Source organism: Arvicola amphibius, chromosome 17, assembly GCF_903992535.2.
Source record: "Arvicola amphibius chromosome 17, mArvAmp1.2, whole genome shotgun sequence".
Classification (NCBI taxonomy): Eukaryota; Metazoa; Chordata; class Mammalia; order Rodentia; family Cricetidae; genus Arvicola; species Arvicola amphibius.
Window position 1 is genome coordinate 41,683,439 of NC_052063.2, and position 72,089 is coordinate 41,755,527.

A 72,089-nucleotide genomic window follows, 5' to 3' on the forward strand; every position below is an offset into this window, starting at 1 on the left:
AGTCACAACACTGCAGTCAGAAACTTTTTTTTCTTTACCACATAACGGAAATAGACAAATCATTTCAGCATCTCTACCTAAAACTGCCTCTCCGTGTGAGCTGAATGTAGGTCAGGAGAGACAGCTCGGTGCTTGAGATGTGCCATAGTTTTGTTTCAGGGCGCTGTGTCTCCTGCTTGCTAGATTAATCCTGAGTGTCTCTGAAATGAGCTCCTTTCCTTCTACTGTTTTAACAAAAATTTGCCAATAAAGTATTTTGAGCTGAACATTTGAACAGCATATGTAAAACTCCTTTAACACCATACACAATTCAACCTGAAGACTAAACTTGAGCTCATTGGCAGAAGGAAGAACCCAGGCACAAAGCTGAATAGACTTATTCAAGGAGGGGTTATAAACCCAAAGCCAGTGATTCCCAAAGAGTCGTAGCCTCAAAATCATCTAGAATAGTTATTCTCCACCTGTGTGACCTCTGTAAGGGAAGGAGGGGAAAGTGACCCTTTCACATGGGTTGCCTGACACCATAGGGGGACCATCAGAAAGCACAGATGTTTACGATTCGTAACTAGCAAAATTATAGTTATGAAGTAGCAATGAAAATAATTTTATAGTTGGGAGTCAGCACAACATGAGGGTCACAGACTTAGGAAGGATGAGAACCACTCCTCTAGATTATACACACAGAATCTTGGGCCCATCTCTGGGCTGGTTCATAGGATTACCATGGGTGTCCTTCTGGAAGTCCACTGGTGGCCACTGTGACTTGTATTTTCTAGATGGATTTCACCCAAGAAAGAAAACTAAAGCATTTCTTTATATATGCCAAGGGGTGTGTGGTGTAATAAACATTACAGCTGCTGCTTATTTCCTGGAGGCAAATGACACAGGAATGGCAGTGATGGACAGAACATGCATTGGGGACATCTGCACTGCTTCTCTGGTAGGGAGATAGAAAGGATGATTTACACGGCTTGCTGATGTGGGCAGTCTCAAACTATTGGTGCTTTAGCAACTATCACAGATTTATGGAGACTTAACAATGGGTCTGTAGCTCGCTCTACCCTACTATCAGACATAGAATATATGGAGAAATTTCACAGCGTAATCTGAGCATTTCATTGTTTAACTTGATGCGAATTCCTCCAATAACACTATACCTTTGGGCATCAAGACCTCAAAGGTAGTTTAGTGTCCCCCTAAGTCCTTATTTCTCACTGTTTCCAAGGAAATGTCTATCATAAAATGAATTAGACTAGTGAATGAGCCCTTGGCAGAAAGAAAATGCCACCTTGAGGACAACTGCTTGTTTTCATCTTCTGCCAGAGCTCTTGGGACTGGGGAGCTGCCCCTTGCTTGCGAGACCAGAGTAGAAAGAAATACCAAATGGAACTAAGGAAACACGACTCTGAAAGTTAGAGTGGCGGGTGGGTCTTTCTGTGCTTACGCTTAACATAGGGCTCAACATAGGAAAAAGGTGTCTCTAGCTTTGGTCAAGGTTAGTGCTGCCACGAAAGCATATCAGCATGAAGCGGAAGCGCCCACTGCCTGCTTTGCACTGCAAGGTCAACTGGAGGGGCAAGCTAGGAGGCACCACAGGCAGAGCCCTAATGTCCAATAGCTGGGACTGTGCTGTTCCCTGCAAATACTTTTGGGAAATAGAACGGTTATATATGGCAGCCTGACAAACACTAGGTCCTAAATATACCTTCAGACTAAGGCCCAGCATATGTAAAAGCATGCTAAACATATTCCCAGATCCAATATGAACACTTCTATGATCAGCCACCATTTAGACTGCTTGTTCCTTTGGTAAATATTCAGAAAGCTCAATACCATTTGAAACTGTGCTGTCTACTCCAATTATACACAGCCACAGCAAAGGCGCATGGTAGAAGCTCAGTCGTGACACTGCTCTATAGGACAGCTGGCTTCGTGTGTTAACTTCCTTCCATTCTGGTTGAGTCCACCTATTTCATAATTCTCTGCCCACATTCTCTTGTTTTCTTGACTCAAAACAGGAAGATATTTTACCTTCCAAGAAGACAAAGAGAAAAGTTAACTCCTGAATGAATCAACCAGAAGTAGCTGATTCATAGTAGGTGTTACGTTTGAGCACGAACGCTTCAGAGAAGGGAGTGTAGGTGGGGTTCAAGTAAGAAGATCTAGACATAACTCACTAGCCAATGGGCTCTTGGACCAAGTCATTAAACTTGTTTTATCTATAAAGTGAACATGATTCTGCTTAAATTACATAACCTTTCCTAACAACATACCAAACATATTTATCAAGTTCTTAATCATTCCTCAAATGTTCTTAACTTGGAATTCAGATTCCATAGGGAACCAGAGGCAAGATGAACATGTATGTACTTGTATTGGGTTCTCAACAAGGGAAGCAGGGAGAGTGCCAGCTCCTGGAGTGAATGTGGGGCTGGGAGTGGAGCAAGGGGAGGAGTGTGAGCTTTGGGGAAAAACCCTACACAGTGAGCTAAATGTTCACTCCTAAGTATGACTCAGGCAATGCCAATTTTAGACAAAAATGCCAAGTCACCAATATATAATACCCAGTTTGGCTATCCTGTATCTCTAACACATACGGTTCAACAAATTCAGACTCAGTCCAGACATCGTACCACGTATCTAGTCCAAGGCAAAGGCCGGGGCGAGTCTATGAGTTCCAGGCCAGCCAAGACTACATAGAGGGACCCTGTCTCGGGGTGGAGGGAGATCATACTAACAACAAATAAAGGCAGGATTCACTGAGTGTTTCTGAAGACAGTGGAAAGCATAGCTCCACACAGGGGCTCATGATGTGAATAGCAAATGTATTTAGTCTAGCCTCAAACTGCAAGAAATCGAAAGTTTGCCAGAAGGTAAATAAATTAGAAAAAAAAAGCATTCACACCAAAACATGAATGATCTCAAGAATACAAGAGAAAACCAGACTAACATTTTTCTTGACCCAAGATTTATGGCCACCTGCCACGGAACAGACTTGACAAAAGGAAAATCAGGCCACACAGGTTAGAAATACATCTTGATGGCTGCATTGCTTCCAGGTGTGCTTACCTGTCCAAACTCTACGAGACATAACAGTATCCGTTTATTAAAGTAGACCTAAATAAAATCGATTGAAAATGAATTCCCATCCATGGCTCCGTCTCAGTACTAGGAAACTTCTTGGCCTCTTATTAAGACTACACAGTCAATTCAAATGTGTGCCCTTCAAGCACCTACTCTAGTGCTGAAGCAATGATGATTCCAAAACTTCTCTCCCTGGGGCTGCAGAACAAGCTTTTAAGATCGAGGGCGCTAGTGATATACTGCAGACCCAAAAAGCATCACAGAGTCATGCTAGGCCTGTGAGACCCATCCCTAACCTGATAGCTCACAGACTGAGGCCAGATAGCCTGATTTGGTGTAACCAAATATTAGTCTGTACTGACTACACATGCGCTCTCAGCCACTGGGAACCTTCCTAACCAACAAAATGAAGCGACCTTTGAGGAAGAAAATAAACACCTTTGAGCTTCCAGCAATAGTGAGTTTCAACCTAAGAGCCCACAAGCCTCAGAGACCACCTGCACAGATATAATCTGTGCACTGAAAGCCAAGTTGTGCCAGATTAGAAGTCCTTATTCCTTCTGTATTTAGTGGCTCAGGAAATTTTCATGACCAGTTCTTTCAGAAGTCAGTGGAATGGAGGCAAATATTCACACGCTTATAGTTCTTTACAGTTTTATAACAACATAAGATCGCTGACAGTTTAAGTGTAAACCACTCATCTACAAAGAAGTTTTCATCAAACCAAGCACAACTTTATTTCTAATCCACGGGCATTGATAATCCTGAATATTTTATCTACACTACTTTATTGTCAACTTTGCCACTGCAACAAAAAGGAGAAAACACTGGTTTTGACTCAGTTACAGCCCGTGGTAGACTGACTCCTCAGCTTTGGACCCACAGCAAGACAGCATCACGGAAGTGCAGGCGTGATGGAGCCAAGAACTCACCTCACGGCAGCCAGGAAGCAGACTATGAAAGCCAGCACCTGGGTGTCAGAACATGGTCAAAGAACGACACACGGTGAACAATGCCTGGGGCTGAACTGTGAGAGGCTCCAGGAGAAGGGCAGGTCTTTACCTCAGGCGCATTTTGTCGCCAGGTTTGTTCTTGGATGTGATTTCATGCCACTGTGTTAAACATTTGCATTTGATTTATGGGTTTATTCTTGTTGGATGTCGGAACATAGCTATAGGACCCAATCTGGTACAGGGATGTGCTGGGTGCTGGCCCCAGTGTACCCTGGATCTGGGTATGGCCTCTGCCTTGCTTCGTGCTTCCCAGATATAATCTATAGTGTGTGCCAGGCAAGTCTGTTTAAGTCACTCTATTCTGGGAAAGGGTTGTTCTGTAAATATTTAGTATGTGCTTTCTGGTGTTTATTTACATGTTTTCCTGAACTCAAACAACCTTCCTTGGACCATTGCTTTCTTTGTTAGTTACATCCATGTATACAAGAACACGAAGCTGACATTGTCTGCTTCTACATTGTAGTCAGCCTCATTCTACAAGGTCTTCAAATCCCAGGTCTCCCATCAGATCTGCACGGGTCGGCAAAGGCTGATGCCTGGGACAAAATACAAAGGCAAAGCCCAGTGAGCCGATTCTTCAACTAGGCCCGGCCTGCTGGAGTCTTCATCATCTCCCAACAGTGCTATCAAATGGGCTCCGAACTTCCAAACACGTCACTTGGGGGGTGTTAACCGCGAGATGGCACATGCCTGTAATTTCAACACTAAGGAAGCTTACCCAGGAGGATTGTAAGTTTGAGGCCAGCCTTAGAAACTAGAGAGACCCTCTCTTGATAAATAAACAAAGAAAACAAAAGATCCAAACTATAACATGTAGCTTACACATACTATTTTAAAGATTTGTATAACATGTTTATAAAGCCCATTCTTATCAGAAACTTAAATCTATACTGATTTGTAAACAACTGTTAAATGTCCTAGAAGTAAAAAAAAAAAAGAATCACAAAGTTGATGAGAAATTGTTTTTAATGAATATGCTTTTAAAATCCTGTATTTGTACAAAAAAAAAAAATACTGCAGACTGTCCCACTGCATTTGACAGCTGCAAACATAGTGTGATCTTTGGTTAACCAATTCTGGGAGAATGCGTCTAGAAGGCATTTATTCCACATGATAACCTTTTGGAGAAGCCAAGCACAATTAATTTTCATTTTTAAATGTCTACAAAGTTTTAACTCTCCATTACACAAATAATTCCTCAAAATCTAGACATTATTCAAATGTATGTCAGTTATTGTACAAATAGAATACACAAAAGGATCAAAAATATACATATTCTCTCAGCAAATTTTGTTACATAAATAAGAAAAATATATACGGCCAGAATTTAGTACAATTCTCCTAACACTGTGTAGAGAAGGTGCTAATAAACACGCTGAAGTCAATGTCAAAGGAATGGCAGATTCCTTTCATGACATCTACGGCTATAAAAATGCTAAAACCATTCTGAGAGGGAATATAATCTGGGAGATCTTAATTTTGACTTAATTTCATCCCTTTAGAATATTCTCTGGACAGGTGATATTCACACTTCTGCCAGGCACCCCCGACACCTGACATTAAAGACAGAATGTGTGAAAAACTACATAATCCATGTCTTCATATTTAGATAAGCAGGAAAGAATTCTCAAAGAGTTAAATTTAGATACACCAGCATTAAAATTTTCTGGGTAAGATGAGCTACTTAAAAATCAAATAATGTAAGTTGTAAGTAGCAGAAGGACATAAAACACTCTGAAAATCCTAACACAGTGAGCAGGAAGGAAAGACGATGCTGGTACATCTCAAGATAAGAAGAGCAGGTTTATGTTTTGCCCCAGAAATTCTCCTTTCTTTTCTGAGCTCGCGCTAGAGTCTGAAAGGCCTGGAGACTGGAAGCGGCAGAGCGGGCAGAGATCTCAGACAGTCTGTCTGCATCTGTAACGAGAGAATCCCAGGATTACACTCCCGGTGGAAATCGCCACAGAACATAATGTACTAGTTACAGAAATCAAAACTATCACATCAATAGGAACACTGGATCTGTCCGAAAACAAGGGAACTGGTAAATGGAGAGTTTAACTCATCATATAGTTCATGGAGGTTTCCTACGGTGATCAGAGGAAACATGCCGATGTGACCAGAAACCTTTTCACATCCTTGAAATCCTTTGATGTCATTAGCTAGACACAGCTTATGATTTCAGTATTATTGGGAAAGAACTCATCCTGAGATGTCTTATCCTAGTTTCAAAAGAATGGCTATTGGTAATGAAAAGACTAACAAAGCAGACTGCCGGGGTCGGAAGAGGGCTCGGTGGCTAAGAACGCACACTGCTTTTCCAGAGGTCCTGAGTTCAGTCCCTAGCACCCACATCAGGTGGCTCACGACCACATGCAGCTCCAGTTCCAAGGGACTGCCATGCCTCTGGCCTTAAGGGTACCTGTATGCAAATGCACATGCTCACATACCTTATTAAGAAGAATAAAAATAAGTCTTACTTAAATGCCATATTTTAACATGGCATTATGTCACTTTTTGAAAGTCTCACTAAATGTAGAAAAAAAATTATTTGGCAATAACCCACCCCCTCTAGGCACTGAAATCCCACATTCTGAGTAATTTTACATCACGTTTACAAACACTGCTCTCCATCAACAAGACAAAAGGCAGAACTAGATCCACTGAAGAAGGAGTTGCAAACTTGCTAAAAGAGAAAAAAAACTTCTGATATACTTAGCTGCCAGTGTAAAGAGCATTAAGTTCAAATTTATTTCCCAACTCAAAGTCAATACCTTCAGGAACTGATTGGCACTTTACAGATTACAGTAAGGGCTCAGGACAGGACAACAGTCATTGTGAACGTTCACCTCAAGATCCCAAACTCCCCCTTCCTTTATTAAAATCAAAAAATTTGATAGGATGAAAAAAGAGGAGTACACAGGAGGAAAGGGGGTCTATTTTTATTAATTATGCATATTTTGGGATGGAAAATGATAAGAATATGTAGGCATTTGAAAAAAATATGGATTAACATCGGGCCAAATTTCTGAGAGAGACAGATGGAAGCGGGCAGAGCCACAGCCTCTGTTGAGGGGAGGCACACATTTGCTGGGGTGAGACTCCTCGGCACACAGCCCCACACGACTGCCGTGTAGGCTGGGAATAATTCCATCCCTATCATAAATAAGGTCTCAAAGACCTAATATAAAAATATCTACAGGAGTCCTCTGCGGTCTGGGCAGTGCCAGCCAAATATGAGATCATATACTACAAACCGCCTTACAAAAGAGCTGGTGTTGATCTTACGTATTAAAATACCTTCGTCATTAAAGGCTTCATGGGAAGGTAACTGCAAACTGTTCATCCTTGGCTTTCCCACTTAAAGAAAAAAAGGCAGAAGACATTATTCTTTAGCCACCAGACATCACATATTAACGCAACTGTTTCAACATCTGTCCCCTCCAAAATTCACGGTGAAACTGAACTGCTGTTGAGATAGCATTAGGACACCTTAGAAAGTGTGAGCTAAGGCAGGACCAGGGACGGCCCTTCCTTCCCTCACCTTTCTGCCAGGAGATGATGGAGAAGGAGACCTTCACTAGATGCTGCCCCTCTCTATCATGCACTTCCCAGCTTCTTCAGCAGTGGGTCTCAACCTTCTTAACACTGCGACCCTTAATACAGTTCCTCATGTCATGCTGACCCCAACCATAAAAATCATTTTGTTGCTACTTTGTAACTACTATTTTGCTGTTAGGAATTATGATATAAATATCTGATGTGCAGGATCTCTAATATGTGACCCCTGTGAAAAGGTCATATGACTCCACAGGGTTCATGACCCACAGGTTGAAAACCACTGTTCTAGAGCCATACTTATCAATTAATTTTGTATATTGATAGAAACTACTACATCAAAGGGCCAGTGGGTAATTTTAATGTGTTTAGCAAGTATCTAAACTGTGAATAAGCTCCTAAAATTCCTCTCAATGATAATACTGGTGTAATTTCAAAGAAACACAGAAGGCCTCTAGTAAGAGATGAAAAATTCAATATACACATTTAGAGAGAGAGCAGAAGCCCACAGAAAAAAGACAAGGAAACAACAACCACACTAAGAGATTGGAGAAAGTCGGAGGAGGCCAGTACATAATTTAAGTCTTAAGTGGGCAGAGTAGAGAAACTAAGAAGCAGAGACCATGTGTCTGTCCGCTTGTCTGTCCGTCACCAGTGATATGGGGTTTGGGATGAAGCAGGCGAGGGTGGGAGGAGGGACACACAGGACTCTGAAAACCTTGTTATGCAACAGCTAGATCACAAATGCCTTTACACTTGCACTGCGGGATTACCGCGTCTCCCAAGAGTAGACTAAAGATTTGTCTAAGGGGTTATCAGTGCTGCTGTGGCCAGATGCCCTAGAGCCAGAGAACGGGGACAGCAGAGAGGCAGAGCAGCCAAGAGCTGACCAGGCTGAAAGGCCTACAGGGACCACCTACTTAGGGGATGCTGGCTGTAACAGCAGCATGGGGTATGAACAGACAATCCCAGAGGCCACCAGAAGGAAAACACCACACGCCAAAGCTCCAGAATGGAGACTGCAGGAGGCTCAAACAGAGAGCAACAGCGAACAAAACCAGAGAAAACCAGATCTATGTGCCCTGGGAAGAACACGAGCGACACCTCTACTTTATAAAACTGAAATGTGGAGTTGCGTACAGCAGCACAGTCCGGTATCCACAAAGGAGATCTGCCGTTCACAGAAATCCATTAGCCTGGGCTACCTCCTGAGGTCTTGCTGAAAGGAGGGAGGGAGGGACGGAGGGAGGGAGGGAGGGAGGAAGGGAGGGAGGGAGGGAGGGAGGGAGGGAGGGAGGGAGGGAGGGATAGTGGGGGAGCCATTATACACTATAAAAAAAGAACTGAAAAACAGATAAACAACAGAACTCTGTTGGCATGCGGTTCTCCTACAGCACTTTGCTATCATTTAACACTTTTATTTTTAAAAGACAAGAAATTAAAGCTAAAATACTCACCATTCTGCTGAAATTGAGGGTCTCGCAGATGGCCTTGGATCCTGCTGGAAGGATGCCAGTAAGGTAGGAAACCCAGACTGGAATGCTGCCCAGGGGTGTTTGTCTGATATTCTGGAACTTTGGCTTCCCAGTCTTCCCGCAAAGGTAGGGGATCAACTGTCTTGATGCCAGCAGCAGGAGAAGTCAGCAGAGACACAGCACGGTGGTTTGCTGTCTAGATGACAAAAAGAAATTAAATTTAAAAAAAGATGCACACGTGTGTGCAAAAGTAAAAAAAAAAAAAAAAAGGAGCCAGCGTTCAAACCCAGAATGGTCACAAGTCACAGAAGATGTGGGAGAGGGACACAGAGCCCATGGAGAGAAGGCGACATGCAAAACCACCAGCATAGAGAAACAGAGCTGCTGATAGAAAGGCAAAATGTACATTAAAAATGCACTGACGAGACAAACGCGGAAGACAGGGCAATGGTGAATTACTGTCACGCTCCAGAGCAATGGTGAATTACTATCACGCTCCAGAGCAATGGTGAATTACTATCACGCTCCAGAGCAATGGTGAATTACTATCACGCTCCAACTGTCCCTCCTTAGAAGCAGGAAGAGGCAAGCTTCATCACGAAGCAGAAGAAGGCATTCGTTGGTAATTCAGATAGATGTGAGACAAGTGAACATTCTACCTCACTAGACTTTTGTAATCCCAAAATAAAAGCACTGAAGTACTAACTGTTCATTTACCAAACTGTAAAAGTTAATCAAACACAATATTACAGAAATGGCACAGACGTAGAAAGACAGGAACGCTCTACAGACTTACTGGGGCTCACCCTTTATGAGAGCCCAGAAAGACACAACATAAACTATACAATTGTGTAGCTCCAAAGCTACAGAGAAACCCTGTCTCAAAGAACAAAACAATAACAATTGTGTCTGCATTAATGCTATATTAATACTTGGGAAATAATGACATGAGAGGATAATAGTGATCTAAACCAAAATGTAGCTGAAAGATGGATTTCTTTATATTAATTATAAATAAAAATGAAATGATATACATCTGAAAACTATATCTGGATAATAGTATCTGGCTCTAGAATTTTTAATTATAGATTAAAATAAATGATGCCTAATGGTGCAAAAATATGTTTACAGTACAGCTAAGTAAGAAAAAAAGTAATAAGAAAAAGATGTATACAATCTGAAACAAAACTGGCACATAAAAAAACAAAAAAAAAGTTATAAAACCTTGCCTGTAGGATACCAAGTATTTATACACTATAACTAAGTCCCTCAGAGCTCAACACTGATGACCTCAGAGAGTGGGCACGGAAGCAATCCTTTTCTTACTGTGACCGGATTTCCACAGTGACAGCACAGCTTAAGCCTGAGTTCCACAGATCGCAAACACAGGCACAGGCCTAGTCATCCCCTGAGCGCTCCTCCTCCCCTCATCTGAGCCCATGCATGGGACATTTATGCAGTTCCAACCCAAGGTATCGTTTTTCCGTGACTGCAGAGTGGATGGCTTCCTCCCGAGTAGAAGACGACAGATCTCCCACTGACCTCCCCTTTCTCCGTACACTTAGGGAGTTCCAAGTCACACTAAAGGCGCAGTCTTTCCTTCCTCTGTGGCTCACGACTCTGTCACCTTGGTTTTACCACTGCTAAAAGGAGCTGAATGAAAGCTACAAAACACTCTAACTGACGGCAGCCCTGGGCTTCACGAGACCCACTGATGTGTTTGTGAGCCTCGGGCCTCTGCACTGGCCCACTGTTCCCACTCTCCCCACAGCAGCCAGTGACTTGATTTACCCTGTGAGTGAGATCCACTACAGCTCTCCAGGGCTCCCCAGTGCCTACAGGACAAACATCCAAATGCCCCCCTACCCACCCTGTCACCTCACTTCTTACCTCTCTTCCCTCTAGGCCCGCCTCCCACTTCCACTCTAAAACTCATAGGGTACAAGATGGCGGCTGTAGGGAGGGGCTCCCTCTCCTGGAGTGTCCTTAGGCAGCTATGATCTCTGGGAAGGGAGAGACTGTTTGTGAGCAGAGTGACTAATGGTGGGCAGCCTGTGCTCTTGTGAAACTGTAAGAAATGCTAACCAGTGTGTGTGTGTGGGGGGGTCACACCAAAAATAAAAACAAACACAGGGGTGGTGGTAAGAGAAAGGGAAGGAAGGAGAGAAGAAAGGAGGATTCGATGGGAGGAGGGGATTAGTGGGAATAGAGGTGAAGAAGCGGAGGCAGCGAGGAGCACGTATAATAAAAGCGCATGGCACGTGTGTAAGAATACCAGAATAGAGCACATTATGCTATTTACATGTAATTAACAATGTGAATAAAAACAGAAGAAACTGAACAACTCAGCCCGGGAGAGAACAAGACTACACCTTGTGTTCTGCCTTGGTACACCCCACCAGGTTCCCTGCCAACACCTCCCCCTTAGTCGGGTCGCACCCACCCCATGCACCCACCCAATCGCCCCCAACCACAAAGCCTCGCCCATCCCTCGGAGGTCACCGAGTTTAATTCACAGCACTTCTTCCTACCTGAAACCATTTCCTTAGAAAGATCCTTTGCCTATTTCTTTCAGTGAAAAGGGAAGTCCCACAAAGTCAGGAAGTTGTGTCCCCAGATGTTAGGACAGTGCGTGGCACACAGTAGGAGCCATTAAGAATGAAAAGAAGTAGACGAAGATAAAATCCCTATGTTCCTCTCCAAAATAGGCTTATAAGTTTTAACTCAATATCCACCCTCCCCTCAGTCCTGCTGGACAGACAGAAAACAGTCCTGTTGGACAGACTCACAGTTTCCTCCCCCACTATCCGACCCATTCGAATATGACATGACACCCTTCCCTGACAGTGCCCCAGTGTCCCCACGTCTACCTGTGCGCCCTGCAATGGTCCCCGATACCAGTGTCTCCTTTTTGGACATTGGCCTTTCCTTCCACTGTAGACACTCAAACCACACTGGAACTATTTCAAGGCAAAGTATGCCCCTCAGTGGTAGAACACCTACCTAGATAGTGGCCCCTCACACTTCTGAGATAACAAGAAAGTCTCACTACTATCTTTGCTAGGTTGAGATATGCCATGATCCTTGCCACACCCTGGGCCAGCAGGAAGAAGTGCTGTCAATTATCTGCAAGTGCCCTCTGAGGGGTGGGTTGTGCGTGGAGTGCGTACCCTTGGGCCAGGCTGACTGAGCAGAGCGCTGCTGGCAGGGAACCTGGAGGGCTGCTTCCCAAGCACAACAGAAAGGTGCTCTTTCCTGCCTGGGAATTTTGTACAAGCCATATGCCATGCTCCTCTCTTCCATCCTTTTAACCAGGTTAGAGATCCGATGCAGGAGAATTATGACTTCTAAGAACACCCTTAACTTCAAAGAAATTTCCCTGTGCTAAGCAAGAGCCCGGCCACAGAGCTATATCCCCGGCCCCAAGAAGTCCTCAACTTTCACAACTGGGCTAATCCCTTAGGGAAAAGCATGAGATAATCCAGCTTGGAAGACTTGCTAGTTTTTGATTTTACAGTTTTGTCTAACTGATTGATGTGAGTTCCTCCCAAGGCTGTAGGTTCTCCAAGGCCTACTGTTACCGTCAGAGCCACGGCATCCAGCACGTGCAGACAAACCAAGCTGCTGCACACCGGCTTCCTAACACCATCTGTAAGACCGGAGGCAAAGGTGATGCACACCTATAATCCCCAAAACTCACTCAGGAGGCTGAGGCAGGACTGTCGGTGTGTGCTAAAGAAACAGGAAATGGGGGCTGGAGAGTTGGCTCAGCAGTTAAAGGCACTGGCTGCTCTTGCAGAGAACCCTGGTTCTATTCCCAGTACCCCATGGAGGTTCACAGCCAACTGTAACTCCAGTAAGAGGGAGACCTAATGCCTTCTTCTGGACCCTAGGGGCACTAGGCATGCCCACAGCATACAGACATACATGCAGTGAAAACAACCATAGACATAAAAAATACAAATTTAAAACTTAATTTTTAAAAAAGGAGGAAATGGATTAGATATTCTGTCACCCTAGTAAGAGTCATTATACATAGTGAGTTCAAGACCAGCCTGGTCTATGTAGCAAAACCTTGTCTCAAAAAAATAAAAATAAAAAAGAATAAAATAAGCAAGAAAATGTTTCTTAATGAACAAACCAAAACCATGAAAACTGTCAAGCTTTGTGAGCCTGTGGTTCTTAAAACCACAGGACAAATCAACTAAAGTCAAATTCTACTCATCCAGGAGGGAGCCATGACACTAATTCCAATCCCTAAGTGAACACAATGGCCTTGCTCTTAAGTCACTCTTAAGACTCAATCCATTAACACTCAGACAGTGAGGGACTCAGGCTGCTGCCGGCCCTAATACACCCACAGTGTAAGGTATACAATGTGAGGTCCGTAGTGAACAATTCCTGTGCTATAATATGTTCTCCTAATCCCTATCATATAAATCACGTTCTCCTCAAGGATAACTGAATAATGGAACCATTTTCAAGGCTGTGACTGTAATTTCCTATGTAACAGTAGGTCTTATGAGAAATCAAGAAGACACTGTATATACCAAGCTCCATGATTCCTCCACCCAGGCAATAAAAGAGCCAAATCCACTTCCCGGGCAGCCCTGGCAATGTGGGTGGCAGGAATTCACATGGCAGCTTTCTATCCAGTTGATGGTACAAACATGAATCGTACTGCATGCCCTGTGGAGAAGAGACGGACTCTAAAATGTTAAATAGTGTTAGTCTACCCTTTCTTGAAGAAACTAATTTCACAACCAATGAGAAAAGTACATGCAAATACACCTACAGCTCGGTTCCACAGAAGCCAGACAGGTTCTGTGCCCAGCTGCCTCAGCTGGACGCCAGCATGGACTTCCAGCGGACAGAGGGCACCTGAGACAAATGGCAACCCACCTTGTTTTGATGCGCCCCCGAGAATCCCTACTGCCGCATTCTCTTCTGGGAGCCGATGTGTGAATGAGCAGCAGGAAACAGCCAGGGTTCTGTCGCTCCGACAGCACCCACGTCACACATGAGCTGGGGTCTGTCGCTCTGACAGCACCCACGTCACACATGAGCTGGGTCTGTCGCTCCTACAGCACCCACGTCACACATGAGCTGGGTCTGTCGCTCCTACAGCACCCACGTCACACATGAGCTGGGTCTGTCGCTCCTACAGCACCCACGTCACACATGAACTGGGGTCTGTCGCTCCTACAGCACCCACGTCACACATGAGCTGGGTCTGTCGCTCCGACAGCACCCACGTCACACATGAGCTGGGTCTGTCGCTCCGACAGCACCCACGTCACACATGAGCTGGGTCTGTGCTAAGCAGTGACATCTAGAAGGCTCCCACTCCATCCCAGACCTCTCCTCACGCCCTCAAAACTCCACCCTGCCCTCTGGAGCTGACCAGCAGCCAAGACACACAATTTTCAGCATCTCCTCAAAAGGGTTTCCAGTACACATCAGCCGCTCACTCTACGTGACACCCGACATTCCCAGGAAACTACCTCTCCATTATCAGTTCCTCACCGTACTCGCTACCTCTCACGTGTGGGTGTGCCCTTACACAGGTGCAGATGGAACTCCACCAAGGAGCAACGTTAACCGAGTCCTGTTAATCCCCGTGCTACTGCAATCTGGCAAGTTTCAGTCTGAGAAGACCTTCCCTCCACCGATCTTCTCCACCTACTCTGAGCAGTGTTCCTCGCTAGCCTACTGACTCCCACAGTCAATCACCGCCATCGCAATTATCTTAGCTCCTTTCTCATTCTGTCCTGCTCTTGGCAAAACATATCACAAGTCCAGTTAAACCAACTCACTACATCGCTGTAACAAAACACATCAGGAGAAAAGACACAAGCAATGCACATTGTTTTCCATTGAATGTGTGACCACTAGCCCAAACGGCCCTAACAGTGCCCTGCGCCACACAGTTTTCCTGGCTCCCTCTCTCACTCTCCCTGACTTGACACTTTAATGCCTCCTCTCCTTGGTCTAAAAGATCAACTGGCTCTTTCTCAAACTCATTCTCAGCAAGGATATTTTCCCCATACCCCCAAGACATGTTCAGAAGACTTTCTTTCTCAATGCTCCCCCTCACAGCTTTTTGTGCTCACTGGCTCTCCGCCCGGCTGCTACTCCCCCTGTAACAGCAAAGGGGCTGGGGTGTGCCTGACACCTCCCGGCTGCTCTCCAGGCACCTAAAACCTTTCTTCTACTCAACAACTTTACAATAATTTTGCCCTCCCCCCATAGGTGAGGCATGGGTGAGCACTCTGTTGCCTTTCCCATTTTGGAGTCACTGTATGCCCACTGCTCCTTCTTTGCTTTCTTGGAGACAGCACTGGAAAGAATTGTGTCTGGAGGCTGGGAATGTAGTCAACGGTACAGCATCTGCTAATCATACCCACAGCCCCGGGATCAACTCCTGCAACTACCAAATATAGACAGACAGATAACAGATATATACATACATACATAGATGATGATAGATAGATAGATAGATAGATAGATAGATAGATAGATAGATAGATAGATAGAGAGAGATGGTAGATGGTAGATAGATATCATAGATACATAGATACATCGATGATAGAAAGATAAATAGATAGATACATAGATACATAGATACATAGATGATAGATAGATAGATAGATAGATGATAGATAGATAGATAGATAGATAGATAGATAGATAGATAGATAGATAGATAGACAGACCTGTAGTGGTTTTTTTCTAACTCTGCCCTTTCTTTTCTATTTAATCTCTTGCATTTAGGCTTTTATAAGATTCTAATTTACTTCTAAGTCTCATCCTGACTTAGCTGCACTAACTCTCGTTTTTCTTACTTTTATTTGTGTGTGCCCGCATACACATTTGGGTGTACTTGTGAATGCAGAGGCCAGATGCCAGCACTGGATCCCCAGGGCATGGTGTTCCCAGCTGTTGCCAGGCACTTGATGCGGGTGTTGGGGACAGCAAGCAGTTCGGTCACGGAGCCATCTCTCCAGGCCAGGACAAACTCTCACTCATTAGCAGTTCTAGAGACTGAATCAGGACCTGTGCATGCTGGACACATCCTCTGCCTCCAAGCTACAGCCCAGCCCTCTTCACGCTCCTTTCCTGTGACCTCCAGGACACTGCTGACTATCACCTTCTCACTGGTAGTTTGCTTTCCCCTGGTTACTTCTCTACTTCTCAGACATGTCTACACCTACTCTTCACTGTCGATACCTGTCCCCTTGATCACCTAAGTCTTTAAATACCTGTAAAATATATAGATATTTATAACACACATATAAAACATACGTGTTATACACAACATATATGCATGCATATTATATACGTATATATCTGTTGTGTGTATATATATGTGCATGTGTATGTGTGCGTTTGTATATATGCTTATGTACATGTGTATGTGTTTGTTAGTGTACATGTGTGTATATGTGTGTGTATATACATATGCGTGTATATGGATATGCATGTAAATATACATGTGCATGTGTGTGAAACACAGAGCATCCAGTATCTTTCCTTAGCCCACTTTTCAAAAACATAGTCAGCTACCATCAGCATGTCTGTTCATACAGCTCATACACTTCTCAAATCTTATACATCCTAAAGAGAACTCCTGCTATTTTCTGACAAATCTTTTCCTATCCATCTTTCCTATCTCAGTTTAAAAAGCAACTCCGCTCCTCCAGCTCAGGCCGTGCACTTCTCAGTCATCCTTGATTCTTCTCTTCCTCCCATGCCGTACCCCAGTTTTCCGTGACTCTTGGCAGACATCTTCAGGGCAGATCCAGATCTGGTCCCCACCACACTCCAGTCACCATCGTGTCTTCCTGAGTCTGGTGACGGGCTGCTTCTCACGCGTGCCCGGTCCCTGCGTCCATCCTCTCTGGAAGGGAGAGCGTGCCCCTCCTCTGCCACCCAACATCATGTCACTGAAAACAACATGGGCGCCTTTCCTGTGACCCACAAAGCCCTGCACAACCTGGCGCAGCTTTCTGTCTCAGGGTGCATGACCCCACGATTCTGCGCTCCAGGGCGACAAGAGGTGTCCTCTGACCACAGACTTTTCATTTCTGTCGTCTGTGACGTCGTCTCAGACACGCTCAGGGTCAGTCTTCCTTCCTCAGATTCTGCTTCAGCACCTCCCTCTCGGTAAGGACCTCCTGGACCACTTCCTGCTCATTCCCCTGCCTGTTCCTCTCAAATCACGGACGCCTATCCCTGTGCTTTACGTTCACTCTCGTGACCATGGTCCCGCCCTCCACTGGACAGTAACCTCAATGAGCCCTGGGATTCTGTCTAGTTTTTATCTCCAGGGCTCAGCAGTGCCTGAAGCATGATCGGAACACAACTACCTGACGACAGATCGCATTTTTCTCTTCCTTCCCCAAGAGTCATCACTAAGAATATGTGAGAGCAGTACAATGTCAAGACCAAATAAATCAGTCAATAAATCCCAGCGCCTCTGCCTTGCCCTAAGGTTAACAGTAACATTTCTACATTCAGTAGGATTTTCTGAGGTCTCAGTCTAGATGTCACCTATTACAAGAGACCATGTGAACCCAAGAAGAGAGGCTTTCCTCTGAAACACAAGTGTCTACCTTAGGAAGGTCTTTCTTCGGAGCATCTACGCCATCCTGGGAGGACGCTCTCTTCCTCTGCTCTGGGGCTGAAGGCTTCACTTTAGATGGTGACACTAAGACCGCCCCACCTGGAAAATCCCACAGAAACCAAGTGTCAACCACACTAAGCTACATTCCAAACAGGCAGACTATGGATGGCAGGGTTTGACCGTTACCAACAGCCGGAGTCGTGAGGTCATGGTGGGTCCGCTGGATGCCGAGTTCTCTCAGTTTCGGAGTGGGAAGCCTTCCCCCCTTTCCTGAGGAAAAAGAAGATGACTCCGACCTAAAAGGTGAAACACTCTATTAGGAAGCCTCTCTTCAGAAAACTACAATCAAAACTATGTCATCAGTTATGTAGCATAGTAATAAAACGTAAGCTGTCTAAAGGACGTCTCCTATAATCCCAGTGTTGGGAGGAGGGCATGGGAGAGTCATGAGTTCCAAGCCAGCCTCAAGTATTCAGGGAAGCCCCTGCCCTAAAAACAATTTTTTTAAAAATTCTTAATCCATTTGTAGTTAAAGGGACGAGTACTAGAAAGGAGGGGTGATCACTGTAAGTCAGCAATCCATGGCTAAGTTGTCTTCCCTTTAGTCAGCACCAAGTTCCACATTCCTGCAACACCCAGGACTGAACAAAGGGTTTGACTACAGCCAAGACAGACCGTTAGCCAGAGCCAAGAGCGCCCCCAAGCAGTCTACATAGACAACCTCTGTTATTAGTGATTTTCAGAAACCACTTTAAAACACTACAAACCAGTAGCCTCCCCTTCTTGACAGAACCAACAGAAATTAGTAAACGCCAGCTTGATCCACGAAGCCATCCTTCCAGACACATTACAAATCTGGCAAGTTCCCCACCAGGGTGTCACTGAGGACATCTATGTCCTCCTGAAGGAGCCCCACTGCTTCCGTGCTCCATGAGCACCAGTGGGAGCCACCACACAGCACATACCACGTGGCAGGGCCTACTTCACTGCGTCAAAGACAAACCCTGCTCTCTATTATTCACACAGCTGCAGGTGACAAAGCAAACACACATCAGTCATGTGCTAGAATGTTCGTTATGTTGAGAAGTTTGGGTCTTACCCTTCTTTCCTTCTGTCTGCGTTAGACTTGTCCTGTGTGTCCAGTTTCTCCTGCTCGCCCACATAGATCTGCTTGTCTTTCCCCCTTTCCTCCTCCCCGTCTCGCGTAGGCTGCTCCTGCGTGTCTTCCTTGGTGCTCTCCTCATCCCAAGCCAGCTTCCTCCTGACGGGCAAGGTGGCCGCCTCTGGCAGAACCAGCTTCCCAGTGGTATTTTTGGGGGACTGCTCTTCCACGGCAACTTTTCTTTCCTCTAGTTTGGTAGAAGGATGTTTCTGGGGAGTCTTGTTGCCTGCAAGATTGCTGCACAACAAAGAAAGTTCCACTGTAAGTGTGTGCTCGAGTGTTTCGGTTTATACTGGGCTAGTGAGTTCATAACCTTCCTCCACTTGTTTTCCACAACAAGGCCTTGTCTAGGTATTGAAGTTATTGTGGAATATAATAAGTGGAAGTTACATCTGCCTACCTTCACACATATACGCTTGCACTTCTGGTGACAAAGCCATTATTTACCCTGACCATGAAAAAGACTAACACCCCAACTAGGCTAATTTATTGTAACTAAATTCATATCCATGTACAAAAGACATGTGAACAAGTATGCAGATCAAAATTTTTATATATTAGATTCATTTTTTCCAAAACATTATTAAAGAGTATTTTTGTGAACTTTTGTTTTGTTTTGTTGTTTTTTGAGACAGGGTTCCTCTGGGTAGTCCTGGCTATCCTGAAACTCACTCTGTAGACCAGGCTGACCTGGAACTCACTGAGACCCGCCTGTCTCTGCCACCCAAGCTCTGGGATTAAAGGCGTGTACTACCACCACCCGGCCTTTTGTGAACTTTAAAAGCAGAGTCACATAAGGAAATTTATAGATGAATTTAGTACATGGGTCTACACTAGTATGCTCTAACTTAAAACTATCTTATTTGCTACAAATCAATGTATAATTTCTCTTACAGTTAAAGTACGTTCACTTTAAAATTCAAAACAGCAGGAATTCTCTACAAATAGAGGCCATGTATATATAATAATACATATTAGTCACAGATATGTATTCATGAATGATAATGGATATATACCACTAGCTTATACTCGAGTGAGTTTTTATGGTTGCATTTTTTAAACTTCTTAAAGTCCTTTTACATCTAACCTATAGTCATTCGAATTCTGTGGCTGTCAAAGAATATTGTGAAATTCAGCATTCCATAATAATGTACTATTTATACAGAAACATAAAAAGCAAGTATAATAGAGAATAAGTTTTAAACTGTAGTGAAGAGCAGACGGGCTGCGTTCCTGCTGCCCTGGCTCCTGCACGGCTAGCTTAAAACCCGAAATAACAACACACAAATTGTATTCTTTTAAATACTGCCTGGCCCATTATTTTCAGCCTCTTACTCACATCTTGACTAACCCATATCTAATAATCTGTGTAGCACCACAAAGTGGTGCCTTACCAGGTAGATTCTAGCTTACGTCCATCTTGGGCTGGAGCTTCATCGCGTCTGGCATCTCTCTGAGGAGAGGCACGGCGGTCTGTCTAACTTAGGAGAGGTGTAGCATCTGACTGATCCTTCTACCTCACTTCCTCTTCCTGTTCTGTCTACTCCACCCACCTAAGGGGCGGTCTATCAAATGGGCCAGGCAGTTTCTTTATTAGCCAATGAAATCAACTCAAACAGAAGACTCTCCCACATCATTTCCCCTTTTTCTGTTTAAACAATAAAAAGAAGGCTTTAACTTTAACATAGCAAAATTACATATAACAAAACAGTTATCAAGCAAGAATTATAGTTACAATATTTATATCTACTTTATCTTTTATCATAACTAAGGAAAACTATAACTATCTATCCATTCTTCAACTCCATCAAAGACTCCAGAAGGATATAATATTGCCTAGGTGAACAAGAGGTAAGCTACTTCCAAAACTCTAGAAATCACAGAGACATCTCGCTGCTTGGACAGTCACCCAAAGTTCCTCTGTACCGTTGGGGCATCCATCTTCGGCCTACAGGCCCATAGTTTCCAGCAGACGTTTCCATGAAACAGGAAATTTCAAAGGCAGTTCAGTCAGTATCTGCTGTGTCCTGCAGAATGTCTCGCAGACTCTTTCATGAGTCAGGAACCCCAAAGAATCATCTCACCTTTAGGCAAGTTCAACAGTCCTCTCTCTGTGGGTTCTTTGTGTCCAGTTTCTGCAACAGTCCAGGCAAGAGCAGTTTCTTGCCCAAATTGCTACCAAACTCCATAAGGATCCTCTTCGATGCCCATCATCTTCTTGAAGTAGATTGGTGCTGCCAGGAGCAGACGTGTCTCATTGTCATGAAAAGCCTTAAGTTATTAAAACATTTAAGTGGAATATTCTGTAGTCTTTGAAAGATATGAAGAATGTCTATCTAACTGAAATATATCTCTATATATCTAGAAAATCTAACTAACATGACTATAAGCTTTACTATTATCGATGATTATCCATTAACAACCTATATTTCTTAACTATACATTACATTTTTAAAATGAACTACACAATCACAATACCTTAATCAGTATCAAAAATACATATACATATAACAAAATTGACCTTAAAATCCATACCAATGCAAATTATTCATATATATATCATATCCCCCTTTAAATGTAAAAGAACATTTATAAACAATATTTGGGAACATGGGCGCAGTTATTTCTCTCCAAACTGCTTCCTGCTGAATGGGGACGCTGTTAATCAAATCTTTCATGGTATAACCTGTGTGCCAGGTTCATCTCAGTCATCAGTTGGGTGAAGTAATTTTCTGAAGGTGTTCACAGCAACCTTTCAGGAGGGCGTGGTCTATCATACCATATTGGGATAGAAGCAATCCAACGGGTCTCATTTTCTGTAAAAATAAAAGAAACTCCTTTCCAAAGCATCATGTCCTTAGATCCAAATTGTAAAGTCAAGGTATTTTCAAAATATCTCTTCTGGAATAGTTTAGCAGCATTTGTAAATAAATATCTTTTAGCAGCTCTTGTTCCTTCCTCAGCATTCAAACAATTCAAAGAAAGCATAATAGTATACAGCATCAAGATTCTTTGTGTATTTTCCATCTTTGTACAGCTTTATTTTAACCTCTATTTCGTTTATTTTTACGTTTATTTTTTGAGACAGGTTCTCTGTATATCTTTGTCCTGGAATAACTCTGTAGACCAGGCTGTCCTTGAACTCTCAGAAATCCGTCTGTCTCTGCCTCCCCAGTGCTGGGATTAAAGGTGTATGCTACCACACCTTGAACTCACAGAGATCTGTCTGTCTCTGCCTCCCAGGCATTCGGATTAAAGGTGTGTCCTGCCACACCTTGAAGTCACACAACTCTGTGGCGTTTCAAGGTACTTGCCAGCGAGCAAGCTGCAACAGTGTTAAACAACAGTCAAAAGTTCCATAGTCAGGACCGCCTGCTTGAAAGAGTCAGAGTTTGCCCTAGCAGGACGGCCCAGAAAGCCAACATTTTAAAACAGCACAACTTTTTTCCTGCTACAGCTGAAAACCGAAAAGCATGCAGTTAATTTTCATCAAGACTATGTAAGTGTTTCGTAGCAGGACCTCTTAAAAAAGCTAGAGTTTTATAGCTAAAGCTGAGTCAGGAAGCCTCTCTTAGATGAGAGCGCTTCCTTGCCTCTTGCAAGCAGAGCCAGACCCAAGAAATTGTTGCTATCAAGAAAACATGCTTTACTCTATTCTTTCCCAAGCTCTCTCAGGCTTTCTGTGGATTCAGTTATCCACGTTGGGCGCCATTCTGTAATGTGGAGCTGCAGGCCGCCTTCCCGCGCCCCACGTTGGGCGCCATTCTGTAGTGAAGAGCAGACGGGCTGCGTTCCTGCTGCCCTGGCTCCTGCACGGCTAGCTTAAAACCCGAAATAACAACACACAAATTGTATTCTTTTAAATACTGCCTGGCCCATTATTTTCAGCCTCTTACTCACATCTTGACTAACCCATATCTAATAATCTGTGTAGCACCACAAAGTGGTGCCTTACCAGGTAGATTCTAGCTTACGTCCATCTTGGGCTGGAGCTTCATCGCGTCTGGCATCTCTCTGAGGAGAGGCACGGCGGTCTGTCTAACTTAGGAGAGGTGTAGCATCTGACTGATCCTTCTACCTCACTTCCTCTTCCTGTTCTGTCTACTCCACCCACCTAAGGGGCGGTCTATCAAATGGGCCAGGCAGTTTCTTTATTAGCCAATGAAATCAACTCAAACAGAAGACTCTCCCACATCATTAAACAATAAGAGATGCATTCGATTGGAAGGTAGACCGTGAGTAGCAGGTCATTTTCCCTAGGTCATCCTACGATGTACATAAGCTACAACACACTCTTCCCACCACCCACAAAGAACACCTCACCTGGCAAGATCCAGTGCTTGGATGTTGCTACTAATGGTTCCTTCTGAGCTCGTGGTTGAGGAGACATCCCAACAGCAGTTGCTATTGGACAGAATCTGGTTCAGATGGTCCCGAGAAAAATGTGTTCCCTGAACTCGCTTCCTGTAAGACTCAGCCTTTTCCCGGAGTTCCTTAACCTACACCAAAGAGTGCAGATGCCGCCTGTTACTGCCAGCGCTCTTACAGATGTCAGCGAGCACATATCAAAGCCAATGAGAAAGGAATGCAAAAATAAAGCCACAGAACTCCTCAGACTATGCATTGAAGCAGAAATTAAGACAAGCTAAAGCACAATGCAGTTACTTTACTTCAGACTAGCAGGCAAGGAGACATTTGTGGCAGCTAAGAAAAATACTGAAACATACTTTTTATTGCAAATGAAATTATCCAAGTATTCTATGCATTATTATAGTTTTTAAGAACTCAAAAGCAACCAACCTCTGCATACCACATGGCATTTAGAGAACCCTAGGGGAGGAATACAGAGACACACTTAATGACAGGTTAACGCCGTAAGTAAGTATTAATGGGGGGTCAGTGAGATGTTGGACCTTATTGTTCGTACTTCTAAATATATATAAACTTGTCAATCACTATTTCTTGTATTCTTAGTAACATTAAACTCAGTAACCAAGACATCTCAATACTGCCTCAAGGATCAGCCACATTTCTTGCTTGTAACAGGTAGCTGATTGCTATCCCTAGCTCCCCATCTCTGGCTGTGATGGTGCTGTAACGAGTAACTGACTGCTATCCCTAGCTCCCCATCTCTAGAGGAGTGCTGACAGGTCCTAACTCCCCGCCTGATACTCCCCCAGCTTCCTACGCAGCTGTTCCTGTGACAGAAGAGCCACTGAAAGTTTTGAGGTTCCCTCTCCAAACCAGTCATTTTCCTTGGAGTCAGCAAAATCTCAACTTCAAAAAAAAAAAAAAGCACTAATTAAATATATGTTTGAGTAAAAATCCCCACCAAATAATGGTTGTATATTCATAAGTAGCAAGATTATTTTTTAAAAAATTATGATGAATACTTGGCATTCCCCTAACCTGCAAATAAGTTACTTTCCTATGAAAAGGACCCTAACTGCCCACTGGAAAGCCTTTTCTCCCACACACCATACTGCCACCTGCTGGCTTCTCTAAATGCAAATAAACCGTGTAGAAACCACAACACAAAAAGCTAAATCTTTTTTATTACATTTAACAATTTTTATTGCCATTAATAATTCTGTAATTTTAAGCACAGAATTCCCATATTTCTGTAAAATCCTTTATCCCTTGACAATTTATTTTAGGTATGGCTGTTAATAGTGTCATCTTTTAAGCTTCATGGGAAGAAAAACTGATTATGCCATTATCATCACTGCCTCATTCTTTAGTAGCAGTGTGTGCATGTGGGCATGCATGTATGCATGTGTGCATGCGTGTGAGCGTGTGTGTGTACGTGTGTGGTCAGAGGACAACTGACCTTAGGGACTCAGCTCTCTCTACCATGTGGAACCCCAGAATCAAACTCAGGCTGTCAGGGCTGGCAGCAAGCCCTTCCCCTGCCGAGCCTTCTCTCCAGCCCTAAAATTTGTTCATTTTCTACCATAAAGGTTGAGATGCTTGTACTGCTGCAGGATTGGGCGCTAGAACTGCTTGCTTCACTTAAAGGCAGAAGAGAAAAGCAAACAATGAAATCTGTGATGCAAAAGCCACTGGGGAAACTCCCCACGGCTCCTCAGAAGACAGCTGGTAACAGGGGGAGCACTGCACGTCTAGGGGAAAAGCCATCACAGAAAGAGTACCTGCTATAGCATAAGGGACCACGCGACCCCAGCAGACCGCTCTTATGCAGGAGAACTTGAAAATATCCTGAGGAAGAAGCTAAAATCCTACTTGTCTTCACCACCAAAAATAAACTATGTATATATCAGTTCTATCGACTCCTATACTTCAAGGGGAATCAGCACTAGCAGTTGGTACACCAACGGCAGAACTAAGTCGTCTGGTTTTAACGTGCTGAGCAACTCACAGGGCATTCCGAGCGGGTAGGAAACCTTCTATGAAGTGCCCATGTATCAGATGCAACACCAGCAAGCCTCAGGATCACTCCCTCTGTGTGCTCAGGGTCTCTTTCCAGAACCTGTGAACCTGCGGCAGGGAGGGGCCATGCAGTGCCGAAGCAGGAACTCTGCAGCTGTCCAGAGTGTGGATTGGGCAGCAGAGGGAGAGAGCGACCGGAGTCAAGGAACTCTCAGAGTCAGTGGGCTCACGGTGACCAAGGACGCAGGCCCTGCATCTACACGATCACCCTAACACTGGCACAGTCTGTGCCCTAATAAACAAGCGAGGTGTACACTGAAGGGCAGGTTCAACGGGGGCTCCAATCAGCACAGACCTGAGAATTGAGCAGTAGGAAGGAGCAGTCAAGGAGCCTGCAGTCTATTCACATGGACGCCTAAGCGGGTGGATGAAGAGCCCTCTGCATACAGTGAACCCCTCTGGATACCAATTATTCAGAAGGATGGGGAGCAGACACTTTATGGAAATCCAGTACAACCATTCAGTTCTATTTCACAAATCTTCATTTGCCATCCTTCCTAACAATGTCAGGGCCAACATTTCAGTCTTACATTTAAATGTCTAAATCCTAAACAAAGATGGAAAGCAAAGAGGCCAGCGTCTCTCACAGTAAGATGTTCTACGAGCATGAAGGAGACACTGAATGTGGACTCCAGAAATAACCCCTAAGACTAATGACCGGGACCACTATAAAGAATAGGAATAAATATTCCCAACTAAACAATCTATATAGCAAAGCTATTCAGTGACAGGACATGAATACTTTAAGCAGTGGGTAGAAGTTACACAGTACTAGAGTTCAGTGCAGAACCCACATCAAGTGATTTATAACCACTTAGAACTCCAGTTCCAGGGTATACAATGCCCTCTTCTGGCCTACACACACATACACACACACACACACACACACACACACACACACACCATCTAAACACTGTAAGTAGAATATTTTCATTACCAAATTAACTTTTCCCAAATTGAACTAAATCATTTAAAATTTACATGCAGAAGAATCAAAATCTGTTCAGAAAAACAGAGAAAAGAACAACTAAACAAACGCATTCTCCATCCAATGCATCCTCTTTGGAAAGGTGGATGGGGAAGAATGTCTGTTGTTATATAATCTAACCAAAAATGTTTTAATTTAGCTTGTGCACATGGAAAAGGTCAGAAACTGTCAGGATGCAGTTTTAAGATACTAATTACTTAAACGTTCTGCTATTTGTCCTTGAAGCCCCAGCGCTCTGTACTGGAAAATAACTGCCCTTTCCTCCGGCCTATTTAGGTCCCCAGTTCCACCCCTATGTCAGGGCACCCCACTTGAAACTGAGCTCAGGCTGCACCCACTCTTTCCTTCGTGCAGCAATGTTACAAACTGTCAGCAGCCTTCCTATCACATGCATCATTGCCTGGACAATGACCTTCAGTTGAGAGACTGGAGGTCTGAATGTCATGAGAAACAAACCAACAATGTAAGCTGAACTGATTAAAACTATCAGATAGTTGATGGTAAAAAATGACTTTGATAATAATTTACCACACTGATAAGCTGTCAGTTACTATCTACAATTAGGATGGTGGAATCTGGCGTGCTGTTACTGTCGTTGGGCGGGCTCACCTGGTTTGGCACGTTCTCCTTCATGCGTGTCCAAGCTCCAGCTTTATATAAATACTGGGCTGGGCTCAGAAACTTGGCTCTATATTCAGAATTCACCTTGCTAAGGAAGACAGAATGGAAGTAAGTATTTCAGCATGCTGACCACCCAAAAATGACTGTCGCCTTATCAAACACATACCCAAGCCTTTGGTGTCTCCACGAAGAAAGCTTCCTTTTAGGCTGGTCTGTGTCTTCTGATGCCATCTCTACTTCTAATTCTAAAGGCTCGTCTGCCTTGTTATATTGAAATGGAAATAATTTCAGCGTTTATGCTTAGAGATGTCATACATTAAAGTAAAAACACCAGATGTTATAAAGGTAGGCTTGCAAATCCAAGTACATTTTTGCTTTTAGATGTTTTAGCTACTAAAGAAAACAAGAAAAGTCAACAAGTTTTGAAACCAATGAGTTTAGACCCCTGACTAGGGTTTTGTTGTTTTGGTTTTGTAATTTAAAGACTAACAAATGCCATCTAAATATTAAGCCAACGATGCTACTACATACTGAACAGAGATTTTGAATTAATCCTTAAATTTACATTCCAGTGTTATAGTTATTAAAGTTTTGCTAATTAAGTTACCACAGTGCTTAGTAGAATAACACTTTCCATCCCCAAGAATGTCATGAAAAGAAAGTATAAGTGTGTGCTGTGTGCACACGCATGCATGTGCATGCACATGCATAATGAATACATGTGTGCATGTACATGTGTGTGAGCATTTGCATCCATGCACACATACACAGGTATATACTTTTACTATCAGTCATATACTTTCTATTTTTAAAAACCACAAAGTATCAGGTAACATTACTACAGGAGACTGAAAACAATATTCTATATTTCATTTTCCTATAATCTGCAATGATTTTATCCTGATGCCACCCATAACTTAGAATACCTGTAAGTTCACACACAAACCCAGTAAATGTAAATTCACTGAAGTAAATGATATGAATTATACTAACTATAATTTAGCATAATAAAAAGCTTGTCTTAAGATAAATGTGTGCTGTGTTTAATGGGCACTCCCCTGAAATACAGCTTTCCATCACTCCGGCTGCCCTGAAGCTCTCCGAAAGGCCAATCATGTGACACTAGACACGGAAGACTTACCTGTGGCACTGCTAAGCATGGCCATGCTATATCAGTCTTAGTTACCTATGTATCTTTCTCCCAGCAGCCTAAGCGCTGCTGAGCCTTGCTGAGTCTGCTGCTGCATCTCAGCACACACAGGACCTGAGCAGTCAATGAACATCTGGCATTTAACAAACAAATGAATTAATGCTAGCAGACGACAGGGAACGGGTGGACAAAAGAGACTGTGAGGAGCTGGCAGATACCTTCTTCTCTGGAGACAATCTCTGAAGGCCACTGTTCCCTTTCAAACCCTCCCTTAGCTTTGGTTCCTTCACTGGAGACAAACCCTTGAAATTCCGCCTGTATTCAGTCTCAGGGATGACTGCATTCCCTTTGAATTGTGGAACAATTTGGCTTTTATTACGGAAAACCTTAAAACAGACAAAAAAAATAGTTCAGTTTTTGGTTAGTTATTAAGTGACACAGAACTTAGGTGTTTAACTGTTCTTTAAAAACTCATAAAAAGTGGAATTATTTATAATACACAAAAAGGCAAAAGTGTACATGACTACAATCTCATTTCACGTGTGTCATTAGTAGCCAAAGGTCAAATTTCTATACTTATTACTATGTTTTGAATAGTCAAATTACGATCAAAATATTACTTAAGCAAAAATAAACCACACTCATGTCTGATTTTCCTTTCCCAGAGTTCCCCAGTTCCTCCCACCAGTTAGTAGTGAGATAATGAACTAAGTATATTTTCATAATATGAACAGACATGAGCTTTATTAAAGTAACTGTTGTCAGCTCTACAGATTATGTTTCTCCTTGTCAGAATTTCCCCTTTTACACTGGTGGGAATGCAAGCTGGTACAGCCCCTTTGGATGTCAGTCTGGTGATTTCTCAAAAAATTAGGAAACAACCTTCCTCAAGACCCAGCAATACCACTTTTGGGTATATATCCAAAGGATGCTCAATTGTGCCACAAGGACATGTGTTCAACTATGTTCATAGCAGCTTTGTTTGTCATAGCCAGAACCTGGAAACAACCTAAATGTTCCTTGACCAAATTATGGATGAGGAAAATGTGATACATTTACACAATGGAGTACTACACAGCAGAAAAAATAACAACATCCTGAAATTTACAAGCAAATGGATAGAGCTAGAAAACATCATATTGAGTGAGGTAACCCAGACCCAGAAAGACAACTAACATAGGCACTCACTCATAAGTGGTTTTTAGACATAAAGCAAAGAAAACCAGCCTACAAATCACAATCCCAGAGAACCTGGACAACAAGAAGGACCCTAAGAGAGGCATACATGGATCTAATCCACATGGGAAGTAGAAAAAGACAAGATCTGAGTAAATTGGGAGCATGGGGACCATGGGAGAGAGTTGAAGGGGAGGGAAGAGGCAGGGAGGAGAGCAGAGAAAAATGTAGAGCTCAATAAAATCAATTGAAAAAAAAACAAGAATTTCACTTTTACTGGAACAACACACAATGGTGCCTGATTTGTTCAATCTGGGGTTTTTTCCTTGCCCTTTGCATGCTTAGATCTAGCATTTTCATTAAGGCAAGAGAGAACATCTGGCAGTTACTATATTTCTCTTTTAAACATTTTCTTTTATCCATAATATTCAATATGGTTTCCATGTACTAGTACATTACCACCAGTGACAATGAAATCCCAGGAGGCCAGGGAGGGCTCTTCACTATGGCTCTGCAACACTGAAGAGCACTTCTTTACGTAGACCCAATCCAAACACACCTCAGTACAACACAACCTCAGGGCTTTTCAGCCTAAACTATTCCAACTCTCTTCAATATTAATATGAAGACCTTATTAAGATAAGGCACCTGATTAAAAGCAGAGAGCTCCCTTAGCAGAGCCCTGAAAGCTATCAGCGAGCTCCACCAGGCCTCAAAGCTTTGAACTTACAAAGAGCATTTGCTTCCCAAAGAAACCCTTTGAAAGCCTCGCTAATGAAAGCAATCGGCTCGCTGATGAGACACCACGGGCGGTTTGTTTGACGTTGTCCTTCTGATCCTATGGGAAAAATCATTTCTGCAAAATGCTTTCAGTGGCACGTAAAATGTGTGAAGAGATCTTGGATTTGAGTCAGCTCTAGCTAGGTCAAATGCTCTACAAAAACAAAACTCCATTTTCAAGTCACGGGTATTTTTTTAGGGACACTTACAATCTAAGAACATTGAAAGCAAGCAAGAAGAAATACTGGTCCTATTTATTAGGTCCTAAAAAGAGAACGCAACACTTTGTGTTACACCTCACAGGATCCTAACACATATAACAAGTAAACAAAGCTGCCACGGTTTGCACGGCCAGAGGCATGCAGATGCCAGTGTAAAATCACAGAAGTTAAGCCCTCTCCGTGCTTGGGTACAGAGCGGGCAATGAGCACTGAAATCCAGGCAGAATGAGTGGAGGGCGTGGAAGGGCACACGGACTTATACAGGAAAACACACAGATCAGGGAAAAGATGAAGCTGCCATGTCAGCGGGCTGAAAGTGAGGAACGTAAGTAAGAATTCAGAGGCTAAGAACTCTCCAGAAGACAGCAGCAACTAACATAATGCCTATTAGCAAGGTAATAAAATACTAAAATTGCACAAGAATATAACAAAATCTAAGAATCTAAATATAATGACAAACAAATACAGCTAAACTCGATTCCTGCCATCATTCAGTTGATCCAAGGGAACAATCACACCAAGGGCTACTGTCGATGTGCTTTGTGTTTATTCACTACCCCAAACAGCTATCTTTCTTAAAAAATACACATCATACAAAAACATTAGTCAAATAAACAACAGCTGAGAATATAACTAATTTAATGATTTAAAAGGTAAATGACCTAAAAAGCTCTTTTGGTGTGGGAATACTTGCCACCCCCGGTGTTCTCGCTGTTCTGCCTCCTGCTTAGCGGGTCAGGCCACAGCGACCATCAGTAGCACAGGCCTGAATATTATTATATAAATCATAAGGGAAAGCAAGACTCCAGCAAAACCCTCACTCTGTCTTTCAGAATCTAGACCCAGGCCTAGGTCAGTCCCAACTTTCTCCCAGCTCTTAGTTCCACATGAGTCCGTGTTACTAACAGGCTAGTATGTTCAGAAACATATCACAGCTGCTCCGCTACCTGATTGGCTGCAAACACAGGAGCAGTCTCTTTACGGGTCTTCCAGACAAACTGCCTTTGGTATTCAGAATTTCTCAAGGCATTGTACGACGGAACAACAGCCAGTCCAGCTTTCTTACGAAGATGCCTATCCAACTGTTGGGGAGAAGAAAACCCAGTCAAAGCTATTAAAATCTGTTCCTTTTTAAAGTGTGCTATAAAGCATGTAACATGAAATTTATCCCCTTAAGTTTTAAGTGTTCCTTACAGTATTGCTAACTACATGCATACAGTATAGCAAACTTTTAACTTCTAATCACATTTAACTGTCAAAATATTTAAAATTCCTTTCCTAATAATAGTGTCAAGGAGTATTATACATCTAAAAAACAGCATTGCTCAGTTCATTCCGTCTAATCATTCACAACTCTAGTATCAAAAAAATCACAGCCCCTTGCCCTATTCCCAACTTCTGCGGCCACCCTTCCCTTTGCCCACCAAGCTCACACATCACCTTCCACGGTCCCCCTATATCCCCTGGCTTTCTCAACAAGTCACAGAAGCTCCTCTAGCACTCCTAAATGGTTCCTGGGTTCCAGTCAGAGGCTGAAGTAATAAATTCGGGCAAGAGCAGCAGAACTAACTGTGGGAGGCAGTGAGATCCCCACACATACCCCTGCAGCCTCCACTTATGTGTCTGCTACAGGCCAGCTGTGATATCAGAGCACGTGGAGAGCCAGCCAGAAGGCTCCTTCCTCTCCCTCCTGTCAACTGAGATGCTGTTTGTTCCCTTGCTGATCACAGTAAGAAAGAGAAACGAGGGTAGGCAGAAGTCAGCTGAGCGCCCCAGCCAAAGAAACAGCCTGCTCCCCTTCTGCCTCAACTTGACCTCATCCCTCAGGTCTCTGGTGCTAGTCTCTCTGGAGAATAGAATCCAGAGGCAGCTGTTCATCTCAGGAAGGCAATGTCTTAGTCAACCAGTACACAGTACAAAATAGCGAGTATTAAGAATAGAGCCATTCTTAGTAACTTTCAGCAGCCTTGTCCATCTAGGCCAGAGACACAAGAAAATGTCAAGGAAAAAAATTCAAATACACAATGTAGTAGTAATAAATGATGATGGAACCGATAAAACTTGTCACACTTCTCTAAGGAAATATGATGGACATTCCTACCCTGGGATCTACAATCTCTGCAGGTTTGGTAGAAGGTTCCAACTCCGCTTCTTTGGGATCAAGGACATGGTTTCTTGTTACATCCTGCTGCTTTTCCACAGCATCTGAAGCCCCTTCAGCTCTGGAGTCTGCAGAATGAGATCGAGTTCTCTTGGGAACCCTGGAAGCCTCTAACGAGAGAGCTCTTTCTTGGTTAGCATCTTCCTTTGGCTCTGCCTCCTTTGGATTTTGTGTTGGGAGGGTCTGGGGCTCAGGTGGGACAACCATAGCATCCTCTGTGATGGCTCCGTTCCACTCCAGGGATTTTGAAATCTGAGTGTCATGGTAAGGAACCCTCCTTTTTGAAATAAAACTTGGCTCTTTCGTGATCCCTACAAAACATAGCACATAAAAGTGGCTACTACCAAAGCTCACAGTCAGGAAGAGCTTTTAATAAAACTTGCAAGAAGAGAGACAGAGCTTAAAATTGAGAGAGAGCAAGATGGCACCTGCCACCAAGCTTGACAACCTGAGTTCAATCCCCAGGTAGAAAGGACAACCTACTCCCACAAGCTGTTGTGTGACTTCCACACATGCCCTGTCACACAAACACACACACACACACACACACACACACACACACACACACACACACACACACACACACACACACGAGTCCTCCAGATTACAGGACTTTAAAAAACTAACTAGGAATAGTTTTCAACATCAAATATTGATTCTGCTTTAAAGTAGTATTAAAATTGAACACTGAGGTCACAATGTCCGAAATCTCCTAGCACAAGCCGCGGGCATCACAAGGTGAGAGACCTGGCAGGTCAGGAATGCTGCCTCCGTTTCTGGTTACTTTCCTGTGCTACTTAGAACAATGAGCTCTGGTCTGTGAGATCCAGAACTTTCACAAAGCTTCTCCTGTGCACAACAGACCAAGATGAGCAGGATAAGATGTCACCACACGAGATCCTGGTTCTCCTTTGCCTTGATTTCCTGAGAATTCAAGAGTGACCCTTTAATAAGAGCTAAGACACAATTTCTCCACATCACTGTCCAGCAGGCACACAGACCAAACCGAACCTCAGCCTCTACTGAGGGAGGTGGAGTCTGCAGCACTGAGCTAATGCCCTAGTTCAGGCGGGCCCTTCTTTAAATAGAAGGAGGGCTGCTCCGCCTAAGGACAAGTAAGACCTGAGAAGAACGGAGGGGAAGGCGGCAGGAAAGCTGGCGTGAGTTAAACCCAACCTTCCCAAGTCTCTCTCTGAGCGGCTCTGCACTGAAGCAAGGGTCCCACGCTCACGTGCTCCCTGGTCTAGATGATGTCACTAGACAGACACAAAGAAACATGTGGAGGAGGGAGCAGGGTGATCAGAAAGGGGCATTTTCTAGATCCCAAATTCCGCGTGTGCTCTTGCTTGACATTGCTCTATCTGCCATCTGTGTTCCGATCCACTGCAGCCTACCGTGGTCCCACTTCCGCTCTACAGGACACAGGACCACATCTCCAGCAGCCCGGCGTGACCTGTGCTCACCGCAACATATTCCAGGAACCCAGGGCTAGGGAGACAAAGGGACAAGAGAGCACAAGGCCCGCCCACTAAGGGACACTCTCACAGAAAAGCCAAAGCTAGAAACAACAAGGGAACTGCAGCTGATTTCATGCTTTCCCGGCCGCCCCACAGTTCAAGTGTGGAGATGGCATGGGAAGCCATGCACATTTGCACCGTAACCTGTGCACAGTTAGACTTTTCGCATAGGAAATCGCTCGATTTGGTAAGTCAGTTCACCAATGAGGATGGCTTTGCAAATTATATTTTCTGCAAACTGAACTGAGCCGAGCTGGCAGCTCTAAAGCATAGACACATCCTTGGGGACAATTGAAGAGCTTAGGAAAAAACTAAAGATCAGTTTTAGAATGGGAGGAAGGCTAAACAAGATCTTCCTAACTTTGGGGGACCAGTAGGGACCAATCCCAAGTTTAGGCATGAGCTATGCCGCTGAACTACACTCTGCTGCCCTCTACATCTTCTTATTGGATGTACCTGAGTATTTTGCCTGTGTGTATTGATGGAGTGTCTATGTGTTACTTTTATTGGTTAATAAAGAAACTGCCTTGGCCCTTTAAGAGGACAGAAAATTAGGTAGGCAGAGTAGACAGAACAGAATTGTGTGAGAAAGGAAGCAGAGTTGGGGAGACGCTTCAGGCAGTCGCCATAGGCAGTCGCCATGCTTCTCCTCTCCAAGACAGACACAGGTTAAGATCTCTCCTGGTAAGCGACCACCTCGTGGTGCTACACAGATTACTAAATATGGGTTAAAGGAAGATGTGATAATTAACCAAAAAGAGGCTGAAACTAATGGGCCAGGCAGTGTTTAAAAAAATAGTTTCCATGTAATTATTTCGGGTGTAAAGCTAGCTGGGTGCCGGGACACAGCCCCGCCGCTCCATCTACTGTGTATGGATAGCACATGCATAATTGGTGCCCTCAGGGGCCAGATAATTGTGAGCTGCCACGCAGGTGCCAGAGACTAAACCTGGGTCCTCTGCAGGAGCAGCAGGGCTCTTGACCTCAGAGCCATTTCTTCCAGGCCCTCTAATTATTATAGGAAGTATGAAAATAAATCAAAACAAAAATGGAAGACCACTGCTTTAGACTTCTGTTGGAGCCAGGTGGAGGGTTTTAGTGACAAGCGAAGAGGACGAGTCTCTCATCAGCTGCCCTCTGTCTTCCCAGCTCCAGCAAACAAACGTCCCTGGTAGTGAGGGCTGCGCCGGATTGAGAGAACAGACCACAGTCCTAGGTGAGCCCATGGCTCCTTGGTAGCCTCCTACTTCCGTTTCTGAGTAGCCTGAAATCCTTGTGCAGTTCCTTGTGCTTACCCAAAATTTCTACAAGCCTCCCTCCCCTAAGCCATTACTTCCTTCAAAATGTATCCAGCTCTGAGCTCATGGGCACTGGCCAAAACAGACGAGTGCAAGTCTTGGCTCTGATGCTACCTGAACCTGGGTAAGCTGCTCTACCTACGCTTCCACTCCTCAAAACTGTGGAAGTCTTCCTCCCCATGCTCGCCCCTCTCAATTTTCTGGCTCAAGTCCAAACATCCCCAGAAGTACCTTTAAAGAATGGCAGATCTCAAGTGTATTCCCTTCATCTCTATTCTCCAACCTGTTTGCTATCGTGCTATTTTATATACAACCTGAAATGCCTTATTTACTGAATTTCTTTTTTTCTGTACATAAATGAGTTTGGGGTCATGGTATAGCATCAATAAATATTTGCCAACTACATGAATGAGTCAGTCAAGGCAAGTGGATCTTAATTGTTTTGTAAACAAAACCCAAGGTTTATTCAGGTTATAACAGTTACTGGTTTGCTCCACTTACCTAACTGATCCGATCTAAGTCCGGCCCCTGAGTACTTCCGTCCCACTGAGGGGTTGTAGGACTCTGACAAATATGACTTCTTCCACAGAAAGTTTCTCTGGTATTCACTCAGCCCCTGCAACGCCAAGTGCAAAGGACAATTTGAGCACCATGCAATGAACAGTGTTTTAAAAGCCAGTATCAAAAAGGAAAAACAAAGAAAATCTCAACCTCCAAAGAGTGCTGAACCGCCTAAGAACGATCATTAGACCCAGACAAGCTCCTTAATAATGGCTAATATTTACCCAGCCATGGCTAAGTAGCCCTTTAATCCTCACAACCACCCTGAGGCAGATGGGAGCAGGAGTCTGACGCTCAGAGAGGCTGCCCTTAGCTGGTTCTCTAATTCCAAAGTGTGAGCACATCATCACTAGAGATTTATTCTAAATTCCCACCAAGTGCATAATATTATGGATTCCACCTAGTTGCTTTTAATAAAAGACAACTGCAGAAAAACAAGTCTCCCCTCCCACGCCACCGACAAGCCCTGAAGAATTAGTGGGGATTTCTGCAACACTATGGCCACCTGTTGCGTGGAAGGGTGCCAGACACAGACAGCTACCTGGAAATGTTAGCAGCCCCTAAAACAAACGAACAAGGCAAGCTGCATACCCACCCACGCTCTCCACTCACTGAGGGCCCGTTTCCCAATTAGAGGGCACACACACTTTAAGGTTTGCTGGAAAGGGGGTGCTGAATACAAACATCAGCGGGACCACGGGTGTCCTACACTGAAAGCAGCCTTTTGTCCCACTGTCAAGTACCCTCCTTCTGTCTCCGCTCCCGGAGCCCCCAGAATGACCCCATGAGGACCCCATAGAACTCTCCCACACCCGCACCTCCGCGCTGGACCACGGGGTCGGAGCATCCTCGGCCCCGGCACAGGCTGCAAGCCAGGAGCCGCCGAGCCCCCGAGCTCACCTTGAAGCGCACCGGCATGTCGCCCTGCGCTGCGGCGCCAGCCCCGCCGACAGTTAACGGGACCTGAAGCCACGAGGGGCGGGGCGACAACACCGGTTCCCTAGCAAGATCCCGGGGCCGGCGTCCCCGACGACGCGCCGGCGCACTCCTCGCCGCCCTCCCGCCCCCGGCTCGGGTTTGCTCGGCCCGTCCGGGAGTCTGCAGACCAATGGCAGCCCTTACCGTCATTACGATTAGACCAACCACCGCTCGCAAGGGCGCCGCCCCGCACCCCGGCCTGCTGCGGGGGGAGGGATGGCGGGCGGAGAACCAGCCAATGAGGATGCGGGAACTGCGGTGGGCGGGGCCCGCGGGAGCTGGGCCCGCCCCCTCGCTGGTTCCAGGCGTCTGGCATCACAGACCGTGAACGCGCGCCTGGCGTTCCAGAATGCACGGCAGAACCCAGTTCCTAGCGACAGCCGCGTTACGCTAGCCTCAGGTCAGAAAGGATAGGTCCAAAACTGCACACGACGTAGGCAGATTCAGATAAATAATATTTATTAAGACCACGAAACCAGCACTGTCGTCTTTCGATGGTGTTCTTCCAGGAAAAAAAAAAAAAAAAAGACTCATATCAGGCCTTAAGGGGAGACAGAATGTTTGTTTGTGAATCGCAGCCGCCAGTCCTTCAGCCTTGTTTTTTCTCTCATGCATTTTTAAAAATAAAATTCTATCTATAGACTAAGCTGGCTTCAAACTCAGAGATCCTCCTGCCCCTGCCTTGGGAGTGCTGTAATTAAAGGTGTGACAGGCTGAACTGAGTATGAGGCCGGCCTTGTTGGTCTAAGTTTCCAGTATGGCCAAAGCTACACAGAGAAACCCTGAATATGAATGAATGGATGAATGAATGAATGAATGAATATAAATAAATGTCCTTCTGACTTAAATAGGTTATTTTGCCTATCATCCTAAATATTCTTAAAATTGCTCACTCTAAAAGTCAAGAAAGAAATTGTCTGGGCATGCCAGGGAAAGATGCACATAGATTTATTCAATAATAGTATAATATGTGTCCCAGGTTCACTTCCCAGCGGGAGGGTGAGGGGTACATTTCAGACTTGCCCTTGAAAACTGCAAGGAAACCAGATGATCAAGGCAGAAGTCTGGCTAGAAGGCTGCCAGGGTTCTTCCAGGAATAAGGAATGTACCTGTTACTTTTGTCATTTGTTGACTGAAAGGAAAAAAGACCTCTTTTAAATGTTGGGGTGATCACATGAACCCTTCATGCTCTCCTTTAAGCATTTCCTGTGGACTTGCCTTTCTGATCCCTAATTGATGTCTTCGTTCATCTTCATCATCCTTGAGATACTTAAAAATTCATTTGAAAAAGCCACCTGATGTACAAAACAAAGAGAATATTAAATAAGTCCCCGAGCAGCCACACATCCAGGAGGCCTTTCATTAATGTTAATTGGTGATGACAGACCCTCAGCCGTGTGAATTAGGTACGGCACAAGCAAGGCCCAGAGGAACATGAAACAAAACTCCTCTGCAGGAAAGCAGCCCAGACTACAGGGTAGGGAAGACCCTATTCTGATTGCACACAAAGCTTTGTCACCACACAATGCAAGGCGGAAGTCAGCACGCAGAACTGAAAGAACACGGCCTGTCTGCTTAAACAAGGACAATGAGGATCCTGCTAAAGCTCTGCTGGGCAGGGAACAAAAGGCAGGAAAACCAAATGGCGGGTAGGAAAAAATGACTTGAGGCCAAGTTTGCTAGAGATGTATTAAAAGGACTCAAGAAGAATTTTTTATTGTACTACTGTTAAGCAAAAATCGGCGCCCCAGAAATGAAGCCAAGATGTGGAATAGAAGAAGTGTGAACTCTGCAAATGAATTGTGCAGTCTGTGTGACCAACTCTTGCCATCTTTGCCACTACAAAAAAAAAAAAAAACACAAGAGTGGGGTGGCTTCCAAAATTCCACGCATGTTTTTCAGGACTCGACAGGCACTGCCTCACAGGGACTTAGAGCGGTACGCAGTACACCCAGCAGCATGGCCTCTCCAATAGCTGCACCTCTATAGAAGTAACGTCTATACTGTGACTGCTGGCTACAACTACATTAGCTGGGTACTAAGTCTCCACTAGACAAAGCTACTGTTTAAGCTGTCCAGTCTAGCTATGGATAGACGACCCCTCTTTCCTTTCTTTTCCCCTGTAAGAGAATGGTGAAGCATCTTAAACAGCCGTTGCTTTGTTTTGATCTTTCTTTTCTCCAAAGGTCTCAGAATGAAGTTGATGGGAGATGAGGCCAGAAAGCAGTTCCTCTTAAAACAGATTTTATGTTATGCTTCTCTCTTCTTCCCTTAGGAGCCTCTCACAACCGCTCACAATGAATGGGACCAGGGTACCATACCTGCTTCCCACATCCCCATGTTTCCCCTACAACATCCTCTGTTTCTCCTACAAGCAGAATTACTATAACCCCAGATGAGAACAATTTGACAATCCTTTTGATGAATCAGTTCTTCTTCTTGTTGCTGATAATAAAAGATAGGTATGATGGTTACTTTGTTTACTGGGTGGGAAACCACCTCGGAAGTGCACCTGTATCTCTGAAAGTGTTTCCAGAGAAAGGGCGGCAAGCAGCATCCCACAGCTGAAATGTCAGGAAAGCAGGGAGGAGTGGGGGGGGGGGGGGGAATGGACATCAGCATTCATTTCTCTTTGCTTCCTGCATGTGAACAAAATGCGAGCAGCTGCCTCGTGTTTCCACCGCCATGTCTTCCCGCCGTGATAGACTACATCCCTTACTAAACTGTGCATCCCTTGTTAAATCCTTCCTCCTTTAGGTTGCTTCTGTCGACAACAAAGAGGTGTGGGCAGTAGAGAGTGGACAGCTTACGGCGCTGAGAAGAATTAACGCATACGGTAAAGCACAGTCTAACCGCCCTTCAAAGAGGGCAAGTTAAGATGCCGTGGTTCATCTAAGGCCAGAGAAACAACAGGCTTTTCAGTGGACACACAAGAGCCAGGTGCTCTGCCACTTCGGTTCTCTGCTGCAGCAACCCCGAGCGTGTTGGGCCTTCTGGTGTTGAATCCTGCTTCTGTTAGTGTCCAGCCAGGAAAACAGAAAGCACCTAGGCATTTCTGCAAAGAGACATTCCGGGGCTTTGGTTTCTTTCTTACTGAGAACCTTTTTTTTTTTTTTTTCTTTAAAGCAGGATTTCTCTGTAGCTTTGGAGCCTGTCCTGGAACTTGCCCTTGTAGACCAGGCTGGCCTCGAACTCCCAGAGATCCACCTGCCTCTGCCTCCCAAGTGCTGGGATTAAAGGTGCATGCCTCCCCTGCCTGGCCAATAACTTTTAAAGCAGAAAGAAGAAACAGAGAAGAGTAGCCTGGAAAGCAGCTCATACCCTGGGGCTGGGAGCACAAAGGGAGAAGAGAACAGAAGTTTACAGGAGAAGCCTCTGGAACTGGCCAGGCCTCTGAGAAAGTGTCACTGCCCAAGTGGTGCCAATGCTCTGAGGAAACAGCATGAGGCAAGGCCAAAGGAGGCAAAAGAAAAAGGGGAAACTGGAGCCTGCAGTGGACTGCCACCATGGGGCATGAGGTCATTTATTTGAGTACAGCGAGCGGAGAGGGACAGCAGCTCCATTCCAGCCTCTCTCTGGGGCTCTTTCTTAGCCAACCTAGCGGGATGCTGGCCTTGTGGTTTGCAGGGTCTGAAGTGAGATAACAGGAACTGACAGGTGACTAGCGTGCGCACACACACACACACACACACACACACACACACCATGTAACCCTTAAAGAGAAAGAGACATTTCCGCGAGTTAGTATGCAAGACTCTCAAAGATAAAAAGAAAAGCCGGGTACACATATGATCTGCCAACAGTTGGGACACAGGAAGATCATAAGAGAAGCTTTGTCATCTGCTATGGTACAGGGACATTCACGGGGTGACTCTAACCCCATTTGCAGCAGCTAGAGAGAAGTATTTTGTTCAACACACTTATAAGGATATGCAAATTATTTTTATGGAGGGAGCAGCACATGTGTGCTGTGGCGTGTGCATAGAGGTCAGAGGGCAGCTTTTGGAGGCAATACTAATAGTTGCCTTTGGGACTGTTTTCCTTATATAAATTAACTCCTCCAACAGGCCCTCTCTCGGGTCATCTAATTTGCATATACTACACATAATTTCTATACAGTAACAAAAACAATCCTTTTAAGGCAACTTTAATGGCCCTTAAAATGACTTTGTCTGCCTTTCAGTTAAACGCAGGAGCCAATGGCCTTACAAATGCCCTTCCTCTCATGGGAGCAGCAGAAATATTGGGGAATTTGTATTTACTTCTAAATATATTTGCTTTATTTAACAAAACAAAATTCTACACAAGTAAAATACCACAAGGCTAGGGGCGGGAAATGGTGCCAGGTGGATGGGTAAGACACAGCCCTGCTGTCAAACCAATCACAATCTCGCACGGGGAAGGATGCTTACACAAAGAGTACAGGGAGTGAAATGAATTGCGGCAGGGGCTGCGTGTGAGCACCTGGATTTGCTAAGAGTGCTTTTAAATCTACTGCCAGAAAGTTCCATCTAGAGGAGACTAAAGAGTAGGCAGGACAAAGAAGCTGCTTTTAAATGCCACCCCCAGAGCCACCTGATCCAGGGCCTTTCATTCTGCCTTTGTTCTGCCCTGAGTGGCAAATCAGGGCCAGACCTTCCAGGGGAAGATGTAACTAACGTTTGCTCCCCAAAATGAAAATTGCTGTCTGTATCTCAATATCCCATCCCCCTTCCTTGCTACTTCAGAAACCAGTGAAGCCGGTTTAGAAATCCTTTGACAGAGCGAGCGAGCAGCCTCCTGTGTTTGCAAACATGCAACCTTTTCTTTAAATACCTTATGAAGTGACTGGCGCTCTAGGTGTTCCTGCTCCCCATTCTTCAGCCCTGCAATATCCTTGGATTTTCCTCAGTAAAATTTGAGTTCCACATCTTCCGAAAAGAAACGGCTCTGACTCATGCCCTCCTTGGCATGTTTCTGTCGGTGTTAACTGAGTTTTCACTTTTCTCACACCCATGAACTTCTGAACGTATCACTGGGAAAGAAACTGGATGATCGAATCAGTGCTCTCCGTCTGGAGGCAAAGCAGCTGACACTGGACAGTAATGTTAGTCAGAACGGAATGAACACCTCTGTGATTAGGACTTACTAATGAGTCGAGTTTAATTTGTCCTCTGGGTTTTAACTGTATGATGCCTTTGTTGACAGGGTGTGTGTGTAGCTTTTGTACCAGTGGGGCAACTTTGGGGGACTTTTGTTGGAACTCCAGGCTCTCCTGATAAGCACTTTTCCCTATTAGTGAGTCTGAGGGACTCCTTACCGCACAAGGCCAAGGCCGAGAAACGTAATTCTTAGTAGGGCAGAAACCACCATGAGTAGACATAATAAAATAAAAATGTGCCTTGGCTGAACAGACAGGGAACAAAACTTGGGGTGCAAATTCCTTTCATTTAACACTTACATTGTTGATGATTTTGCTAACTAAGAATTAGCTTTCTTTTTCTCCCTAATTACTTATTGTCTTAAGTCACCGTCCCTTTACAAACACCCACGGGAGCATAAACTTTTTTCCAGCATTGCTAACAGTAGGTTTGGAAGCATTCATTCTCTGACCACATAAAACCAATTTGTCTTTGTGTGTATGTTTTTTGTGTGTGTGCACGCGCACAATGTTTTTATTAATTATTCGAGAATTTTATACAATGCATTTTGAGCATATCCACCACTTGAATCTCACTCCTCTCCCCAACTCCTCCCAGATCATCTCCCACCTCCCCATCTCCTCTTTTGGTTTTCCCCACATACTCGTGGGTCTAGGGCCCAGATGCCATTCCTTCTGTTAGTCTGTTTTTAACGGTTTATTATTTTTTATTTTAGAGGTGTGAGTGTTTTGGTAACTTGTACGCCTGTGCACCGTGTGCACGCAGTGCTGAGGAGGACAGAAGAGGGGTCCTCTGGAAGTGGAGTTACAGGCGGCTGCTAGTTACCACGTAGGTGCTGGCAACCAAACCCACCCCCTCTGTGAGTCCTGAACGCACTTAGCCGCTGAGCCACCCCCCAGCCCCCAGAGGTTCTCTCTTAAGGCATTATCCCAGGGTGCAATCCACCAATCCCCTTAATTTCTATCCTTAGGCTAACATAAACTTTGAAATATTTCTTTGTCACATAGTTCATGTGTATGCCCTTAGTAGCTGTGGCTCAAGGCCAGCTTGCTTCCTTGCTCCGTCTGAGACCGTGTCTCTCCCTACTGGTAATGCTCCGGCAAGTGTCAGTAAGTGATCAAGAATTTTTCAGGACATAAAAGCAGTTTTTTTTTTCTCCTTTGTTTTCTCATGGTTGGTGATCCTAACAGATTTATGAGTTTAGAGCAGTGAGTTCAGGAAATCTCAGTACTGTGTTGCTCAGCCTCCAGTCTCTCAGTATGAAGTCAATGGTGCGTACAGTACAGACAGGAAGATGCCCAGCTGTAAAACACCGCACCCATAAAGTAAAAGAAATTCTTTCAGTATCATTGAGCACCAGCTATGGAATAAGTTTTTTAGAAGGCATGTTCATCTTAGCTAACGGTAGAAGCGGCAAACAATGAAAATGACTAAAGCTCAAATCCGTTACCCCTGCAGTATCTGGGAAACTAAACATCCCTTTGACCTTTTTGACCTTTTTGACCTTAGACAACCGTGCTGCGGATTCGTAGGTATAACTCACAGCCTGCTAATCAGAAGGGCTCACACACACGCTGGGTAATGAAGAGAAGCAGAACTCGGGCATCTGATGCTGTAAGCCATATCAGCAGTGACCATGGTGTGGCGCTGGAGCAGGCAAACCGTCGTGAAGCTAGGGCTTGTAGCAATGGCTTCTCAATTAGCTTTCTGGTTCCACAACATCCCAAGTGCAGCTCTCATGAGTGCTCTGTGATGTGGTCCTTCAATTCTCCTAATGATTCTTTCCACCTAATGATTATTTCTTCTCTGGATTCCTTCTCAAAACTCCACAAAATTATGGTAAATTAATAAATCAAGTGCAAAGTAGGAACGTCAAAGCCATTGGAAGCGGAGACCCTGGAGAAGCAGAGGCATCAGTCAGAGCTGGAGAGCAGGGTCTGCTGTGGACCGGGTTCTCAGAGATGCAGATGGTAAGCTGAATGCTGACCATCTAGAGCCTCGGGATCAACCCTGTGGAAGGGAGGGCAAAGGAGGAGAAAGGGGGAGACAAAAGCAAGCTACAAATTAGGCCTGATCCCAGCCTCAGCCAGCCAGAGGAAGGGCCCTGAACTGAGGTGTCTTGACAGACTTGTCCCTTGGGAAGCCATGGTTTTGGACAAGGTGTCTCTCCTCTCGTAGGAGGAGGTCATCCTTCACAGGGGCTGACAGCAGCGAATCCTCACAGAAGTACAGCACACCCTTCCTTGAAATAGGACATGGACCGTGTGTTATCCCCAGTATATCCCGGTGGAGCAGCCAGTATTCTTAACGAGTAACACATATTAGAAGCCATAGACCAGTGGTCCTCAACCTTCCTGATGCTGAGATCCTTTAATGCAGTTCTTCATGTTGTGGTGATCCCCTCAACCCTAAAATTATTTTCATTGCTACTTCATAACTGTAATTTTGCTACTGCTACGAATTATAACCTAACTATGTGATATACAGGATATCTGATATGTGACCCCTGCAAAAGGGTCCTTCAACCCCAAAGGGGTCATGACCCATGGGCTGAGAACCACTGCCATTGACCAAAATTAAAAACCTCTGCTTCTGTTGAGAACTAATCTCAATGCCGTCTGCGTCCCACCACAGGTAGGAGTGCAGGATTCTTACCAGCACTGGGTGCTTTTGCTCTTGTACAGAAATGTCAATCAACTGTTTCATAGTCCCAATTCCCAGACCCAGCAGGATTGAGAAAGAGTCCCTGTCCTTGTCTACATACCCTTAGCTTGAGGCCAAGCCCCCAGGGACCCAGCACTAGCTCTGAATCCCGTTTTTTTTCCCTTCCCTGGATTTACCCTGTGGCTCTTTCCTGCTCCTAGATCTGGGACAGCTAGTCCACAGGCTGGCTCTTCCAGAGAATTGAGAGATGTTGGAACCATTCAAACTAAGAATGGCAGATCCATGGAAAAGCAGGGTGTTCTGTTTATTGTAGAAGGAACGGCGGGGCTGCGTTCCGCCACCCAGCTAGCTTTATACCTGAAATAATTACACGGAAACTGTATTCTTTTAAACACTGCCTGGCCCATTAGTTTTAGCCTCTTATTGGCTAAGTAACCCATATTTAATAATCCGTATAGCACCACGAGGTGGTAGCTTACCAGGAGAGATCTTAACCTGCATCCATCTCAGAGAGGAGAGGCATAGCAACTGCTTATGGCAACTGTCTGAAGTGTCTGCCTCACTGCCTTCTACCCAGCATTCTGTTCTGTCTACTCCGCCTACCTAATTTTCTGTTCTCTTAAAGGGCCAAGGCAGTTTTTTTTTTTTTATTAATCAATGAAAGTAACACATAGACACTCCTCCATCATTTCCCTTTTTTCTGTTTAAACAAAAAAGAAAGGCTTTAACTTTAACATAGTAAAATTACATATAACAAAACAGTTATCAAGCAAGAATTACAGTTACAATATTTAAATCTATTTTATCTTTTATCATAACTAAGAAAAACTATAACTATTGAACCATTCTTCAACTCCATCAAAGACTCCAGAAGGATATAATACTACCTAAGTAAACAAGAAATATGCAACTTTCAAACTCTAGAAATGACAGAGACATCTCGCTGCCTGGACAGTCACCCAAAGTTCCTCTGTACTGTTGGGGCATCCATCTTCAGCCTTCAGGCCCATAGTGTCCAGCAGACATTTCCATGAAGCAGGAAATTTCAAAGACAGTTCAGTCAGTTTCTGCTGTGTCCTGCAGAATGTCTCGCAGACTCTTTCATGAATCAGGAACCCCAAAGAATCATCTCACATTTAGGCAAGTTCAGCAGTCCTCTCTTTGCGGGTTCTTTGTGTCCAGTTTATGCATCAGTCCAGGCAAGAGCAGTTTCTTGCCCAAATGGCTATCAAACTCTCTAAGGAGCCTCTTCGATGCCCATCTTCCTCTTGAAGTAGATTGGTGCTACCAGGAGCAGACGTGTCTCATTGTCATGAAAACCCTAAGTTATTAAAACATTTAAAATGCCATATTCTGTAGCCTTTGAAAGATATGTAGAATGCCCATTTAACTGAAATATATCTCTATATATCTAGAAAATCTAACTAACTACAGCTTTACTATTATCGATGATTATCCAGTAACAACCTATATTTCCTAATTATACATTACAGTTTTTAAAATGAACTACACAATCAAAATACCTTAATCAATATCAGAAATACATATACATATAACAAAATTGACCTTAAAATCTATACCAATGCAAATTATTCATATCTATATCATATCCCCCTTTAAATGTAAAAGAACATTTATAAACAATATTTGGGAAAATGGGCGCAGATTTTTCTCTCCAAACTGCTTCCTTCTGAGTGGGGGTGCTGTTATTTAGGTCTTTCATGGTATATCCTGTCTGCTAGATTCATCTCAGTTAGCAGTTGAGTGAAGTAATTTTTTGAAGATGTTCACAGCAACCTTTCAGGAGGGTGTGGTCTATCATACCATATTGGGATAGAAGCAATCCACAGAGTCTCATCCTCTGTGAAAACAAAAGAAGAAACTCTTTTCCAAAGCATCATGTTCTTAGATCCAAATTCTGAAGTCATACCATTAAGATGTCCATTCTGGTCTAGCCTGGCAGCCCATATAATGAACTGTCTCTCTGTACTTAGCTCCTTTACAGTCAAAAATTTCAAAGAAAACACAATAAAATACATAATCCAGACTCTCTGTGAATTTTCCATTTTTATGTGGCTTATTTTTACTCTATCACTTTACTTTATTCTGTCTCTTTAAAGACTTTACCCTTTTTTTAAAGGCATTAACTTTATTTTTTATATTTTTTTCTCTCTCTCAAGCCTACGTACATTCATCCAACATTGTGACCCATTTAATGTCTTTTATGTATGAATCCGTCCTATTGTGAATCTGTAATTTTTTTACTGTTGAGAAACTTGTTTGATTTGCACCTTTACATCGCTAAGCACTTAAGACTCTAAGCTGTGACATTCCTAGGTCAAAAACAGGTACTGTGTGCTTGTCATGCCCAGTCCAACATGGCGGAGCCGCTTGGACTGAATCAGTTGCAGCTCTGGGCTGCAGAGCCGCAGGCTGTTCTAGATGTTGGCTCTGCCTCTCTCCAAATGGAGGACGAACTATTTTGTGCTAGCTCTGGGGCCGCCAGGTAGGAGCCGCACTCAGCACTTTAACTCTGAGACTAAGTGTGCGGCACAGAAACTTTTCATCCAAGTTACAGCCAAATCTGACGCACAGAGCACTGCGCAATCTGAAAACATCTCTCTGTATGGCTGCAGGAATCCACCATGCTCTCCCGCCTGCCTAAGCCTGATTCTGCCATCTCCCAGGCGCAGGCGGGGAACGCTGAGCCATTGGCCCAGTCTCAGAGCACTCTCCTTCAGATCCCAAGCGGGAACATAAACATCTGGTCCCATAAAAGCCATTGAAATGCTTTAACGCCAGAGTTTGCAGTGGCAGCACAGCCCCAGGAAGCCGACTTTTAAAATGACTCAGCTTTTTCTCTGCCGCTCTTGCCGAAACAGGAAATCTCTCTACGGCACGTCCTAGCAAACACCAAAAAGCTGTGTTAAGCTCTCTCTCTCTCCTTTATTTAAAGCCCTCTCAGGTTTTTAAGTGGATTTAGTCACCACATTGGAGCGCCAATCTGTAGAAGGAACGGCGGGGCTATCCCATAGGGGAGAACAAAAACACAGTACAAAGGAAAATTGCTGATATTAGTGAGCCAAGAACAAATAGTATGGGTTCCCTCAAGTTAATTCCACTGGCAGTAATTTATTTATTTTTTTTATTTTTCGAGACAGGGTTTCTCTGTGGCTTTGGAGCCTGTCCTGGAACTAGCTCTTGTAGACCAGGCTGGCCCCGAACTCACAGAGATCTGCCTGCCTCTGCCTCCCAAGTGCTGGGATTAAAGGCGTGCGCCACCACTGCCCGGCTACACTGGCAGTAATTTATAAAGCAGTCACCTAGTGAGCACACAGCTCAATAACCAACCACTGTACATATAAAATGTCTGTTCAGTTAACTGGGCCGTGCTCCAGGAGTCCCGCTGAAGAGAGCGAGGTGGATCATGATGGGGAAACCCACAGAGACAGCTGGCCCAAGCTCGTGGGAGCTCAGGGACTCTAGACTGACAGCTGGGGAGCCTGCATGGGACTGAACTAGACCCTCTGCTTGTAGGTGACAGTTGTGTAGCATGGTCTGTGTGTTGGGCCCCTGGCAGTGGGACCAGGATCTGTTCTTGGCTCTTCGGAGCCCATTCCCTATGCTGGGGTGCTTTGCTCAGCCTCGACGCAGGAGGGAGGGACTTGGTCCTGCCTCAGTGTCAGGGACCATTTTCCTAAGGATAGATTTGACAGGGACCATTGTCCTTACAGGGATAGCAGAGGTCACTGCCCTAAGGATGTTTACGGAGATCCCATCCCTCATCCCAAACTATCTTGAGAGCTATCAGTTAACAGAACCCACCCCTTACTCCAATGCTAATGGATCACATCTGCTAACGGAACCTACCCCTTATTCCAATGTTAATGAATCACATGCTTCGGCTTACACCAGGTGCTGGCTGATGACCTTCAGTTACCCCGGCAGAGTTCCTGCCTACCCCTACCTCCACCCCATTCAAGGGTATATAAGCTGTAACTTTCACCCCAATAAACGGAGACCTTGACAATAGAATCTTGCTTGGTCTCCATTCCTCTTCTTCAGCCCATGTCTTGCAGGTTAGCGCCCCTTCAGAGGACCCTGAATAGCTGACCCTGCCGGCGGGGTTACACCTCAGCTTACTGTGCCAGGCTTTACTGAGTCTCCATGGGAGGCCCTGCCCTTTCTGAGGAGTGGATGGGGGTGGTAGGAAGGAGGTGGAGGGAGGAAATGGGAGAAGAGGAGGGAGAGAAACTGTGGTTGATATGTAACATAAATTTAAATTTTTAATAAAATAAAAATAAGAAAATAAACTAAAGTTGAACCTCACAATTTGATGTTAGCATCAAATTTATTCTGACAAATTGCTTTTATGCTTATTGCTATTTGTGAAGTAATTGCCCCATGTCTTGAGACAGTGGTGCTGTATCAGAATTGGGGAAGGGGACATAGGAATTACGGCTTCATACAGAAACGCAAGCTTACACGGGCATGTGGGAGATATTTTAGGAGGAAAAATCCAGAAGATGGCAATGGAAGACAAGAGAAAAAGCCACGGGAGACTTCAGCCTGAAGCCCGGACCATGAATGGAGAAACCAGCTCATGAGTGGAGTCAGAGAACCCTGCCCTAGGTATTCAGTGAGAAAACAGGAAGGGCTATGAGCTCCTGGGCCCTTGGAAACCCTAACTGATGAGTCAATTCTCAGCCCATTCTCCATTGTCTCTAATTCTCAAACTCAACAGAACTGAACTTGGGGAGTGACCTTTGACCTGGCCTGTCATTCAAGTCTATTATCCAATCAGTTGGCAGATAGGCCTTGCTCTTTCCTACTGGGTTTTGTGGGTTTTTTTCCCTTCGAACTGTCACTGTTTTTTTTTAATCTCATTTTTCATCCCTCTGCTTGGCGGAGAGCTTCCCAATCTCCTATGATAGCAAGAACAACACTGGTAGAGTGAGAGACCCGAGGCGGGCAGACAGGCGGGCTCCGGGCTCAGACCTCCACTCCCGACACAGGAAACCTTCAGATGCCGATAACTATCCTTTCCTTCCCTCAGGAAAATGTCAGTGCTCCTGTTTCATTACCTCAGGAGGTGGGGAATCCTCCAGGCAAAGCCTGTGTTCCCAATCGCTCTAGAGGCTGTGGCAGAAGTATCTCAAGTTCAAGGCTTACCTGGGCAAATCCTGCCTTGCCAACTTAATTTGACACCATCTCAGAGTAAAAAGTAAAATATTTGTAAAGGTCTAGGGATATAGCTCAGTAGTATTGTGCTTGCTGAGCGCATGTGAGGCCTCTGTTTAAGCCACAGTATTTAGGTGCAGTTGTAGGGATGAGCGAATGGAATGGAAGCGGAGGTCCGATCTCCGCCACCGCGCGAGAGCGCGACTGCCCTTCCGCAGACAAGAAGCCACACCCTGAGGCCGGTACCCCAAATCTACTGACGGAATGAATTCCACAACAAGTAGTAGTAATAATAATAACAACAATAATAACCCCGGTTCACGGCCCTGCCCCCCACTATTCTTACTTTCTGACTTGCCTGTTCTTTCCCGTCCGTATCTGGATGACCCTCCTCACCGTCTTCCTCCATCTCAGCCTACCTGGTCTTCGGTTCACCTCCACCTCTGTTGCCCCTAAGGTACAGAAGCCTCCGCCCGGGTTACAGGTCACCACCCTGAGTTTCGCTATGGGGTTACGACCGCACGCTGCCATATGGTCCTGCACTTCGCAGCCCCCCTTCGACCTCCACTGCTGCACCTAGAGGGGGAGCTCAGAGGTTAGGAGCCCTGGCTGCTCTCCCAGAGGACTGGGTTCAATTCCCAGCACCCATATAGCGGTTCACAAGCGTCTGTAACTCTAGTCCAGGGGATCCGATGCTCTCTTCTGGCTTTCCTGAGCACCAAGCACCTGCACGGTGGACAGACACCCGTGCAGGCAAAACACCCATACACATAAAATAATAATAAAATTTTAAGTTAAAAATATTGGGAAAGACTCAGAATCCTTTGACGGTACCAATGATAATGTGCCGGTACACCACATACTGAATTCTGTTCTAAGGAATTTTACATCTATTAACCTGCTTAGATCTCACAATAATTCCATGAAGTAAAAACACTGCTATCCACACTTTATGACTAAGGAAACCAAGACCCAGAGAGGTCAAGTAAGTTGTCACTATTAACCACCACCCGCAAGTGATCCTGTGTTCTCGATAAAGTGAATCAGATGTTTCCCCAAGTGGCAGCCTGTCTATACCTACCTGAACCCCATGGGAGCCTGAACCCTTTGGGAGCGAGTGTCCAAGGTGACAGCCCAGATCTGTGCTCCCCCCTACCCCCAACTCATGACCCCCCTGCTGTGAAAGACAGGTTGTATCAGCCAATCACAGGGATGAACAATTCTGTCATTTTTCCTGTGACCCAAGCAGGAATTTTTATCTCTTCACTGTTTGTTAAAGAAGAAGGGGAAACAGTGACTTGCTACCTCAGAAAACACTGGCCAGGGAGAAGTTAGCCTTCTGGTTATCCATCCTGCTTCCTTCTAGCTTCATGGAGGTTTGGGGAATCTAGTTTCAAAGTCTTCAAAGGGGTTGTCTTTGGTAGCTGTAGTGTTCTTTTAAAATGAAATTAGAAATTAAGAAACCTCACTACTTTAAGCAGTATTATCCCCGAGTCATTAGTATTTGAACGTTTTTGTAAGTTCAGATGGATTCCATATGGGCGAAGGCTGCAGACTTAATTTTAAAAGGCAAATACGATGATTTTTACAGAAGTCACCTATATTTTATCTACCACCAGCAAACTTTCTGTGAGCGGGGACACTGTAGAATTGCCTCTAGCATTTCTTCTGTCTCCACAGCGTCTGCATCCTCCAGGGCTCCCAGAAGAGACTCAGGACACCACACACTCCAAAGGCAGACATCAGAGCAGCCACGGGAAGCAGATGCACACTACAAAAAAAAAAAAAAAAAAAAAAAAGCAAAGCAAGGTCCCCGGAGACAGATGTGTGCTAACGTAACCATGGTTTTTAATCTCCCAGATAGACTCTCTCTACCTGTGAGGGGCTCGTACCGTGTGTCAGAAAGCACCACTGATATTTAAGTCCAGAAGCTTGATTTATACACTTAGCATAATGAATCTTGTCAAATATTACTACCAATCATTTATGTCATAGTATAAGCCTGGACGGCCGTGGTGCATGGGGAGCTAGTTCAGCACACCGCCACTCCCAGGTGTCACCTGTCTCTTAGTCCTGAGGACCGTCATTCCAACTGTCATTTTCTCTCAGCGACTGCCATTTAGCTGCTGTAAAGATAGCCATCATGCTCTGATCTCTTTGGGACTACTTCCACACAGTGAAGTGGAATCGTATCTTTTATTTCCCTTGGAAAAACAGAAGACTGTCTACCTCTGGCCTGACACCGGTGAGTTCTCTCTCCTAAGAGTCAATCCTGGAGCCTGTAATCACTACATGTTATCATTACAGCCCTCCCAGGTACATGAATGCCCAAGTGTTTGCTCCCCAAGACAGTCAGGAACCAAGGTGTAATCAAGACTCTCACTGGTCCCAGAGGACTGCGCTGGGAGTATCATTTCATTAAATTACCATACGGCACTGCGTGTTTGCATTCGCAGATTTTATAGAGCAGGCGTAGCTCAAGGAGGTTAAACAAATCTCAGAAAGCAACAACATATAGAGCAGCCCCGGTGTAGGCGCAGAACCTCTTAAAGAAATGGAGCGGGCAGAATTGTCCTCTTGAGCAGCCTGCCTGGGAAACGGAGCTGCTGGGACCTAAGCAGCACTGTGGCTCCAAGTAATGACACCGCCTTTTGTTCTGGGGCTCATGTTCCTGCCTGAATCCTGTCACCTGCTTGTTCCCTAGGGGGTGAGCTAAGAGATGATTGTCACCTCTCTCCATGAGTCCATCTGGTTCACTGAAACTTAGCTCGCAATGAGCAGCAAGCCAAAAGATGGGAAGAAGGGCATGAGGCAGTCTTATTTCTGTAAGTTCACCGCTGCCAACCCATGAAAGAACCCATGGGCTTCGTGGGAACTTACAGACTCTAGACCTACAGCTAGGGAGCCTGCATGGGACCCAAATAGGCCCTCTGCATGTGGGTGACAGTTGTGTAGTTTGGTCTGTTTGAGGGGCCCCTGACAGTAGGACCAGGATACATCCCTGTATGAACTGGCTTTTTGGAGCCCATTCCCTATGGTGGGATGCCTTGCTTCAGCCTTGATGCAGGGAGGAGCTTGGTTGGGCCTCAACTTAATATGCTAGGCTTTGTTGACTCCCTAGGGGAGGCCTTACACTTCCGAGGAGTGGATAGGAAGTGGGTTGGGGAGTTGGGGAGAGCGGGAGGAGAGGTGGAAGGGGGAGCTGTGGTTGATATGTAAAATAAATAAAAGTAAAGAATAAATAAATAAAAATAAAAGCTTTAAAAAAAAAAAACCATGAGCTTCCCTTTCACTGAAAGTATTAGTTAGAAGCAACAAGGCCTTCCAGAACATTCAAATATGACCTAAATTGAACTGGTGTTTTCCAACCCTATTTCGTGTCTTTTATTCAGGTTAAACATACAAGACCCCAGGCTTTCCCTCTTAGGTAACTTCCTTCCTTAAGCTTCATAACGAACCCCAAGTTCGCTGAGGGACTCAGACCCTAAAGCAGTAAGGAAAAGGTGATTGAAGAAGACACCCGAAGTTGACCTCGACACCCCAACATGTGCACATGTACCCACATTAGCACACACACACACACACACACAAGAATGCATACATAAAAACAGTACCTACCTTGTGAGATGTCTAAGAATGCATTTACCTAATGTAAGTAAAATAGTTAAATCGTAGTTGGCGAACTACAGGTGCTAGATACTGTGATTACTACAGCCCACAGAACACCGTTATGGTCAAGAGATGTTTCTGAGGAAGCTGAAGTCTACAATAAAGTAGGAGATATTTCACATTGAGTCATCAAACCTGCAGACTAGGACACAGCCTTTTCCGGGCCATTCCTGACTTTGGTGGCGTTGCCCCCTGACCTGTTGTAAGCCGTCCTGTTGCACTGAGCACAGCTATGTTGATGTCTTTCTTAAATTCTATCAACCATTTGGCTACTGTATGTGTACTGTATTTGTAATAAAATACAGAATCGCAGAGCAATAGTGTAAGTGTGTGGATCTCTTGGTATTTGTATTGCTTATATTTATGAAATTTTCAAAGAATAATTAAAAGATATTCTATTTTTTTTAAAAAAAGAAAACACTTACTTTATTCCCAGCCTGGAGTTTCTGCCAAGCTGAGACAAACTCTTTAGACTGTCAAATGTCTGCTTAGTAAATAAGCTATAAAATCTATTTATCAAGCCCCAAGCACTGTATCTGCAAAAGTAATCATGGAATTACGTTGAAGCATCTGCAGAAATACAGCAACAGAGTTACAATAAGGACAAGTGTTCTTGATATCGCAGGTGAGGGGCCACATGTGTAGCATCACCGTGATTGGAAGAGCTGGCATTCATCCCGCTTGTTTCTGGTACTTTATTCAGACCAATTTGTAAAGCATCCTTCTTTAAGTAACTTCCTCTCTCTTTCTCTCTTTCTCTTCCTCCCTCTCTCCCTTCCTCTCTCTCTCCCTCCCTCTCTCTCTGTCTCTCTGTCTCTCTGTCTCTCTGTCTCTCTGTCTCTGCCTCTCTCTCTATCTCTCTATATCTCTCTCGTCTGTGCGTGCGCTCTTGTACATGCCTGTTTCTTGTGTATCTATCTCTCTCTCTCTCTGTCTGTTCTCCCACTCTCTCCTCCTCCCTTCTCTGTGTGTGTCTTTCTGTCAGTCTCTTTCCCCCTCTCTGTATGTGTCTGTTTATCTCTCTCTTTCTCTGTGTGTATGTCTGTCTTGTGTGCGTGTGTGTGTGTGTGTGTGTGTGTGTGTGAGTGCATGTATCTGTGTGTGCTTGTGGAGGCTGTCAGGTGTCCTCCTTCATCGCTCAAGGCCTCTCCCTGAAACTGGAGCTCTTGCTTTCTGGCTAGCTTCACCTCCAGCCCCCGTGATCTTCCTTCTCCCAGTGCTGTGGTTACAGGCACATGAGACCACACATGACTTGTTACCTGGGTGCTGGGATCTGAACTCGGTTGAACACGGTTTACAGCAAGCACCCATAATGGAGCCATCTCTCTAGCCTCTGGCCTCCTTTCTTAACCTTCATTACCTGGAAGGAGTGAAGACCATTTAGGCATTATGCCAAAGCAATAACAAGTTCACAAGCATAAACAAAGAATAGAGAAATCTTTATTTTTCCATAGATTCCTGACAGCCGGCTAAGTTCACATCAGTGAGAGAAGCAGAAGGGAGATGTAGGCAAAGCTAAAGGAAGCTGAGCTACTGTGAGGCCTGATAGCCAAGGCCCCTCCTCTGTCCTTGGTTCGTTAAAATAAGATCACAGAGGCTACCAAAGTAAATGGTTTACTATAATCCAGTTGTTTGGTTAATTTGGGTGTCATTTGGTCTTGCTTTGTTTTCTTTTGTTTGAGACAGGTTCTTTCTTTTTTTTTTAATATTTATTTATTATGTATACAATGTTTTGTCTGTGTATATGCCTGAAGGCCAGAAGAGGTTGTGAGCCACCATGTGGTTGCTGGGAATTGAACTCAGGACCTTTGGAAGAGCAGGCAATGCTCTTAACCTCTGAGCCATCTCTCCAGTCGAGACAGGTTCTTTCTATGCAGCAGTCTGGGCTCAAGCTCAAAGCAATCCTCCTGCCTTGACCTCTGAAGTACTGCCGCAACACCCAGCTATCTTTAACTTTGCACTCAACTCCTCTTTCTTTGCTGCTATGGAACCTCAGGGACTGAATGAGGCCTCACCCAGCCTGTGAGGGTCATCTGAACCTACACAGGCTCCAGGCAGGCATTTGCAGTACTAACCACTAGAGGGGTGATCTGCACTTGGCAAAGAGGGAAAGACAATGTATAGGACACCCTCGCAGCACACTTAGAGACAGATACCAGCATAAAGGCTTCTTCCACTTTCAGGCCCAAACCAGCTACCAATACGAAAGGTGGTGCCGGACAGAAGCCCCAGGGGTTTGAGCGGAAGGCCAGCTGACTTTCAGGCAGTCTCTAGATTAGCTCCTGCTGGGGCTTAACCTTCAGCTTGAACCACCCCAGCACAGACCTCCTAAAGACAAGGGCTCTTGTCCTCAGACACCCACTTCATAGCCACTCTTGAAGCTCTTTCTTTGTTGAAGAGGCTTCAGGGTAGCTCCTAAGGTCTCTTTCTTCTTCTTGAATGCTCCAAGTCTTGTGAGGAGATGGGCACTTAACTACAGAGCCTCCTGCTAGGAGAGAGAAGTTAAACTGACAGCAAGGGTTTTACAAGGGGATTATTTGTAGGATGGGGGAAAAAAAAACCATTAAATTTCATCCTGGCCCACTTCTCTTGCTAAGTGACTCAGGAGTGTGCAGGGAAAGTGTAACTGTTTTCCTTCGCTGTGGGGCAGGTCTCCATGAATTAGCTGATCACTACTTGATAAAACGTGGGGAAATGCTCATTAGCTATTAGAATGCCCCATGGCTCCAGATTGTCATCTATAGGACACACTGTCTTTACTCACCGAATAATCTCTCAAGAGAACAAAGAATAGAAATCACTTCTTGAAATTCAATTCATACACAACGTGTTTCGCCTAGAAATAACCTAGAGGTATGGTAGACACGCCTGGAATCCTAGCACTCAAGACGCCCAGGCAGGGGGTTGGCAAAGCCAGCCTGGGCTACTTAGGGGGCCCTGTCTCAACAAACAAGTAAGCAAGTAAGCATTAAAATGAAACTCAGTATAACATCCATCTGAATGTCCATAGATTAGAAGCTGGAACTCGTAATTTGATGTCACATGTCTTCGGGAACCTAGAACGAGGCACAGTCTCTTCATAACTGAAGCACAGACAACGAAACCTGGGCGACTAGTAGCAGTGGGCTGGCAATTAAGTTGGCTTGGCTTCTCCATGCAGGTATTAATACAGATGAGGAACAGCGTGTTGAAGCAGCAAAGATTGGACCCACATGCAAAGGTAGAAAGAAGAACAGGTAGGAGAAAACCAAGGGACAGCAAGCTATGCAGTTCAGAACTGCAGCCACGAGGATTAAGGAAGGGGAAGGTGGAGGATATATGTCGGGACACAGGGTTAGGGACATGTTTATGAAATGCCTAGTGGTAAAAGTATCACCCAGGCGCTAACGAAACCTAAAGATGGTTAGAGTAGGATTTGCTCACCTTGGTGGCAGCCCTCCAGGCTGTCTGGAGGGAAAGAAGGACCCAGAGAAAGAGGTGGCATGGGCCATAGGTAGCATAGGCTTTGGTTTCCATGGTGATGACCAGTCTGTCCCCATCAGAGCATGGACTTCAGACCAGGGAGGAGGGTACGAGAGAGCTCTCTCTTAACGCCGGCCTTCCAGTCTTCCCTGGCTCCTGGTATTTATGCATTCATACTCATAACTCTCAGGAAGTGTGGAGCATTGTTCATTTTATTGGAGATTTAGAAACCAAAATGGGACCAATCTAAATAGACATTATGTTCAAAAGATTGTGTTTCATTCTGGAAGTAGAAACCTGTAGGATAATCTACATAAACATTGCTTTATTGGTGCTCATGAGAAGATGAGCATTGTGAGCAAATTCTATTTGGAAATGTATTATCATTCTCTGTTGGGGCACTAGAAGAAAAATAACCCTTGTTTCTAACAAAGTGACTTCTGCTTCTCCTTTGCTTACATGAAAGAAAAAAAAAAGCAAAACTCATTCCATTTAATCAACAGCTCAGCACTGCTTTCCAAGCTTTTCCCATCAGACCTGTGGTTCTGCTTCCCCAGTGCTGTTTTTATTGCACATGGCACTGTTCGGGGCTCCGTTCTTTCTGGGCAATGTGTCACGTTAGTGTCTCTCGTCGCCTCTTTCCATCCTCCTGTCTCACTACACCCTCACTGCCTGGGCAAGGACCTGTGACTGTCACTAGACAGTCCCCAGCAGGACACTAACAGCTGTGAAGAAGTCCGAGGAGGCGCTGGAATCCGACATGCTGGGCTTAAGTCTGCCTCCCATCTTCCGGCAAGGTGGCCTGGCACCAACTATTTCTCTTTTTTCTTTCTTTCTTTCTTTCTTTATTTATTTATTTATTTATTTATTTATTTATTTTGGTTTTTCGAGACAGGGTTTCTCTGCAGCTTTTTTAAAGCCTGTCCTGGAACTAGCTCTTGTAGACCAGGCTGGCCTCGAACTCACAGAGATCCGCATGCCTCTGCCTCCCGAGTGCTGGGATTAAAGGCGTGCGCCACCACCGCCCGGCTCTATTTCTCTAACCTTAATTTTCCCCATCTGTAAAATGAGATTAAGTTAGTATGGTTTTCTTAGTGTTCGTGTGTGGATAAAACTAGGTAATATACATCAATATACATCAAGCATTAATATACATCAAGCATTCAGCAGGAATTCTTGCTGAGACTGTGAAAATCAACAAGGCCCTCCTTCAGGTCACACCCTATTCTATGGTTTCCACTCTAGACCGGAAACTTTTGGGACTAGCTAGGCAGTTCCCTCTGTTCCCATCTTGAGGAGACTGAAGAAGAGTATTCATAATATTTGTTCAAGTCCAGCATTGGTGAGGACTTTGGGAAGTAGCTGAGTATCTTCAGATTCAAAGATGCAATTTCCAGTACTTCTTCCTCAGTACAAGCCCATCAACCTTGGGAAAAGTTGTTCAGCCCAGACCCTCAACTTTGGTTCTGTAAAATGTTACTACAAATACCCACTTCACGGAGACCTGTGCTCGTCAAGTTGCTAGTGCATGTGAAGACTGCCTTGAACAGGAAGGAGTACAGTGCACAATACATGCTCAATAAAATATCAACTGAACATGAACATGAATTAAACATTGCCTGCCAGCCTCACTTTCTTATAAGTTAATAGCAACTTAGTTATTGGTATGTCCTATGAGGTCATTTATTAAAATCATGGGATAGAAGACTCTTCATTGGCATGACAAAATGTTTCTGATCTTTTATTTAGTAGAAAGTATTTTACATCCGTGTTGCTCTTTTTTAAGCTATGCATATTCATAACTATAGGAAAAAGATCTGCTGGGATTTTGGCAAAATATTAACCACGATTATCTGTCACTTTTGGATGTATAAAGGGAAGAGGGTGGAGATAGTCTAGTTTCCATATTCTGCATGAAACATGAATCTTTCTTTTTCTACTTGAAGTCAGAAAATAAATATAAAAATTTAAAGACAACTATGGTAATAAAAAGTACGGTCTGGTGAGTCTTGACTGAATAAATCTGGCAAAAGATGCAGAGCCCCAAGCACAGCAGGGAGTGAGTGCACGGAGTAAGGATGGGGAGGGAGACTGGGGTCAGAGAGAGGACAACCTTCAAGTCAGAGCTGGGACTGCTTGGGAAGGAGCCTGTCCTCTCAGAGCAGAGCGTGTGCTGCTGGACCTGAAGGATGCCCGGCCTCGGGCTATGTTCATGGGGGCTTCTGAGCTCAGGAGGCATTGAACCACCCTGCCCTTTCTATCTCAGATCATAGAACGGTTGATTTACACACTGGCTTATGCAAAAGTTAAAGGACGGCCTAATGGGTCTCTCTCTCTCTCTCTCTCTCTCTCTCTCTCTCTCTCTCTCTCTCTTCTTCCCTCCCTCCCTCCCACACTCTCTTCTGTGACTTTCAAGGAGACTGATTTACTTCCTTCCAGTGAGTAATAAACCAGAAGCTGTCACCACTAGGTGGCATGCCCCAAATACCATTTAACTTTGAAGCTGGCAGAGAAGTCTGCTGGGGAACCTGCAGCCACCTTCCCATCAAAGCATCGTCAGTGGGGCCAAATGGAGACTACTGAAGGCTTTCAGTTTCTTCCTGCTGAAGATAAAGGGCATCAAGGAAAGCCACACCATTGCCACCCTACATCCTGCCCTGACCCCAGCAAATACTCCTCTCTAGAGTGACAAACTCAGTGTGCCTTTGATGTGCAAAGGCACATCAGAGAGTCCCATCAGGAGGCCTTTGTCTTCCCCTCTCAGGGCCTATAATCAACAATCACTTTTCTAATCAAAACAAATGTCCCCTATAATACTCCCCAAGGAAAAAGTAGATCTTTGGCGTCATCAAAGGATAGCTAGATACGTCCTAGGATACATCCTAGATGTAAGACTGGTGTTAGCTGAACTATGGTGACAAGGGTCCCTATCCAGGGTCTGTTATGTTTGAAAGATAAGAATGGTACCCAGACCAAATATATATACTGACCTTGGTGTCCCTTTTAAACATCAGTGCTACTTTCTTTTAGGACCTCTGTGTTAAGATTCCGTGATTTGAGCCCCACATGGGTTTCTCCCCACACCCCACAGATCTCTTTGCTTAAAGCTCCATATTTTTAGTTATCCTATAGAATGGGTTGGGGTCCAAGCACGGTGAGGGACACCTGTGACCTCAGCCCTTAGAGTGGTGGCTCTCAACTTTCTTAATGTGGCAACCCTTTAATACAGTTCCTCATGTTGTAGTGCACCCCCCCACCCATAAAAAGGTTTTCATTGCAACTTCATAACTGTAATTTTGCTACTGTTATGTTTCATAATGTTAATATATGATACACAAGATATCTGATATGTGCCCCTATGAAAGGATCATTCAAGCCCCCCCAAATGGACCACGACCCATGGGTTTAGAACCACTGCCGTAGTGCTGTGGCAGAAAGATTGCTGAGTTCAAGATAAAATCCCAGGCTACACAGTAAGATCCAAGCCAGTCAGGGATACACAGCAACACCTGATTTGACAAAAACCAAGACATATACGATTTAGGGTGGGTAGGGGTGGATTATTGTGGCACAGTCAGGAAGTATAGGGCCAGAACGGGTTATTGAACTTGAGGACACTGAATTGGTGACCCCCCCCCCCAAAAGCTCGCAAAACTCTTAACACCTTTCTTTTCTTTTCTTTTCTTCCTCCTTCTCCCTCTTCTTTCTTGCAAAACAAGGTATTCTTTTTTTTTAACCAAGAAGTAAAACAAAGTAAAGCAGTTCCTCCTTGGGAACTAACCTCCACCCAAACTGGGCGGCCTAGGCCTGATGCTGCATGGTCTTCTCTTCAGCCACTGTCCTCCAGGTTCTGAGAGATATGAAGTGTGGGCTCAAAGCCAGCTTCACCGCAACGTTGTGGGAAAGAGCTATACAAAATGGGGTGGAGGCTGTACTCCCCATGCCCCTGGGACAGCGCCCAGGGAATATCTATGTTGGGCTCTGAGCATTTTAAAGTGAGACTCTAGAGTGATTGGAAAGACAATTAGAAGAGGACCTGAAAACAGTAGATGTGGCCTTGGGTTGTCTGCTGTAAATCTCTGGTGATGAAATTTAAAGAAATGCAGGCACTTGGCACTGCTGACCAATGACTCTAAAAAGAGGGGTTTGGGGAGTCTTTGAAAAGCAAAATAAGGATCACGCTTTGGACCCACAGCATCCCAATCAACACTAGGCAGACGTGGTACCCTGCCTATCGTCTTAGTTGCCTCTGCAGCAGAGACAGGGGATCCCTGGAGCAAGATGGCTAACCTATTGGCCGTATCTGTGAGCTCGGGGTTCAGTGAGAGTTTCTGTTTTAGTGAACAAGATGGGAAGTGGTCAAGGAAAACTTTCACTTTGAACCTCTTGCCTCCACATAACTGCACACAAGTGTGTACATCCCACATGCAAACATGTACACACACATGGCAAACATGTGTGCATGCAAAAACACCCAAATGTTTGGGAATTTCTCAGATGCCCCTTTACTTAAAGAAATAAAATATAGGGGATGAGTGAACAGACGGGCGGGTTTGTTTGTGAGTTTTATTTCCTGTGACAAGGCCTGACTGTAACCCACAATAGCCCGAAACTCCCTCGGTATCCCAAACTGCCCTCAAATGTATGGCAGTCTTCCTGGTTCAGTCTCCAAAGTGCTGGGATTATAGGTGAACAACCACATCTGGCTGAGAACATGCAAACAAACATACAGTTACATACAAAAGGAAAGCACCCCTTTTAATGCAGTTGCTGGTCACTCCTCCTGGTAATGCAAGTCATTTTGGTACCTTCTCTTCTCTATTTTAATTAATTGTAATATCTGACACACACACACACACACACACACTTGGAAAAGTCACAATGCTAACAAAGTATCATTTATCTTTAAAGTGAATTCTATTTGTTTATAAAATAAAAGACTATTTGGCGCTAAATTTGGAAAACAGATAGGAAAGATGATAGTAGGGACAGTCCTCTTCTTACAAAAGTGGAGTGGACTGTGAGCCAGAAAAAGGATGACCCCTGGTCCCTATGGTCCGCAACCCCATTGCACCGTTTGATTAGCTTTGAGAATGTAAGCACGTTAGGGCAGCATTTGTGCTTCGTTTTCATGATCTATGGTGGTTCTCGTCCTTCCTAATGCTGTAACCCTTTAATACAGTTATTTCCTCATGTTGTGGTGACCCCCAACCCTAAAGTTATTCTCGTTGCTACTTCATAACTGTAGTTTTGCTACTGTCAAGAATTGCAGTCTGATAAAGCCAGCCACACTAAACCTTATAGACGAGAAAGTGGGAAATACACTTGAACGCATTGGCACGGGAGACCACTTCCTAAATATAACCCCAGCAGCACAGACACTGATAGAAACAATTAATAAATGGGACCTCCTGGAACTGAAAAGGTTCTGTAAAGCAAAGGACGTGGTCAACAAGACAAAACTGTAGCCTACAGAATGGGAAAAGATCTTCACTAACCCCACATCAGACAGAGATCTCATCTCCAAAATATACAAAGAACTCAAGAAATTGGTCACCAGAAGAACACATAATCCAACAAAAAAATGGAGTACAGACCTAAACAGAGAACTCTCAACAGAGAAATCTAAAATGGCTGAAAGACACTTAAGGAAATGCTCAACATCCTTAGTCATCAGAGAAATGTAATTCAAAACAACTCTGAGATTCCATCTTACACCTGTAAGAATGGCCAAGATCAAAAGCACTGATGACAACTTATGCCGGAGAGGTTGTGGGGAAAAGGTAACACTTCTGCATTGCTGGTGGAAATGCAAGCTGGTACAATCCCTTTGGATGTCAGTGTGGCAATTTCTCAGAAAGTTAGGAAATAACTTTCCTCAAGACCCAGTAATACCACTTTTGGGTATATATACAAATGATACTCAATCGTGCCACAAAGACATGTGCTCAACTCTGTTCATAGCAGCTTTGTTTGTCATAGCCAGAAACTGGAAACATCCTAAATGCTCCTCGACCGAAAAATGGATAAGGAAAATGTGGTACATTTACACAATGAAGTACTACACAGCAGAAAAAAATAATGACAGCTTGAATTTTGCAGGAAAATGGATAAAGCTAGAAAACATTATTTTGAGTGAGGTAACCCAGACTCAGAAAGACAATTATCACATGTACTCACTCATAGGTGGTTTTAAAACATAAAGCAAAGAAAACCAGCCTACAATCCACAATCCCAGAGAACTTAGACAACAATGAGGACACTAAGAAAGACTTACATAGATCTAATCTACATGGGAAGTAGAAAAAGACAAGATCTGAGTAAATTGGGAGCATGGGGACCTTGGGGGAGGGTGAAAGAGGGAGAGGAGAGTCAGGGAGGGGAGCAGAGAAAAATGTAGAGCTCAATAAAAAAATCAATTAAAATAAGAATTGCACTGTGAATATTTTTAATATTTATTTATTTATTTATTATGTATACAATATTCTGTCTGTGTGTATGGCCTAAGGCCAGAAGAGGGCACCAGACCGCATTACAGATGGTTGTGAGCCACCATGTGGTTGACTGGTAATTGAACTCAGGACCTTTGGAAGAGCAGCCCCTTGCACTGTGAATATTTGATATTTCTGATGGCCTTAGGTAACCCCTGTGAAAGGGCTGTTCAACCCCAAAGGGGTCGCAACCCACAGGTAATGACAATATCTACTCAGCAATGCCTTTAAATGAGGTAATTTATGTGAAATCACATGGTGCTTCTGGTGGAGAGAGGACGTAGGCACAATGTTAGTAATCATAAATTTGTAGCAGGCATAGTAATATGTGTCTTGTGAGCTCAAAGGGACTCTTTAACAGTAGGTAACCTCTATAGAGCGCTGACTTCCATTAACTTGCACGTGCCTTCTGGCATGTTCATCTTCTTAGCTGCTTACCGACATGTTTAGGTGGCGTGTTTTCCAAAGGGCTCCCCCAAGCTGTGCAAATATTCAAACAGTTTCTGCGTCCATGGTTTTAAGTCAATGTACAAATACAGTAACATTAGCTCAGGTCTCTACTCTCCCTAGACATGTCAAATTGTATGTGTTCTATTAATTTACAGTAAAAAACATATGAGGCTAATGCAATCATTTTAATACTGATAAAAGAATTCTAATTAGTCAGGGACTAAAATAGATCTACTCAATCAATCTAATAATTGTCAGGCAATGATTTGGAGCTTTTAGGCTTGGGTTACCACCAGACATAAAGGGGTGATATTTCATTTATATGTTAATAAATAAATAAAGCTTGCCTGAAGTTCAGAGAGTAAAGCAGATACACTGATCAGCCTTACAGACCAGGCACTTTTAATCCAAGTAACCACACTAGCTTACCATAGAAACCAGATGGTAGTGGTGCATACCTTTAATCCCAGCCCTAGAGAGTAATATAAGACTCGGGAAGACAGCTCTCAGGCACAGTCTCATTCTGGAGTTCCTGGAGGCAGGGTCGCCATTTCAGACTGAGGTAGAAGTAAGAGCCAATGGCTGGCTGCTTTGGTTTTCTGACCTTCAGGTTGACCCCCAATATCTGTTTCTGGGTTTTTATTAATTGTACTACAGGTGAGTCACATAGATATAGCAGGTAGAGAGGCAGTGCTTAGATTCTTAAAACAACTTTCGGCTTATGGATGCATGTGTACATGTGCACACAGAGAGAGATACAGAGGCAGAGAGAGAGAGAGAGAGAGAGAGAGAGAGAGAGAGAGAGAGAGAGCTGAGATACTGGCAGTCGCAGTAGCCTCTGGACCATAACTATGATTTACTTTTGCACTATTTGAGTGACCAGTGCAAGCATTGCCTTTTCGATAAGTAAACAGAAGTTAAAAATCAAACCTTTACATAAACCAAGAAATTGCAAGGTTTGTTCATTTCTATATTTTATAATAACTATGTGAAATCTTTACACTTACCAGTTCCCTTAGGAAGAAAATTAAATCATTCACTCCAACATAAAACTTCTACTGATCCCCAGCCATTAATTACTCCTAATTCATCTTGTACACACACAATAGCAGCTGCACAATCAATCAAGCAGCCCATGTGTCATGGTGATAGCCTGTTAAAACGCTTGGCTAAATGAACTTGATAGTGGAGGGGTTATCAGGATCTCACCATCTGGCTGAGCAACCATTTCCAAAGCTGGTAAGCAGACTCTACAGCCAGGCAGCAAGCGGTCCAGCATCCCCATTCGTCAGTAGTGTGTCTCACTAAGCAATGACCTTCCTCTGTAAACACAGATATGTTTTCCTCTCTGAAGCTCATTGCTGTGTGCCCAACTCCAGGGGCCAAGACGCCCTTCAGCTTTAACCTTGCCAGGGAATCCATCAGTGCATCAGAAAGCATTTATTAATCATCTCCCACATTCAAGGAACCATGATAAATTCTTTAGAGCATGCCAAGAAATAGAAGAGGTAGCTTCTAACCCTTAATAGTTTATTATCTTCTTGGAGAGGTGGAATCCACTCAAAAGGTAGGATCATACAAGGCAAGATATTGAAAGTTGAAAAATTCAAAAGCGGAGGCGAAAAGGGCATTTATCAAGTGCTTGTGCGTGGTGCTGGACACCTGTCATACACACTTCACTCGGTCACCCTGCCAGGCCTCTCCTGCCTCCACTTTACAGACTATTTACAAGTCTTTCATTGCAAGGCCATTCTTGTTATGGGAGGCACCATCAAATCTGGCATAGCAGGAAACTGTAGGCTCTTTTCTTCTACCTCCAGAGGCTGCTCAAGGTATGGACTGAGAAGGACCAGAGGAGCCGTATATTTGGTGGACAAGGAGCCCGTGCTGGCCCTCTAGATGTGGTACTGGTGGTTATCCGTCTTCTCTTGTGTTTCTCAGATTGACTAATAAATCTCTCAGTGATAACCTCTCTGCATTGCTTCACGTTATTAAGGATGCCTCAACTTTGTTCTTTGTCCCACACCCGGCATCCGGCCCATTAACAGACCCTCTTGTCTCTACCTAGAAAATGTGCCCAGAATCCAGCCACGCCACTTCCCCCACTGCAACACCCTGTTCAGTTTCACCTGCTTCCCCGTGTGGTTGCCATGACCTCTTCACTGGTTTCGGCTTCTTCACTCACCTCCTAGAGTCTATCTCAACAGAATGCAGAGCACTCGGGTTAAATGGCACACCAACAACAAGCCCCTCAGGGAATCCTCTCCCATGTGTCCCACAGAGCCTACAGATCTTGCCCACCATCTCCTCTGACCCCTTGCCTCTCCCCACTCCCCACCACACTCAGTTCCTTCCGTCCTCTAATCAGGGCACTTCTGAAGGGGCTCTGGCCAGGAGGAGCATGGCAAATGGGGCTCCTGCAGGCCTTGCCCTCCTCTTCCATTCTAACTTCCTTGCTAAAAACCCTTAGATTGCATCCCTAAAACTACCACCAAGGACTGTTCCCTTATTTGGCCACTTCCTCCTCCTAAGGCTGACTACCAAAGTCCAGCAATCAGAAGTCCCCTTTGACTCATACAGTTGAGATGCCCAACTAAAAGGAAACACCTCATCCTAGCATGGGGTTTCCCTTTTGACCTTTATAAACTGTCACTCTCCTATGTTCCACATCTGTCTCCTCTCTATCCAGAGGCAGTCCTTTGCCCCCTTGGGACAAATATCCCTGCCCACTTTCCCTTGCTTTTTTCCTCTTCTTCCTTGGCCTCTAGCTCCTGTCTTTGTCTCTTATTCCCTGCCCTCTGTCCCTCTGAGGCAAATAAATCTTCTTTGGGCTGAGAACTTAACCTTGGGGGCTCCTGAGCCTGTACTTTTCCTTTCAACCTCCCTCCTCTCCTTCAGGGTGAATGGGCTTTTTACGACCATTCTCAGGGCATCCTCCCTCAGGTAGTCATGTGATGACTCACCTCCTTTATCCCGTCCAGGTCTCAGCTCAAATGCTACTTTTTCAATGGGGCTGTTTCTATCCATCCTGCCCTGCCAGCCAGACTTACTGTGTGTCATACATGGTTACTGTCCACCTTTTTCCACTACAATGCAGGGATCACCACTACGAGGGCAGGGATTGTTTTCCTTCGTTGGCAGCACCTCGAATGATGTCAAGGCCAAGCTGATACACAGAGAGGGGGGAAAAGATGAGTAAATCTATCTGATATCTTGGACTTGAACAAGGATTTTTGGGTTTTCAGTTTGTTTTGTTTTTCTGATTAGTTTGTTTGAGTGGTTGGGGGAACTTGTTGTTTTGTTTGGAGGTGGTGGTTGTTTTTGTTTTGGCTTGGTTTTTGGTTTTTATTAAGGACTGGTAGAACAAAACTACTTGCTAAGAGAAAAATATTAAAACAAGCTGTAGAATTTCCAATGTATTACCTCTTGCATTTTAAAACTCATGCTTGGGACCAGAAAGATGGCTTAGCAGGTAAAGGTGCTTGCCACAGACATAGCCTGAGTTAGGTCACCACAACCCATATGGTAGAAGGAGGGGACTGATTCCTACAAGTTGTCCTCTGAGCACTACACATGGGCTGTGGCACACTCTACAAATGAGCTGTGACACACACACTCTACACATGAGCTGTGACACACACACTCTACACATTAGCTGTGACACACTCTACACATGAGCTGTGACACCCACTCTACACATGAGCTGTGACACACACACTCTACACATGAGCTATGACTCACTCTACACATGAGCTGTGGCACACACTGTACACATGAGCTGTGACACACTCTACACATGAGCTGTGGCACACTCTACACATGAGCTGTGACTCACTCTACACATGAGCTGTGAGTCACTCTACACATGAGCTGTGTGTGACACACTCACTCTACACATGAGTTGTAACACACTCACTCTACATGCGAGCTGTGGCACACACTACACATAAGCTGTGGCATACTCTACCCATGAGCTGTGGCTCACACTCTCTCACACATAATAAATAATGTAAAAAAAACAAGTAAATAAAACCAAGAGTATGTTTGAATTTATTGTATCTCTGTTGTACAATTATAAATTATAATTACCTGTATCACATCCATAATAGTTTATCACCATAAATTATAATTACAAATATTTTCAATTTCATAATAAAATCTCTAGAAAATACACACTAAATTGTTAGAGTGTGGTAGTGCCATGAGAGGTTGGGAGAAAACTTTTACTTCACATGGCTGAGCTCTCTCCCTCCATATGCAGAACAAATTTATCCAACAGAACAGTATTTTCTAATGTAAAAAGAACACTAGGTATGGTGGTGGAGGCCTTTACACCCAGCAGAGAAGGCAGAGGCAGGAAGGTCTCGGAATTTAAGGCCAGCCTGATCTACATAGTGAGCTCCAAAACAGTTCAGAGCTACATGTTAAGACCCTGTCTCAAAATAACATTGAAAAAGAAACAAAAAGCACCACCAACAAAACAAACTGTGCCATGGTGCAGCTTCTGCTGAACTTCCTCCGTCTTCGTTTCACTTCTCACAGAATGGTTTCCTCAAATTTGGAACCTGGATCATCTGAGCATCTCGGCTTCTCGGGAATCATTCTTGGTTCTCATAGAAACTGTCTCAGATGTCTGCACTGTCCAGACAACTCCAGATTGCATTTTCAAGGTTTCTGGTTCCCACCGAAACAGTTATGAAATAAGAAATACTGTATAAAAGATGGTCACACTCCCTATCTGGGAGCCTATCTTTGTGTCCCACACATTCTTAAGATTCCTATCTCCTAGGCATCTGGGATTTCCACATCACTGCCCACCACCATGATGCAACTGCCCTTGACAGGCCACAGACCAACACAGCAGAGATGCTGCGTCCTCCTAGTTTCCCAACACAGTCCTCCCCCTTCTGCTGGGCACATGCCCAGCAAGACTATATGAAGGATGCTCAGGAGCTGAAATGGCCCCACCCTGGGAGGAAAGGACACAGCATGTGGGGCCTGCTGCCCCCGTGTGTTGTTCTATTGGGCAATGTGGACAGTGGTTCACAAGGCAACACACCCTCCACCCCTAGTATGTGAACCGGGTGGCTTGGCTTCTCCGTGAGCACGCCCTTTCCTAGGTTGGGTGGCACAGGAAGTCGGCAGGGTGGGAGGAGGCATTGAGTTGTGAGAACCACACCACGTGGGGTAACAAAGATCTGCTCCACCCTTCACCCAAGAGACTGGCTCAGAACATGTTTTCCTCTTCCTTGCCAGCCCTGCACCTGAGTAACTGACTTGACCAGAGTTTACACTCATGCTTTTGTATTGGAAACATGTCGGGTGTGGGAGTTAACTGCTGACCACCCACAGTGCACACAAGGAATGTTATAACATGATCAGCTTGTGTTCATCAAGTCAGAACATGGGAATAAACTAGATAGCATCTCCCTTCCCCCTCCTCCACATACACATGATTTTTAATGGTGACAGTGATAACAAGAGTACACGGTTTCAATTAGTGGTTGGTGGAGGGTTTCACCTTGCTAAAACTTCTTAGACAATTTAAAAACATGTATCACAGTCAGGTGGTGGTGGTGGCACACACTTTTAATCCCAGCATTTGGGAGGCAGAGACAGGCGGATCTCTGGGAGTTCAAGGCCAGCCTGGTCTACAGAGGGAGTCTAGGACAGCCAGGACTGTTATACAGAGAAACTCTGTCTCCAAAAACCAACAACAACAACAACAAAAATATATCAAAAGCCTTAAAAGTTTTCTTATGTGACAGTAAACCCACTTTAGGAATTTAGCCTAAAGAAACAGTAGTTACATCTGGAGAATGTCACACTAACATGAATAGAATGCTTGAGTGTCATTTAAAATAATATCTCAGAAGGACATTTAAAAAAAAAAAGTCAGGCTTGAACCTGTAACCCTAGCTGCTCAGAAGGACTGGGCTACAGCATGAGTTCAAGACTTACGAGTTCAAGTACACAGTGAAGCAGTGCCTCAAAATAAAAACGTAGGAACCGCTCAACAGATCACCTGTCTGGCATATGCAAGGCTCAAGCTTCAATTCCCAGCACACCGTGAAGATGCATATCTGCCAAGACACCTTCTGATTGGTTTAGTAAAGAGCTGAATGATCAATAGCTAGGCAGGAGAGAACAGGCAGGATTTCCAGAAAGAGGAGAACTGGGGGAGATCAGAAAGGAAGAGATTTTGTCAACAAGACATGGGGAAGTGGGTTGTACAGTATGGAGGAGAGGTTTATTGGAGGGGAGCGGGATCCAGAGGCTACCCCTGAGAGAGGATGGAGGGGAAAACAAGCATGGAGGGAGGGCACTAGCATTTAATAAGGGCATACAGGGCATGCTCATAGGGAGCACACAAGGCTGTGGTAACTGTAGGAATGTATCACATCTTGGGGACTGATGATGACGTGTCCTGCTATTGCTAGGTCCCTGAGGGCAGACTGGGGGATGGAGTGCCTGGTTGCTTACAATCAGACATGGGACCAGAAGCTAGGATGCTATCTTTTTCTGGCTTCTTTCCCTCAGAGCTTGTAGCCATCCATTAACAAGTCCCATGGTCCCCACACTCAGAATATACACCGAATCCACCTGTGCGTCAACCTCTCCCCACTTGGCTTCCTCATGCACTCCCGGAATGATTCTCCAGAATCCACAGCATCCATCCAACAGTCCATTCTACACAGCAACTAGTAATCATTTTAAAAGTAAGATAAACAAATCAGATCCAAAGGCTTGAAACCCCTGACCACCGTGCAAAGTTACACAGGAGGAATGAGATGATGGACTAGCATTCTTTTATGCTAGATTCTTCTCTATGATTTGTCAAATGTCTAAGAATAAATACATCTCATTTCTGCCAGTAAAATATTGAAATGTTTTTTAAAGAATTAAAATATAGATTTTAGCCTAGAATATAAGGAGTTTGTCTTATATTCAAACTAATATCCTATAAGCTAGAGGGAAGAGTAAATTCCAAACTTCCAAAAGCCAGTGCAGGGAACAATGAAGGAATATCCCAAATCAAGGAAGCAAATACACAGTATTTTATTTATTTATTCATTATTCTCTTATACATTACATCCCAATCGCAGGTTCTCTCTGCTCCTCCCAGTCCCTCCCCAACCTCCCATCTCCCCCAGATCCACTCTTCTGTCTCCCTTCTCCCAGGGACAGCCACTGAACATGGCATAGCAAGCTACCATAAGACTGGGCAGAAATCCTCATATCAAGGCTGCAAGAGGCAATCCAGGAAAAGGAAAAAGGTCCCAAGCCCAGGTAAAAGAAACAAGACCCTCCAGTCCCCACCCTCACCCCTGTTCCCACTGCTAGGAGTCCTACAAGAACATCCAGCAACATAACCATAACATATGTGCAGAGGACCTAGCTCAGACTCATGCAAGGTCCATGTTTGTTGCTTCAGTCTTTCTGAGACCCGTTATGAGCCCTGTTTAGTTAATTCTGTGAGCCATAGCATATTCTCCTAGTTTCCTCAACCCCTCTGGCTCCCACATCCTTTACACACACACACACACACACACACACAGAGAGAGAGAGAGAGAGAGAGAGAGAGACATAGACACACACACACACACACACACACACACACACACCATCTTCTGCGAGGGTTCCCTGACTCTGTCTAGAATACATAGCACTTTCTAAAGCCACTTCTGCCTCATCCCAGTTTGCTAAGCTGGAATGCAGTCTCAGACCCTTCTTGCCAGAGACAAAGCCGCTATCATTCAGTTAGAACTAACACTTACTGTCTTCTCCAGTAACCATTCTATGTCAGGGTTGCAAAAGCAAATGATTGTATTAACTTTTAAGTAAACATAATGGTGTTTTTAACCTCCCAATTAATGAAACAAAGTTTAAAGTCACACTCCAGAGTGACGGCCACTTCGTTGCCACACTCCTTGTGATTCCTATAAAGGTGTGCAGGCTCTGAGAGAGGTTAGAACCACACACCACAGTGCAGGTGGGAGGGGGGCTGCAGGAAGAGCAGATAAACCCAGAACCTGAGCATAGAAGGTCACAGGTAAAGTGGAAGTTGTTACTGTTGACAACTTTGAACATAATGGAGAAATAGATGAGATCCCCAAGTTTCATAACAAAAGCCTTGTGTTCTTCAGGGGCAAGGCTTCCGGAGGCCAAACATGTTTGCTAGTTTCCATGACTACCATGAACCATCAACATC

The 72,089-nt window shown here is 44.5% G+C and overlaps 1 protein-coding gene across 2 annotated transcripts; it reads right to left on the minus strand.

Moving 5' to 3' along the window:
• Positions 1-5,182: 5,182 nt before the first annotated feature.
• Positions 5,183-36,873, minus strand: Mdm1 (Mdm1 nuclear protein). 2 transcript variants are annotated; one of them, XM_038314700.1, is made up of 15 exons: positions 36,742-36,873; positions 35,782-35,896; positions 32,406-32,776; positions 31,252-31,386; positions 28,346-28,513; positions 27,144-27,238; positions 26,966-27,065; positions 23,719-23,748; positions 23,242-23,417; positions 18,856-19,155; positions 17,943-18,052; positions 17,746-17,855; positions 9,113-9,326; positions 7,398-7,457; positions 5,183-6,014 (listed from the first exon to the last, which is right to left on the minus strand). In XM_038314700.1, exons 1-15 carry the CDS (start codon positions 36,757-36,759, stop codon positions 5,902-5,904), a joined length of 2,115 nt encoding a protein of 704 aa, XP_038170628.1. In that variant the 5' UTR covers positions 36,760-36,873; the 3' UTR covers positions 5,183-5,901. The 2 variants fall into 2 exon arrangements, with proteins under 2 accessions (XP_038170628.1, XP_038170629.1); XM_038314701.1 differs by lacking the exon at positions 23,719-23,748.
• Between the last annotated feature and the right edge of the window lie 35,216 nt (positions 36,874-72,089).

Excerpts from the sequence above, each read along its gene's own strand:
- Mdm1 (XM_038314700.1), bottom strand. Across the intron at positions 27,066-27,143 it reads TGGAGACACCAAAGGCTTGG|CAAGGTGAATTCTGAATATA; the intron begins GTATGTGTTTGA and ends TGTCTTCCTTAG. Across the intron at positions 19,156-23,241 it reads CAAGCACTGGATCTTGCCAG|CAATCTTGCAGGCAACAAGA; the intron begins GTGAGGTGTTCT and ends TTTGTTGTGCAG.